The 72,089-nt window shown below is 36.4% G+C and overlaps 4 protein-coding genes and 1 long non-coding RNA gene across 5 annotated transcripts; 1 reads left to right on the top strand and 4 right to left on the bottom strand.

Annotated features, from left to right (window-relative positions):
* Positions 1-8,995: 8,995 nt before the first annotated feature.
* LOC133833037 (uncharacterized) lies at positions 8,996-10,196 on the bottom strand. The gene is made up of 2 exons (XM_062263299.1): positions 9,877-10,196; positions 8,996-9,830 (listed from the first exon to the last, which is right to left on the bottom strand). The coding sequence occupies exons 1-2, from the start codon at positions 10,194-10,196 to the stop codon at positions 8,996-8,998; spliced, it is 1,155 nt and encodes a 384-aa protein (XP_062119283.1).
* Positions 10,197-29,900: 19,704 nt separating this feature from the next.
* Positions 29,901-33,130, bottom strand: LOC133831384 (probably inactive leucine-rich repeat receptor-like protein kinase At5g06940). The gene is made up of 2 exons (XM_062261651.1): positions 30,763-33,130; positions 29,901-30,561 (listed from the first exon to the last, which is right to left on the bottom strand). The coding sequence occupies exons 1-2, from the start codon at positions 33,053-33,055 to the stop codon at positions 30,191-30,193; spliced, it is 2,664 nt and encodes an 887-aa protein (XP_062117635.1). The 5' UTR covers positions 33,056-33,130; the 3' UTR covers positions 29,901-30,190.
* A 4,326-nt stretch (positions 33,131-37,456) lies between these two features.
* LOC133831383 (uncharacterized) lies at positions 37,457-40,793 on the bottom strand. The gene is made up of 2 exons (XR_009892492.1): positions 38,160-40,793; positions 37,457-37,715 (listed from the first exon to the last, which is right to left on the bottom strand). It is a non-coding gene; the product is annotated as an uncharacterized LOC133831383 (long non-coding RNA).
* A 3,792-nt stretch (positions 40,794-44,585) lies between these two features.
* LOC133831382 (zinc finger A20 and AN1 domain-containing stress-associated protein 8-like) lies at positions 44,586-46,971 on the bottom strand. The gene is made up of 3 exons (XM_062261650.1): positions 46,813-46,971; positions 46,619-46,672; positions 44,586-45,382 (listed from the first exon to the last, which is right to left on the bottom strand). Exon 3 carries the CDS (start codon positions 45,374-45,376, stop codon positions 44,858-44,860), a length of 519 nt encoding a protein of 172 aa, XP_062117634.1. The 5' UTR covers positions 45,377-45,382; positions 46,619-46,672; positions 46,813-46,971; the 3' UTR covers positions 44,586-44,857.
* Positions 46,972-47,174: 203 nt separating this feature from the next.
* On the top strand, positions 47,175-51,023 carry LOC133831381 (chaperone protein dnaJ 6-like). The gene is made up of 8 exons (XM_062261649.1): positions 47,175-47,432; positions 48,966-49,064; positions 49,165-49,266; positions 49,485-49,544; positions 49,641-49,747; positions 49,845-49,927; positions 50,329-50,419; positions 50,531-51,023. Exons 1-8 carry the CDS (start codon positions 47,313-47,315, stop codon positions 50,739-50,741), a joined length of 873 nt encoding a protein of 290 aa, XP_062117633.1. The 5' UTR covers positions 47,175-47,312; the 3' UTR covers positions 50,742-51,023.
* The last annotated feature ends 21,066 nt before the right edge of the window (positions 51,024-72,089 follow it).

Genomic DNA, 72,089 nt, shown 5'->3' with positions numbered 1-72,089 from the left:
GGACAATCAGTTCCTCGGTTGTGCTCGCAGTAGTCTGGGCCGTTGGGGTCTTCTTGTGGCGTCTGGGGATCTTGGGTGGTCGGTCGGACCTCCGCGGGATTCTCGGACGTTTACTCTTCTGAGCTCCGGATCCCTCATCGCTAAAAATCACAGCGTCGAGGTTGGAGTCCATGGCACCTGCACAGTTCCAATCGGAGTTAGACATAATGATAATAAGCTTGGAAAATTAAAAAAAAAAAAAACCAAGTGAAGAAAAGACCTAACTGGAACTCTTCCCCGAACTAGAGCTCGAGGACCATGAAATTCCCCCATCTTCAGAAGAAACAGGGGGAGTACCTTCCCTATAGGTGGGTGATAACCTCGAAAGGTCCCTATAATCGTTGGTTCCGTATTGGACAGCTATCCCATTCCACACCTCGTCTGAAGTATACATGGTGTCATACTTCCCGAGCCCACTATCAAACCTATGGACACAGTCGTCTACCCAACTCCATATGTAGAAGTGGTATCTATCATGTGGACATGAGACTAACCTATTGGGCTTATGCCTTAGTAAGGTGGGGGACCACATTCTCGAAGTATGGAGGGCTTTACCTTCATCCGAGTTTGAGCTCGAGGCTTCGTCATTAGCCTCGTTCCCCGACGGCGGACTCCTTATGCGAACTGGAAGTGGGGACCTCACCTCTCTCCTCGAAGGGAGGACGCTTGTGGGCAGCGGCACCTGCTCCCAGTGTTCATACTTTTTATTGGACCAGTCAAAGGTAGGCTGGCCCTCCCCCAAAAGTCCGCATTTTAGGAGCTTATCCTCATGTAAAAGGTACAGGAGAGACCTCCTACCATGAGGGAGTTGGAGCAGGGTCTCCTTATGTCCCTTCATTGTCTCGTCAGGAGTGGGACGCTGAAAGTTGGCTGAAAGGCAAGATACATTTCAACTAAGTACGGATCTAAGAGCTAAAATCTCGAGCACAGAGATAAAGATAACGGGAATACTTACGAATCCGCCTGAACGAGTAGTGTCAAGATGGGGACAAACCGTCTGTCCAGAAGAAGGCCTTTTTGAAATCAGGCGGATGATTGGGAAGATCTTCAAAGACCTTCTTCTCTTTGGGATAGCTCGAAAGAGAATAAAAGCCATCTCCTCCCCGAGCTCGGGAGGGGTTGCTTTTCAGACAAAAGAGATATAAAATCTCTTGAGGCGAAGGCCCTTCCCACGACAGCTCGTGGTATAGCGACCTCAGGGCAGACAACACCCTGTAAGAATTGGTGTTGAGCTGGAACGGAGCCAACCCAATGAAATCCGTGAAGTCCTTAAAAAAAGACTTCAAAGGCAACAGTGCCCCCGCCCTCACGTGTTCCTGGCTCCATGCCGCGTATTTCAGTTTGGCGTCGCGGCCCCCAGGGGCGAAACAGCTTCGTTCGTGGTCGGCCGGAGCTCGACACTTCAAAGAACCAGACAAGCTGAGGCCATGGTGGGCCAAGATGTCAGTTATCTGACTAGTCGAGGTAACCTAGCTCCAATAGTGCTCGGCCTCGAACATTTCTTTCCTCGGCTGTGAGGAAGAAGGTTCCCCCATTAGTGAAAATTGAAGTTCTCCTGGATTGAATGCGACAGTGACCTTTAGTGCAGGGTCGAGGGGAATCGGCCTAGGCCCTGAGTTGGACTCTGGATAAAGAGCCTCCCGAAGAATTGTCCTCTTCTTCTCTATGACCTCGTCTATTTGGTGGCGATAATGAGCTCGAATATCCTCCTGCTTGCGCGCAAGCTCGTACTCCCGTATCCGACGTTGATTCCGGGCGAACAGCGATTCTGGGCTCGGGGTTTTTGGCTCGTAAGGGATTGCCAGCAACGACCCCCACCGTCTTTCCAGATTCTGTGACATCTAGCGAGAAATAAAAAATGGTGAGGGCCATGCATACAAGAATTACGAGTTCGATAGGACGAGCTCAGAGTCTAGGAACAAAACAAGCCATATATTAAGACCCTTATTAAAGAGTCAGGACGTGCGTTCCACGAGAAAGGGAGGAGAGTGGATAATTTTTTGAAAATCCCAAAAATTAGGGGAAAAAGAGTGGCGGATAACCAGAAAAGGCAGCCTTGGGTTTCGTGCATTTGTCAAATCCAAGGTTTTTTACCCGAAATCTTGGTGTACAAGAAACGTCTCTTAAAATTTTAAAACCCAGAAAACAGGAATCTTGCTCAAACATCAAAACTGGGTATGAACCAGTGATGTAAATTCAGTATGGAAATCTAAAAAAAAAACATAAGAGCCTATTGGATAAAAATCCCCTAACGTATTATGCTAAGAAAATAAACTAGTACATTCAAATACACAGCAAGAACAGTACGAACAAAAACTGGCAAAAGGGAAAACAAAGATTGTACACTTACACAATAATGGCGATTGCAGAGAAATTGCTGACTGAAGGAGAGGCTGCAAATATGAACTCACGGACTCGAGCAAACCGGAGGTTCTTTGCTTTTTTGGCTGAGAGAACATGCACGAGATAGAAGTTTTCTAAGATGGCCTCTGGTTTCGTCCTTTTCTTGCTCCTGATGAACGAAAATAAAAAAGAAGATGATGAATAGAGTCTTATATATATAGATGGAAAAAGGGGATTAATCTGGGGCGTTGAATGAAATCCTTGCAAGATCCAACGGATGGGGATTACTGATAAGATGGTACCGAAAAGGTGGCAGACGAATGATCGTGGGCATGTCTCCAAGGTACTCAAGTATCATAAGTGAGCAATGCCCAACTGACACGTGTCCATTTTCAGGAGTATGACGGTACGGTTCCTGAAGAAAGTAGTTCAAAAGTTCCCTTCTCTTAGGATTCGAACAAATACTTTTGAGGGGGCAAGATGTTATACCCAGATTTCGAGCCATGTTAAATGTGACCTCGAAAGCTGGATTCGCAGCGAATGAACCCGTAAAGTTCGAAGTATGCTTCAGGATTAAATATCGAGCCTGCAAGACTTGAGACGACCTCGAATGTGGTGGCCACGAAACGTTCATGATCTCAAAAGGTAGCTCCCGAGACGCCTCTATCCTCAGGAATGACCTCGGATCAGGGACTCCAAGCCTGACGTACGTACGATCTCGAACGGGTTGTGACCTCAGGAGATGTCATTAGCTCGAAAACTGATGAGAAATCTGGGAGATTAAGGCCTTGGAGATATATGATAATGACTTTGAATATCTATAAGTGTTGTTTATAAGGGGCGTGCTCTGCATTTATTATTGTAAATCCCATAAAATCATGGGATATTATTCGATTAGTTATATGCCCCCTAGTCTTCAGGGGACGTTTCCTTTTATATCGGATTGCAGGCATTTAAAGCCATTTAATTTATTTACACAAAAAGAGTAACTACCCAAAATATGTGGGATAGTATTCTGCATCCTTCTCTATAAATAGAGAATTCGTGCACCATTGTAATGGACGAAAATTCTGAACCTTGAGAGAAAACTCTGAAGAATTCATGCTTAAGAATTTTCAGAGATAATCTTGAGTTTAATAACAGAGACTCGTGGACTAGGCAGATTTAACTGCTGAACCACGTAAAAATCGTGTTTTGTGTTGTTATTTTTTAATTGGTCATTACTGTTTGTTGTTTGCGTGCTCTTCTTTCACTGTTGACGAAAAACGGCGTCAACATAAAGGAACTCAAATCCTAAATGCAACATACTTGCTATTGTATGTTGATGATATGCTTATCATAAGCAAGGAAAGGACAAACATAGATGCTCTAAAGGTGATGCTCATATTTGACTTTGAAATGAAGGACCTAGGTGAAGCAACAAAGATACTTGGTATAACTATCAGAAGAGATAAAAGGAAAGACAAGATGCATCTCGGGCGAATGGGGTATATACAGAAAATCCTTGAGAAATTTTCTATGATGGATGCTAAGATAACCAAACAGCCAATGATAACTCTACAAAATAGAGTTATTTTACCACTTTTTATATGCTAATTGTTGCTTGGTTCTTGATTTTTTAATTAATTTATTAAGTTTTTAAGTAATTTGGAATTTATTAGGTTTATTATAATATTTATAGACTTTTGTGTATTTTTATAGTTATTTTGTTGTAAAATGTTGTAGTTAATTATTTGAATTAATGTTGTTTAGTTTGAGGTAAAAAAATGTTGTTTTAGTGAAACTAAATGTTCAATTAAATTAAGTTAATTAATATTTTCAATGAATTAATATAATTTATTTTATAATTAAAAATATTTGATTTTAATTTAATTTATGTTTATTTTGTAGAGAATTTGTTGCATTTTTTATGCTCTTGAAAAGCAAGAAAAAAAAGGAAAAAAGTGTGGTAAAGCTGAAAATTGGCCCAAGCTTTCAGCAGCTCCTTCGGCCCAATCACATAAGCTCACCAGTCAGGCCCAATGCCAACATCTTCACCCTTTCTCCTCACCAGGCCCACGCCTGCCGGCCCACAACTCCTCACCAGTAGCTGCCGCCTGATGCTCCCAGCCAGAAGCTTCCTTTCTCTTCCAGCTGAAGCCTCCACCAGCTTGCCACCCAACGCCCCAGCCATTTCCTTCAGCCTTTGGGCCAAGCCCAATTTTCCCCTTCCCAGCCACCTACCACAACCCAGCAGCCAGCCACCCTCTTGAGCCCAACAAAAATGCATTTTGTCCCCTATGTCTAAAAATGCCACATTTTTACCCAAACTTTTCTACAGATTTTACCTCAAAACATCATCATTACTGCCTATAATTTACCCCTATTTGCTATATTACTATTAATTTAATCACTTTAATTAATTTAAATTGATTATTTTAATACCATTTTTTTTTTTGCTATAAATAAGGGAGTTTAGTGCTCATTTTGAGAAAAGGTTACCATACCACAAGTTCTACACTTTCAAAACCTCTCAATTCTCTTCATTTTTTTTCTTCTTTTTGGTCATTTTTTCTATGAGTTTTTAGAGGAAAAATTTGGGGGTTTCTCCTCCAAATTTTCCTATTTATGTTTGTAACTTTTTTGTTTGTAATTTCTATTCTAGTTATGAGTTTCTAATCTTTTTAAGATTATTAAGGTGATGATGAAACAATATGTAACTAGATAGTGTTTATTTTGTATGTTGATTTCCCATTTTGTGCAATAAAGTTTATGGATTTTCTTCTTCAAATATTTTATTTCATCTTAAATATCATGTATTTTGGATTGTTAGCACATATTTACACTTTGTTCTTCATTAGTGCAAAAACACAATATTCTTTGTGTAAGATGTGTCATTAAATTGTACACATCCATGCTTAGAACAAAAATATTATGTTTTGCCTTATAAATAATGTTCATTGATTTATTTGTTATTTCATTGGATTGATTTACACTAAATGCTTTGAAATTATACTTTTTGAAAAGTGAAGATAGATCCTATATTTTTATAATAACTTGTGCTTAAATAGAATATCTAATTTGAATGAGTGATGGTTTGATTAATTTATACTATTACTAAAACTTGGGAATCAATGTACTTTTAAATATTATTGAACTAATATTTTGTGGATTCTATTATCTTAATAATCTTTCTTTTACTATCTTGTTTAAAATTATTAATTTAGTAATATATATAGTTTTTAATTTCTATATTATTGTCTTTTATTTTATTTTCATTATTCAAAATTCTCTTCAATCTTTGAAGCTAGATTAAAATTTGTTAATTTTGGTTTAAAATAGTTTTCTTTTCAATTTTAGACAACTCCTTTGGGTTCGATCTCGTGCTTACACGAACACTATATTCCATATACGATTCGTGCGCTTGCGAGTATAAATTTTTAAAACATACCCGTTTTGGGTCCATCAAGTTTTGGCACCGTTGCCGGGAAGTTGCAAGAAAAGAAACGAAATTCATCTCAAGGTGAATTCTTCTACTAGTTATTTTAATTTTTGCACTTAAAAAAAAACTAAATATATATATATTTATATAAAATCTAAAAAAAAAGATAAAAAGAAAATTTGGGACGATTCTACCACCCATCAAAAAAATTACTTATATTTTTATATTTGTTGTTTTTTTTAGTTGACGGCACTTGTGCCTCCTATCTGTCCTCTGAATTTTTATAGTTGACGGCATTTGTGCCTCCTATCTATTATTTTAATTTTTATAGTTGACGGCACTTGTGTCTCTTATCTATCTTTTTAATTTTTATAGTCGATGGCACCTGTGCCTCCTAATTTTGTTATAATTTTGTTGTAAATTATCTTGTTGTTATTTTTATTTATTTTTATTATTTTTGCAAGTTACTAGTTGATGGAAACTTTGCCTCCTAGTCTTTTATTTTATGTTTTAGTTGATAGCACTTGTTCCTCCTAATTTTTACCTTAATTTTGTTATGGTTGATGGCATGCTATGCCTCCCTACTCTTGCCTAATTTTTGATAATCTTACTTAATTTTATCTTATTTTTCTTTGTCTTTTATCATATTATCATGTAATTATTTAAATATCTTAACATTGTTTTTGTTATCTTAAATTTAATTTCTTGTTCTTTTTACCTTAATTGTTCTTTTTGTTTTCTTAATTTTAGTTTTTTTTAATTGTCAAAAAAAAATAGTTTGTCATTTAGTTTTGGGATATTTGTGGCGAAAATACCTAAATTGTCACATTTGTAGCACTTAAGTACCCAATTTTTTTTTTGTGACGGCAAAAGTACCTTCCGTCAATGACTTGTTGAACCCGTTATATCTTACTGTTAAGTACGTCAACGTGTCAATATGTCTACTGCTACATCTTTTAAATATATCTATGTGTCCGTATAGAAAAAAAATTACTAAATTTTGGTTAAGTGAAATATAAAGTAAACCTCTTCTTTGAAGAAGAAAATCTGAGACGATAAGAAATTATGAATAGGCAGAGGAGAAAAGTCAAGGGTTCAACTTCTACTATGGTGAAGGAGATAGAGGAAGAACAAGAATTTTGTTACTGCCATCCCTCAAAACTTGTTGTTCTTAGAACTTATTGGACAAACAAAAATCCTGGTAGAAGATTCAAATCATGCTCTACATATAAGGTATGTGATTTTTTTTGTTATTTATTTCCTTCAATTTCTGGGTTTATGGAGCCTTGGGATAATGGGTATCATGGATTCACTTATTTCTTTGTGGGTTTTGTTCATGAACTCAGGCAAATGGTGGTTGTAATTTCTTTCAGTGGGTAGACCCAGAGATGTGTGCCCAAGCTAAGAAGATCATACCAGGTCTACTGAGGAAAATTGAAAGGCTAGAAAGTGAATTGTCATGTGTAAGCACACCTGGTGTGTGGGTTGGACAACAAGTTTCAACTTTCTCAATGGGCATTGAAGTAGGTTCAATGGAAAGTTGTTCAAGATGGGGTGAAAGCCATAGAAGAGTGGACAGTGATGATGATCTAACATTGAAGAAAAAATGGAAAAAATGGATATTGATTGTAGGTGTTGTGTTTGTGTTAATGTGTATGAGAACTTGGATTTGAAGTTTGAATTCTCTGTGTAATTAGTTGTGATGAGATTTAATGTGTATGAGAAGTTTGAATTTAACATGTGTTATTTGACTTTTGAATTGAGAATATGCAAAAGCAAGTCTAATTAATTTGCTTGTTTGTCCTCTCACTGAAAATGGCATTAAGTAAACAATTTTGATTTTGAGTTAAAATTTGCATTTAACCTGTCATATTTGGGACCATTTTAATACTTCAGTACATCAAATATAAATTGGATTTTGAATTCCATAAATTAGACTTGATTTTGATATTACCTTTCTTGTAGCCAATACATAACCCGGTATAATTCAAAATGACTCAGGCACTACATAACCTTCAAAACAAGCACATTCCATAACTATATATGGTGGCTTAATCTGCTACATTTGTTCAACTATTGAAAGCATATTTCCAAAATCAACCTAAACATACAAGGGCATCTTTGGCACTTTACAACTTAAAAAACTAAGATAATATGCACTTGCGTGATGTTAACACCCATCAAAATAAATACATGTTTGATAGCTAGGCATTACTACTTTCTAGGCACATTCTAGGCATTACTACTTTCTGGTTGTGCAACAGCAGCTGCTTTTCTAGCATTTTGTTTCCTCAATCGTTCCTTTCTTTTGATAGTCTCTTGACTTGGTTTCTTGAGAGGGGGTAGACCCATTTTCTTCTGCACATGTACCTAACAATAGTCAAACAAATTTTTTTGTCAATGACTAGAACATAACTTTTGTAAAAAAAAAAAAAAACAGATTGGCTAATAAGAACATGCATGCCTTATCAACTGTTTCCTTCTTGCAAGTAGATTGGTTATGCCCATATTGGTGGCAATTGCTACACTTCTTGAGCTGTCCATTTCTCTTTGCTTTTGTTGCACCTGGTGGGGGTTCATCACCTTCCCTCTTCCTAGATTTCTTGGGTCTACCAGGTAAGTTGGTTTCAAATGGTGGCTCAATTGGGTTTGAACCAGTGTGTGGCCATGCATCTGGGCTTGGCATAGGTTGCACACTGCCTTGGTAAACTTTCTCATACATTTGTTTTTTGTAGTACTCATGGACAAAGTCTATTACATCAAGTCCACAACTCCAAATTGTTGCTAGAGCATGCCCACATGGTATTCCAGATAATTGGTATCTCCTGCAAGTACAAGTCTTTTTCTCTAATTCCACTGTCAAGGATTGTCCATTTTGAGTGTCCACTTGGAAGGAAACTGCATCTGCTCTTTGTACGTGGCAGTGTTTTGCAACCTCTTTTGCTCTTCTCTATAATTAAGTGAATCATTTTCCCTACTACAGAATTCCATTTGCCAACACTTTGTCTTTTATTGAAGAACCTACTCATCAACCAAAATCTTATCTTCTCCAATAATGTTATGATAGGTTTATCCCTTGCATCTAAAATGGTAGCATTGAAACTCTCACACAAATTATTTAGAAGCATGTCACGCTTCACATGCTCTGAGAAGTGTGATTTACTCCATTCACTAGGTTTTTTTTTTGGAAAGCTAAGTGTAGGCAGCTTCATCAAAATCTTTCAGCTCTTGCATTCTTCTTTCAAATTCGGCCTCTGTTGTTGCATTTGTTGCTGGCCATAACATTTGCTTCAACAATATGTCAGGATTTTCCTTCTTGAAGTTAGAGTGTAGATGCCTCACACAAAACCTTACTCCAGCTCCACCAAACAAGGTTTCCACTGCATTTTCTAAGTCTTTTTGCTTGTCACTGATGAAAGTGTATTTTGTAGGGTCATTAATGGCTAGATCCTCTTTCAAAAACTCAAGAAACCATTTCCAAGAGTTTGTGTTTTCTTTCGCTGCGATAGCATAGGCAATTGGGAATATAGAATTAGTGCCATCAATTCCAATTGTTGTCTTCAAAATACCTTTATAGTAGCCTTTAAGAAAACAACCATCAAGGCCTATTATAGGTCTACACCCGTTGATGAAACCATCCTTGCATGCTTTGAGACATATATAACATCTTTCAAATATTCTTTTCCTATCCACCAACTTGGTCTGAATCTTCGCTGTACTACGAGGATTTGTTGCCAGAAGTTGCTTGCAATAATCTTCTAAAATTGCAAATTGTTCTGAAACTGAACCTTCTAAAATTTTCTTTGCTTTGTTCCTTGCCCGATAGAACTTGTGCCTTTTAACTTGAGAATATTTAGTTTTGAAGGTCTTTTCTTTGAAAGTGGCGTAGTCCATATTGGGATTCAACCTAAATTCATCCAGAAAATGATTTGCAAGCCAATTGACAGTGACATGTTGACTATTAAAAACTATTCCGCAATTGTGTACATCAACAAGAGTATTGACCCTAAAACTTTTGTTGTCACTCCTACAGATGAGTGCATAAAGTAACCATCCACAACTGTCAACCTTACATTTGACCCTTACATTCTCTGTAGAATTTGTTACAAAGACATACTCTTTGTTGCTTCTTATGAAATACTCTTTTAAGTGCACCCCTTAATAACTCCACACTCCCAAACTCCATACCCAGAACAAACTTAAACTCTGAGAAGTTGCACCTTGGATTGTACTGTTTGTTGGACCGACGTGAGCCACAGTTTTCATCACTACTGCATAAACTTCGTAGATCATCTTCAGAGTCTAATCCATCATCTTCACTCTCATTGTCTCCATTATCACACATAGAAGTGATTGATACCCACCAACTTGATGGATTTGTTTGTCTATCCATTTCACTCTCCAATTGTAATGACCCAACTACTCTAGACTTTTGGACCATTAACGAAACTATACATACAAATCCTTAGTAAAACTTACATTTGCGAAAATACCATAACTTTATTAAAAACTTGTAAAAACCAATGTTAAAACTTACATTACTCAAGGCAGGGTATGGGATCCCATTGTTTTAAAAACAAAACATAACATAATTTAAAATAAAAAGGATTACATAATAAGTGCGGAAAAATTACACATAAACCATAAATAAAAGACTACATCCTCGAAATCGAACTCTCGACTCCTTGAATCCATTCATCACCGATACACATTCCCCAAGCATCCACGAATCTTACCGCCACTATAGCTATTTTCCTGCACATATAAACAAAAAGGAATGAGCCTAATGCCCAGCAAGGAAAAATCTAACACATAGTTCATATACATAAATTTCATAAGAAACATAAAGACATAACATAACACTTTATCATACACATACTATAATGGCCATTATTGCTTGGGGTCCCATAGACTAAACAAGTCATATGCCCATGAGATTAGTGGGGTCCTACTAGCTAAGTAGGTCATATGCCCATAATCTATTTGTTGTAGGCATACATATTCATAACATATTTTATAACATATTTCATAACATAAAACATAAGATAACATAAGCATAAAACATATAGATTCTACCCTATTTTCCTTACCAAAGTTACCGGGATATGAGGACAAAGTTGGGACTTTTGGAACACTCCTAAAACCATATATAAAGGGTGAGTAGATTTGAAGAAAAAGAAATGAAAGGAATGGAAGGACTAAACCTTGAGAAAAATACTTACCAAAACCTTTTTGCTCAAGAACTTAGATTTCCTAACCAAAATAAAGATTAAGGTTAGAGGCTGAGTAGAAGACTATGAGAACTTAAAAGAACAAGTACAAAATTGAACTAGAGTTTTGGGTTACCTTGAAGACTTGTAAGACCAATCTACACCTCAAACCGAAATACTATAAAACCTTACTTCCCAAAGTGTTTGATAAGCTTATGATGCTCAAGCTTATGATTTCCCAACCCAGGTGTTTACACTCTCACACTCACTTAGCACTTGCAGCCTCTGAACTTAGAGCAAAAGATGAATAATGGCTGGGTACTAGGTCCTATTTATAGAGTTTAGGAATGAAAGGATCTTAATTTTACTTGAATAAAAGTAATAGCATTTTAGGTGAAAATAATTTGAATAATCGTTCAGCAGAGGCTAAAGACTCGTTCAAAAAGGTGCTGGACTTATCAAGAGGTTGAATGGCTGAATGGAAAACAAATTCAAAATGTTTCAAAATATGCTGAAGGAGGCGATATATCGCCCACTGTAGGCGATATATCGCCTGGGCCAGTATGCCCGAGGCTGTCGTGCATCGTCTCGTGTTTTCCGTATCTACGTGCTGCAATATATCGCCCCCTATAGCTGCGATATATCGGCACACGCTGATTAATTAAACACGAAATTACACATTTTTAGCTAAGTTTGAATGGAGTAAACAGCCTTGACTAAGCCCTCAACGTATTCAAAGCTGCTGACTGACCTTATAGCATTCAAACTTTTACCCTTATTAAATTTAATCCTCAAAATACTTAATCCTTAATCATCCATACACAACATGTGCTTAAAATCCTATTGGTCCTTATCTAAACCTTATAGTATAATAAATATTATTCTTAATATCAGTCATATAATCAAACCTCAGGTTAACATTAATATTCTTAAACTATAGGTTAAACTTAGAAAATCTACAAGTACTACTATGAGTGTCCAAATAATTCCCGGTCTGAACCAAAAATCGACAGTTACAAAGATAATGCTATAAATACTATAATACTACTATCTAACTAGCTAAGTAAAGTTCTTGGACTCTACACCAATTGAACATCTTCATCATACTCTGGTTCATTAAGTTCAAAATCCTCTTCTAAATGCTCTACAAAAAACATACAGAACATACAGAAATAGGCAACTATCACAATATGTCATAAAAGTTTCACATATTTCAATTCAGCAACTACTAGCATCTGGTATGTATATTTCATTTCCTGCCAGACTTGCATCTGATAAGTTTGCTTCATTTTCTCCCTGACTTGCAGCTGGTATATTCACTGCATCTTCTCCCTGACTTGCAGCTGGTACACTTGCTTCATTTACACACACAACCAGGCTATATTATCAATGCAAATATATATGTATATATATAATGATTAAGGAATTTTTGTGAGTGTATAATTAGTTGGTCCCAAGACAAGATAAAAAAGTGTTACTTTACATATAGTATATTCCTCCTATAGCTTTGAAAAGTTGTTTAAAAAATAAATGCTTTGGCGCAAGTGTGATAATAATATATTGATGCTTATTTTCTCACAATCAGACAAACGTGCATAGGACCAAGAGACCCACATTGACTCAATGCACATGGTGACAACCTTTAATATTTCACCTACCTTCTTTCCCATAAAAGACAAAATCATGCCTGACAAACATCAAAAACTCAACGTATACATACTGCACAAAACCCAATTAACATTATAAAGTATATAAATATTGAGAAATATATATCGGAAGAACCTGTAAGCCTTGCATACTATTCAAACATAAAACCATTTTATAATCCCAAACCATACCACAGAAACAAATCAATCAATAATAAAATTGCAGAATGTAGAAGAGGCATATCGTGGTTAGGGGTCACCTTCTTGAGGAAGCTTCCCCATTTTTTGCTATACCCAAGACCTTCAATAGATCATATGGCACTTCTTCTTCAAAGACGACGTGAGGAGCAGAACTGAGAGGAGACCCAATATTGTAGATGGAGAACTGAGACTAGCGACTTTAGAGTTTTTGGAGGAAAAGTTGGGTTTTTTTAATGTTTATTTCATTATTTCTAAATTTAATAAATTTTAGGTTTTTAATTTTAAACAAATTCTATAAAAACAAAAATAATAATCATTTTTTAATCATTTTTTTTCTATATGCACACATGGACATATTTAAAAGATGTGGCAGTAAACATATTGACACGTTGGCATACTGAACAGTGGGATATAACGAGGCAACAAGTCATTGATGGAAGGTACTTTTGCCGTCACAAAAAAAATTTGGGTACTTAAGTGCTACCAACGTGAAAATTTAGGTATTTTTGTCGCAAATATCCCTTTAGTTTTTACCATATGGATCATTTTAATTATAGTTGGAATTCTGAGTACAACTGTTATGAGCAATCAAATTTAAATTATGGAGAAACTAATGATATGTATATGATGCATGAATCTTTTGATATCCATTTTACCCCCACCCATAATCCAAATTTTTCATGGAGCCATACCCAATCTCCAATGAATCAAGAGCAAGAATTCAACATGCTTAATCCAAGTCATGCCCAATCCGACCTATCATATCCTATTCAACAAGAAACGAGCCCATCTTTAGAGGATACTGTAACGACCCGAATTTGCTAATCGGGCTTAGGGCCTTGATTAGTGTGCCTGGAGGGCAATAAGTGGTTTAATATGTTTATATGTGGATTTATGTGTATATATGATTGTGATGCATATTTAGTTAAGTTAAATACGCATGTGGACCCCATCTGGATATTAGGGGTATAAATGTGATAAATGTCATGTATATGTGATATGTCTGTGCAGCACGGACCGAGACAGTCCTAGTGAGCGGTTAGTCGGAAAGTCACAACAGGGTTGAGATTCGGACTCGGGTCGAGTCAAGGGATAATTTGGGTACTAGGTGTGTTACGGGATTATTGGGACATGAAAATAAATATTTGGAGATATATTTGAGGATAGAATGTCTAGGCGGGAATACTGGGGAAATTTACCATTTTTCCATCGGGGACGTTTTGGTACCCCGAGCCTTGAGGTAACCCTTTAGACTTAAGTCAAATAAAACAAAAAGAGAAATTACTTAGAAGCTTTAGAAACCGACACATATTTCTTTTCAACTGAAGATAGCTCTTATTCATCTCTCTCTCTCTCTCTCTTTCTCTAAGTCATGTCAAAGGAGAACTTTGGAGGAATTAGTCAAGAAATTGAGGACTTTGGGCTGTGAAGTTAAGGAGCTTGGGGGATTAAGGTTCAATTTCAGGGGTTTAACTCAGCAAGAGGTAAGTTTTTTCTTGGAGGTTATGCTTAAATTTCAGCTGTGTTTCCAAGCTATGCATGTGGGTAGAATCTGATTTGTTCTTGGGGTTTTAGTGGGATTTTGGAGTAGATTTTGTTGGGTTTTGATGTTGTTGCTGAGTTGTTATTGAGCTGGAATATATGTGTTAGCTATATGGGTTTGATAGATGAGTTTTGGGTGAATTGGCTTGAGGAAAGGTGTGGAAAAATGGTGGAAAAATCTGGGTTTGGAGGTGAGAGTCGCGGCCGGTGTGCGCGCGCGGCCATGGTGGCCGAGAGGTTCATGCGCGTTGCGGCCCGTGTGGGGGTCAGTGTGGTGCTAGCCTCTGTTTCGAGGCTAGCCGCGGCTCTTGTGGGTGGGGTCGCAGCCTTTAGTGCCAGTTTGAGTTTTTAAGGGTATTTTAGGCTTGGGAACTTAAGGGGTAAGGCTCGGGATGGATTTTATCACCCGGATTGATAGAATTCAAGGTTCTGGAGGTTTGGGTTATGGCTCGAAGTTATTTAGTGGATTAGAATTTGATGGATGGACATTGTTAATGTGTTGTGACTAGAGTTCCGGCGAGGCTCACGTTAGAGGACTGTGCTCGGGGCATCGGTGCTCAGAAAGCTCGGAACTCAGGTAAGAAAACCCTTGTTGCCATAGAGCTTGTGTGCAAGGCTGAGCCCAAAGTATTCGAATAGAATTGATATGCAGGGCCAAGCCCAATATGTTAGAACTGCGGGGTGTAGCCCTTTAACTGACTATGCTAGAATTCTGTACTTGCTTGTTGTGCTATGAATATTATGATGTGTATGATCAGCTAGAGCCGGGAACGGTGTGGACCGAGTACGGCGAGAGGCTGGGAACGACATTGGGCACGTTGGGTGCAAGGCCGAGAACAGCAAAGGGTCGGGAGCAGCGTTGAGCACGTAGAGTGCGAGTTGCCAGGGCGGGTCCCTAAAAAGGATACCTGGGATATCCTCACGGCGTGGCCCGCAAACCCAGGGCTTGGTAAACGCTTGGGACGGCTAGGCCGTATGTGTTTAGCCCATTGGTGGCCTGTTTATATGCATGTTATATGTGTTGCATATGTTATTTGTTTGTGGGTTTCTTGCTGGGCTTCGGCTCACAGATGCTCTATGGTGCAGGTAAGGGTAAAGAAAAGGTCAACCAACCATGAGTACAGCAGGCGTGAGGCGACGTGTACATGTTTGGCCAGCCTGGCTGCCACAGCCAGAGGATTTTTGTCGTCTAGTCGACTTGGTTCAGTTTATATGTTGTAAATATTTCTAAGTTGTATTTTGGGATCCCAAGTGTAAAGCTTTTATGATTTTCTATGGAAATTATTATTTTCTAAAGTTTTTATGTGGCTTATAGCTTAATCACACTGTTTGATCTAAAACCTCGATTAGCGAGTTGAAAGCACATTTTTAAACTCACCTGGTAACGGCTCTAAGGATGTAGGGCGTTACAATTTGGTATCAGAGCGAGCCAAGGTTATTGGTTCTGGAGATTGACCGAACATGTACACACGCAGTCAGTGACAGGCTTAACTCAGGGTTGGTTGGTAAGATTGGCTGATATGTCTGAATATGTGTTTGAATGCCCTGTTTGCCTGCTTATTTTGTATAGAGCATGATGAATGAATTAACATATGCATGATGCTAGGGCATGGCCCGATGTGTGTTATATGCTATAAGAGTTATTATGTGTGGATTACTGATGTGCCTGGGAGGTGGTTTTGGATGTTGTTATCATGCCTAATGAGCGGCGTCGTTGGTTGCAGGCATATTTGTTGAGATGCCTCGACAATCAGCTAAACTTCGCGGCAGTAGGGCCGAGGATGACAACCAGGGTCAGGACCCTCCACCTGCCCCACAGAACTGGCAATAGATATTGGCTGAAATTGAGGCTAGACTGCAGAGAACAGAGGAAGAACTCCATCAGATGAGGCAACAGGCCCCTCCACAGGTTATAGGGTTGCCAATACAGCAGAATATGGTGCCAGTGTCGGTTCAACCCGTGACTGAGAACAGGTGGGAACCCTTGTACGAAAGATTCAGGAAGCAACAACCTCCTACCTTTGAGGGTGGATCGAACCCACTGCGGGCAGAGCAGTGGATGAACATGATTTCCTTGATCTTAGACTTTATGAGGGTCGAAGGAAGTGAACGGGTTGCTTGTGCGAGCTATATGCTTAGGGAGGATGCCCGCATCTGGTGGGATGTGGTGAGTCAGCGGAGGAATGTTGCAGTCATGACATGGGAGGAATTTAAGAGCATCTTTAATGAGAAATACTACAGCATAGCAGTTCGAGCTGCAAAGGTTGATGAGTTTATCAACCTGACTCAGAACAGGTTATCAGTTACTGAGTACGCCTTGAGATTCGATAGACTGGCAAAGTTTGCGCCAGACTTAGTGCCGACGGATGCGGCCAGAAGAGATAGATTTATACGGGGGTTGAATGTGATGATCACCCGTGATGTGAATATTATGTTGATTCCAGAGACTACTACTTATGCCCAAGCAGTGGATAAGGCCCTTACTACAGAGAGGGCTGAGGATCAGATATGGAAGGACAGCGTTGTAAGGCGGGATGCCAGGAGGAGGGTGCCTCCTTTTGTTGGGTCTAGTTGGGGCGGTGGCCCCAGCGAGCAGAAAAGGAAGGCCCCAAATTCCTTTGTTCCTCCCAGCTCAGATAGGAGGGCACGGGGTGCTTCTACTGGTCGACAGGGTGGCAGTGATAAGTGAAGGAGTTTTCCTATGTGTCCACGGTGCAGGCATCGACACCAGGGTGAGTGCAGGATCAGAGCCTGCTTTGTTTATGGGAGTGCCAGCCATCTGAAGAGGGATTGCCCTCAAGTTAAGAAGGAGGAGCAGAAGCAGAGTGACAATCTTGCTCCTGCCAAGGTATTCACTTTGACATAGACTGAGGCGAAGGCTAGCCCCTCAGTTGTGATAGGTCAGATCTCTAGTGCTGGTTCTTTGTATACTGCATTGTTTAATTTAGGGGATACCCATTCATTTGTATCTGCTAGGGTGATAGATCAGCTTTGTAGACCTAGTGGTGTGTATGCTAGGGGATTCCAGACTTTGTTGCCAACAAGAGAATTGGTAGTCTCTAGGAAATGGATTAGGGCATTGCCAGTAGAGGTAGATGGTAGGGAATTGTCTGTTGATTTGGTTGAGCTAGAGATGGATGATTTTGACATGATTTTGGGAATGGATTGGCTATCCAAGTATGGGGCAACGATTGATTGCAGGCGCAAAATGGTGACTTTTGAACCAGAAGGGGAGGTACCCTTTGTGTTTGTGGGGTCAGTTAGTGGACCGTGTGTACCAATGATTTCAGCCTTAAGGGCTAGGGACCTGATGCAGGAGGGTTGCATAGGATTCCTGGCAAGCGTTGTGGATACTTCTAGGGTGGTGTCGGTTGGACCGGGCGAGACTAGGTTGGTGTGTGAGTTCCCGGATTTGTTTCCAGCAGATCTGTCAGGGTTGCCGCCGCAGCGGGAGATTGACTTTGTTATAGAATTGGTACCAGGAGTGAAGCCAGTATCTAGGACACCTTATAGAATGGCTCTGATGGAGCTAAAGGAGTTGAAGATTCAGTTGCAGGAGTTACTTGATTTGGGGTTCATCAGACCAAGTTTCTCGCCATGGGGTGCACCAGTGTTGTTCGTTAAGAAGAAGGATGGGTCCCTTAGGATGTGTATTGATTACAGGGAGCTGAAAAATTTAACCATTAAGAACAAGTATCCACTGCCTAGGATCGATGATTTGTTTGATCAGCTGCAGGGAAGAACAGTGTTTTCAAAGATAGATCTCCGATCAGGTTACCATCAGCTGAGGATTAGAGAGGAGGACATACCAAAGACTGCTTTCCGAACGAGATATGGACACTATGAATTCCTGGTTATGTCCTTTGGATTAACCAATGCCCCAGCAGCTTTCATGGATATGATGAATAGGGTTTTCAAGGATTATTTGGACAAGTTTGTGATAGTATTCATCGACGACATCTTAGTGTACTCTCAGTCAGAGATGGAGCACGAGCATCATCTGCGGTTGGTACTACAGCGGTTGAGAGAACATAAGTTATATGCTAAGTTCAGTAAGTGTGAGTTCTGGCTGCCGCAAGTTACATTTCTGGGCCATATTGTCAGTAAGGAGGGGATTCTGGTTGACCCAAGTAAGATTGAGGCGGTCAGAGATTGGCCTAGACCAAGCAGTGTTCCTGAAGTAAGAAGCTTTCTGGGTTTAGAAGGGTATTATCGGCGATTTATTGAGGGGTTCTCCAGAATAGCTACGCCATTGACATAACTGACAAAGAAGAAGACAAGGTATGTCTGGACGGACATGTGTGAGAATAGTTTTAAGGAACTGAAGCGGCGACTAATTACTGCGCCAGTGTTAAGCTTGCCGACGGAGAATGAAAAGTTTATGGTCTACTGTGATGCATCCAGGTAGGGTTTGGGGTGCGTGCTGATGCAAGCTAGTAAGGTGATAGCCTATGCATCGAGACAGTTGAAGGAATATGAGCAGAGATATCCTACACATGACCTGGAGTTGGCAGCAGTGGTGTTTGCACTAAAGATTTGGAGGCATTATCTTTATGGTGAGAAGTGCGAGATATACACCGACCATAAGAGCCTAAAGTATTTCTTTACCCAGAAGGACTTGAATATGCGCCAGAGGCAGTGGCTAGAGTTGGTTAAGGATTATGATTGTGATATCCTTTACCATCCTGGGAAGGCTAATGTAGTGGCTGATGCATTGAGTCGGAAGGGCCCAGGGCAGTTGTTTAGCTCGAGGCAGATATCTGATAAGTTAGCTGAGGAGATGACCAGAGCAGGTATAAAGCTGGTGGTTGGTCAGTTGGCCAACATCACTCTTCAGTCTACACTCCTTGAGAGGATCAAGGAAGCACAGGGGAAGGATTCTCAGTTGCGAGGTCATAGGGAGAGTGCCTTAGTCGGAGCGACAAAGGACTTATCCATTTCAGAGATGGGGTTACTAAAGTACAAGGATTGGATCTGTGTTCCAATGGACTCTGATATCCGGCGAGAGATCTTGGATGAATCGCATACCACTCCCTATTCTTTGCACCCGGGTTCGACGAAAATGTACCAGGACTTGAGAGCTTTGTATTGGTGGTCGGGCATGAAAAGGGATGTGGTGGATTATGTGGCTAAGTGCTTAACTTGTCAGCAGGTTAAGGCTGAGCACCAGAGGCCAGCGGGGTTATTGCAGCCTTTGGGGATTCCAGAATGGAACTGGGAAGATATTACTATGGATTTCGTAGTTGGTTTACCAAGAACTGTGGGACAGCATGACTCAGTGTGGGTGATTATGGATAGGTATACCAAGTCCGCCCACTTTTTGCCTGTTAGGACAACTTATACTGTGGAGCAGTACGCTGAGATGTATGTGAAGGAGATTGTTCGACTTCATGGGGCTCCGAGGTCGATAGTGTCGGACAGAGACCCCACCTTTACTTCCAAGTTTTGGGAGAGTCTGCAGAAGGCTATGGGCACGCAGTTATGGTTTAGTACCGCTTATCATCCTTAGACGGATAGGCAGTCTGAGAGGACGATTCAGATATTGGAGGATCTGCTGCGAGCCTGTGTGCTTGACTTTGGGGGATCGTGGAGTAAGTATCTCCCTTTGATCGAGTTCTCGTACAACAACAGTTATTAGCGCGACCATTGGTGTGGCTCCGTACGAGATGCTTTATGGAAGGAAGTGTAGATTACCTATTCATTGGGATGAGACAGGTGAGAGGAGGTATTTGGGTGCGGAGATGGTTCAGAGGACCAATGAGGCACTTGAAAAGATTAGAGCGCGTATGCTCGCCTCCCAGAGTCGACAGAAAAGTTATTCAGACCTAAGACGCAGGAGCGTGGAGTTTCAGGTTGGTGATCATGTGTTCCTTAGGGTTTCACCCATGAGGGGTGTGAAACGGTTTGGTGTTCGGGGTAAGTTGAGCCCCAGGTATGTTGGCCCCTTCGAGATTCTGGAACGGGTTGGAGAAGTAGCTTACAGATTAGCGATGCCTCCAGCTTTATCAGGGGTTCATGATGTATTCCATGTATCCATGCTCCGGAAGTATATGTCAGATTCAACGCATGTCTTAAGTTTTGAGAATTTGGAGCTTAATCAGGATTTATCCTACGAGGAGAAGCCGGTTCAAATTATTGACCAAAAAGATAAGGTCTTGAGGAACAAGACCATCGCCTTGGTGAAAGTGCTGTGGAGAAACAGCAAGGTTGAAGAGGCGACGTGGGAACTTGAGTCAGAGATGAGGGAGCGGTACCCTGAGTTATTCAGGTAATTTCGAGGACGAAATTTCTGTAAGGAGGGGATAGTTGTAACGACCCGAATTTGCTAATCGGACTTAGGGCATTGATTAGTGTGCGTGGAGGGCAATAAGTGGTTTAATATGCTTATATGTGGATTTATGTATATATATGATTGTGATGCATATTTAGTTAAGTTAAATATGCATGTGGATCCCATATGGATATTAGGGGTATAAATGTGATAAATGTCATGTATATGTGATATGTCTGTGTAGCACGGACCGAGACAGTCCTGGTGAGCGGTTAGTCGGAAAGTCACAACAGGGTTGAGATTCGGACTCAGGTTGAGTCAAGGGGTAATTTGGGTGCTAGGTGTGTTACGGGATTATTGGGACATGAAAATAAATATTTGGAGATATATTTGAGGATAGAATGTCTAGGCGGGAATACTGGGGAAATTTACCATTTTGCCCTCGGGGACGTTTTGGTACCCCGAGCCTTGAGGTAACCCTTTAGACTTAAGTCAAATAAAACAAAAAGGGGAATTACTTAGAAGCTTTAGACACCAACACATATTTCTTTTCAACTGAAGATAGCTCTTATTCATCTCTCTCTCCCATTCTCTAAGTCATGTCAAAGGAGAACTTTGGAGGAATTAGTCAAGAAATTGAGGACTTTGGGCTGTGAAGTTAAGGAGCTTGGGGGATTAAGGTTCAATTTCAGGGGTTTAACTCAGCAAGAGGTAAGTTTTTTCTTGGAGGTTATGCTTAAATTTCAGCTGTGTTTCCAAGCTATGCATGTGGGTAGAATCTGATTTGTTCTTGGGGTTTTAGTGGGATTTTGGAGTAGATTTTGTTGGGTTTTGATGTTGTTGCTGAGTTGTTATTGAGCTGGAATATATGTGTTAGCTATATGGGTTTGATAGATGAGTTTTGGGTGAATTGGCTTGAGGAAAGGTGTGGAAAAATATGGGTTTGGAGGTGAGAGTCGCGGCCCTAGGAGGGGTTCATCGCGGCCTGCGTGCGCGCGCGGCCATGGTGGCCGAGAGGTTCATGCGCGTCGCGGCCCGTGTGGGGGTCAGTGTGGTGCTAGCCTCTGTTTCGAGGCTAGCCGCGGCTCTTGTGGGTGGGACCGCGGCCCTTAGTGCCAGTTTGAGTTTTTAAGGGTATTTTAGGCTTGGGAACTCAAGGGGTAAGGCTCGGGATGGATTTTATCACCTGGATTGATAGAATTCAAGGTTCTGGAGGTTAGGGTTATGGCTCGAAGTTATTTAGTGATTAGAATTTGATGGATGGACATTTTTAATGTGTTGTGACTAGGGTTCCGGCGAGGCTCACGTTAGAGGACTGTGCTCGGGGCATCGGTGCTCAGAAAGCTCGGAACTCAGGTAAGAAAACCCTTGTTGCCATAGAGCTTGTGTGCAGGGCTGAGCCCAAAGTATTTGAATAGAATTGATATGCAGGGCCGAGCCCAATATGTTAGAACTACGGGGCGTAGCCCTTTAACTGACTTTGCTAGAATTCTGTACTTGCTTGCTATGCTATGAATATTATGATGTGTATGATCGGCTAGAGCCGGGAATGGTGTGGACCGAGTATGGCGAGAGGCCGGGAACGACGTTGGGCACGTTGGGTGGAAGATCGAGAACGGCAAAGGGCCGGGAGCAGCGTTGAGCACGTAGAGTGCGAGTTGCCAGGGCGGGTCCCTAAAAAGGATACCTAGGATATCCTCACGGCGTGGTCTGCGAACCCAGGGCTTGGTAAACGCTTGGGACGGCTAGGCCGTATGTGTTTAGCCCATTGGTGGCCTGTTTATATGCATGTTATATGTGTTGCATATGTTATCTGTTTGTGGGTTTTCTTGCTGGGCTTCGGCTCACAGATGCTCTGTGGTGCAGGTAAGGGTAAAGAAAAGGTCAACCAACCAGAGTACAGCATGTGTGAGGCGGCGTGTACATGTTTGGCCAGCCTGGCTGCCACAGCTAGAGGATTTTGGGAGATGCTTGTAAACAAACCTAGATTTTTGTCGTTTAGTCGACTTGGTTCAGTTTATATGTTGTAAATATTTATAAGCTGTATTTTGGGATCCCAAGTGTAAAGCTTTTATGATTTTCTATGGAAATTATTATTTTCTAAAGTTTTTCTGTTGCTTATAGCTTAATCACACTGTTTGATCTAAAACCTCGATTAGCGAGTTGAAAGCACGTTTTTAAACTCACCTGGTAACGGCTCTAAGGATGTAGAGCGTTACAGATACCCTACAACAGTTCATGCAATCAACCTACCAAATCTTACTAGCTCAGTCTCAGTCAATCTCAAAAATTGAGACAATAGTAGGACTACTTGTAATTGTTATAGAGTCAGAAAAACAAGTTTACCCCAACCAACACATTCTCAATCCAAATAGTCAAATTGAAAATGAAAAGGAGAATGAAGTTGTTGAAGAACTTGTAACATGCATCCAACCCCTTAATGAAACAAAAGAGTTGGATGAAATAATTTTCGAGGTTCATGAGGAAAATGAAAACGATATAATTATATCTCAAGAGCCCATAAATGAACAAATTTGTATATTTACTCAAAATGAAAATGAGTCTAATATAGATATGCAATTTTCTTATTTTATTGATATTCCATTAAAATTGCATATTTCTAATTTTCTTGTAGGTGTGATGTTATCAATTATTATTTATGGCATTTGCATCAAAGTCATAACTCACCCTACTAATGAAATTTTATACCATCGATTGGGTGTAGGTTGAAAAAAAAAATTATAGTCAAGCTAAAGACTATAAACTAAAGCGCTTTGTGAGAGGCAACCCATACTTTCATATTTCATTTTATATTTCACTTTTGTTGTGTGTTTTTGTTTCATGTTTTTCAAATTCCAAAAAGCTTGAAGGAAACTTCTTGTCCAAAAAGAAAATAAGAGAAGAAAACAAAATAGTCAAATCAAGGAAGCATTCATCAAATGGAGTAGTTCTTAATTTTAAGTTTGGGGGTAATGTGTATGTATTTTTCTTTGTGTTTATGTGTTTTTCATCGTGTTTATGCATGTTTTTCATTTGCTATAAATTCAAAAAAAAAAATTATTTTCTTTATTTGTTTTTTTGTTTGTTTTTATGTGATTTTCATTTGTTATATATATATATTCATTGTTTTGTTTGAAAAAAAAATATTGGTGATTTTCATTTGCTAATGATAAAAATTATTATTGAAATTGTTCTTAGTTCTTAGAAAAATATAAATAACTATTAAGCTTTACTTTTAATTTTTAAAGTTAGTTTTGTTTAAATATATATTTTTCATAATATGTCACTTTTCTATTCTATTCTATTCGAATTTGTGATATTTGGATATACTTTATTTAAACATTAAATTCTTTAAATCTCTACAAAAAAAAAAAAATTGAAAAATCCTAGAACTTGCTTGATTATCTCTTGAGATTTAATATATTTTTGTTTGCATAAGTTTGTCTAAATGTTCACATGATGATTTGATGTTTTTCGTGTTTGCATGTTAAGTATCTATTTTGAAAACAATTTTAACTTTCCAAATTAATTACATAAGCTTTACTTTTATTTGTAATTTTCTTTGAACTATTTCCATGATGTAATTTTTGACAAAAACATTAGACATCACCAATTAAAAAAAAATGTATGTGTTTTTAATTTTTCTTTTGCTCAAGGACTAACAAAATATTAAGTTTGGGGGTGTGATAACTCTACAAAATAGAGTTATTTTACCACTTTTTATGTGCTAATTGTTGCTTAGTTCTTGATTTTTTAATTAATTTATTAAGTTTTTAAGTGATTTGGAATTTATTAGGTTTATTTTAATTTTTATAGACTTTTGTGTATTTTTATAGTTATTTTGTTGTAAAATGTTGTAGCTAATTATTTGAATTAATGTTGTTTAGTTTGAGGTAAAAAATGTTGTTTTAGTAAAACTAAATGTTCAATTAAATTAAGTAATAATTAATATTTTCAATGAATTAATATAATTTATTTTATAATTGAAAATATTTGATTTTAATTTAATTTATGTTTATTTTGTAGAGAATTTGTTCCCTTTTTTTTTTGCTCTTGAAAAGCAAGAAAAAGAAGAAAAAAAGTGTGGTAAAACTGAAAATTGGCCCAAGCTTTCAGCAGCTCCTTCGGCCCAATCACATCAGCTCACCAGCCCGGCCCAATGCCAACATCTTCACCCTTTCTCCTCACCAAGCCCATGTCTGCCAGCCCACAACTCCTCACCAGCAGCTGCCACCTGATGCTCCCAGCCAGAAGCTTCCTTTCTCTTCCAGCCGAAGCCTCCACCAGCTTGCCACCCAACACCCAAGCCATTTCCTTCAGCCTTTGGGCCAAGCCCAATTTTCCCCTTCCCAGCCACCTGCCACAACCCACAACCCACAACCTGGCAGCTAGCCACCCTCTTGAGTCCAACAAAAATGCATTTTGTCCCCTTGTCCCCTATGTCTAAAAATGCCACATTTTTACCCAAACTTTTCTACATATTTTACCTCAAAACATCATCATTACTACTTATAATTTACCCATATTTGCCATATTATTATTAATTTAATTAATTTAAATTGATTATTTTTATACCATTTTTTTTTTGCTATAAATAAAGGTGTTTAGTGCTCATTTTGAGAAGAGGTTACCATACCACAAGTTCTACACTTTCAAAACCTCTCAATTATCTTCATATTTTTCTTCTTTTTGGTCATTTTTCCTATGAGTTTTTAGAGGAAAAATTTGGGGGTTTCTCCTCCAAATTTTTCTTATTTATGTTTGTAACTTTTTTGTTTGTAATTTCTATTCTAGTTATGAGTTTCTAATCTTTTTAAGATTATTAAGGTGATGATGAAACAATATGTAACTAGATAGTGTTTATTTTGTATGTTGATTTCCCATTTTGTGCAATAAATTTTATGGATTTTCTTCTTCAAATATTTTATTTCATCTTAAATATCATGTATTTTGGATTGTTAGCACATATTTACACTTTGTTCTTCATTAGTGCAAAAACACAATATTCTTTGTGTAAGATGTGTCATTAAATTGTACACATCCATGCTTAGAACAAAAATATTATGTTTTGCATTATAAATAGTATTCATTGATTTATTTGTTATTTCATTAGATTGATTTACACTAAATGCTTTGAAATTATACTTTTTGAAAAGTGAAGATAGATTCTATATTTTTATAATAACTTGTGCTTAAATAGAATATCTAATTTGAATGAGTGATGGTTTGATTAATTTCTACTATTACTAAAACTTGGGAATCAATCTACTTTCAAATATTATTGAACTTATATTTTGTGGATTCTATTATCTTAATAATCTTTCTTTTACTATCTTGTTTAAAATTATTAATTTAGTAATATATATTGTCTTTAATTTCTATATTATTTTCTTTTATTTTATTTTCATTATTCAAAAATCTCTTCAATCTTTGGAGCTAGATTAGAATTTGTTAATTTTGGTTTAAAATAGTTTTCTTTTCAATTTTAGACAACTCATTTGGGTTCGATCTTGTGCTTACACGAACACTATATTCCATATACGATTCGTGCGCTTGCGAGTATAAATTTTTAAAACATACCCGTTTTGGGTCCATCAGCCAATTACTAGCCAACACCCTATGTCTAAAGATCAGTGCCCTAACACAAAAGAATACATATAGTATATGAGTAAAGTTCCTTACTCAAATGTTGTGGGCTCATTGATGTACCTAATTGTAACGACCCAAAAATCACTATTAAGGCTTAAGGGCCTTGATTAGTATGCCGGGAGGGCATAGTTGGTTTATGTGTGAATTAAATAATTTAATGCATGATTCCATGATAAGCATGCTTATATGATTATATGGATATATGAAATGCATGTCTAAGAGTATTAGTATGCATGTAGGCCATGTTTAGCTTAAAAGGGTATATTTATAATTTTAGCCCGTTGAAGGCATAAATGTGATTATATGTTGTAATTGTGAAGACCACATTATTATGTGGATATATCTGCAGCATGCGACTTGAGGTGATCCTAGAGAGCCAGTTAGCGGAAAAGTCACAACGGGACCCATTACTTGACTTGGGGTGAGTCAAGGGATATTTTGGATATTAGATGGTTATTTGGGTTATCAGGTTATAGAAATAAATAATTTGAGATATATTTGAGGTTAGGAAGCTTAGGAGGAAATACTGGGGAAGTTTACCATTTTGCCATCGGGGACGTTTTTGGTACCCCGAGCTTTGGGATTAACTTAATTAATTAGGCGTGAATAAGACAAAATTAAGAAAGCAGTAGAATAAGGCCAAACCGACCCTTTCTTTTTCCTCTCAGCTCATTTCTATCATCTCAAACACTCTCTCTCAAGGAAGCTAGTGAAACCAAATGAAAACTTGGTTGGAAACTCAGAAGTTTGAGTTAAAACTTGGAAGATTAACTCAGTATTAGCTAAGGAATTCAATCAGGAGTTGAGGTAAGTCTTGAATCACATTCTTGGTCATTTAATTATGTAGCTTTGGGCTGGGTTCTAAGAGTTTTTGGGTTTTGAAATTGAAGACTGAATTGAGGCTAAGGACTTGGGAGTTAGCTCAGCAATTGCTTGGTGGATTGGTTCTTCAGTGAAGGTAAGCTCTAATTTATAGTTTAGCATCTAAATTCTTCGTTTTCTTGACTGGGTTTTGGTGTTTATCAGCTTATGGGTTTTAAGGATTAAAGTGAGATTTTGATGAGCTTCTAAGCTAGATTTTTGTTGGGTTTTGCTGGTGGAAACATGTTAGGATGTTTATGATAGCTGAATTGTATCATTAGGATGGTTTTGGGTGGATTCAAGTGAGGTTTGATTGTTAAAAATGGTGGGTTTTCTGGGTTCGAAGGGGTCGAGCTGCGACTCAGTTCTTGGTGTGTTGCGGCCCTTTGGAGGAGATGGGAGCTGAGGAAGAAGGGCGGGCCGCGGCATAGAGAGCTTGGGTCACGGCTCTTAAGGGCATATTTGGCCTTAGGGAGGTTTTAGGCACGGGTACCTAACCTAAGGTGCTCAGGATTGATTCCACTACTGTGTTTGGTGGAATTCGATGTTTTGGAGGCTAGAACTTGGTCCAGAAACCTTTATACAATTATTGATGGAATCCCTTATCTTGGTTGTGACTAGGTGTAAGCTAGGGCTCGGGAAACGGATCGTGCTCAAGGGTCATCTCTCATAATCAGAACACTTGGAATTAAAGGTAAGAAAACTGCATCCAGTTGTGAGTTTATGACGAGACTAAGGCTTCCCCTATTCTTGTATGCATATGTAAGGTGGTATTGTGCCATGTGAATATTAAACAAACAGCCTAAGAGTGTCAAAGTTTACATTGGCGCATAGGGCGCGGCTCAGCCATTGGTAGCTGAGGACAGCTTAATATTCACTTAGCTCAGTTTAAGCGGACCAGAGTTAGTGGGGTAAACAGAGGGTGCGACTTAAGGGCGCCGACCCTGATTGTTATGTGATTTGGTTATCGTTGTTAACTAATGAATATGACATGCTGAATAGTTGAGTATTAGTTTGTGGATTTCCTGGTTATGTCTTTGCTAAGTAAGTACATAGAAAATCTAGGAAAATCTCACTGGAATGCAATGAAGTGGACTCTAAAGTACTTACTAGGAACAATGGACACATGACTCACTTACAGAAGGCAAAGATCTAACATAATGTTAGAGGGTTATAGCGACGTTGATTATGCAAGTGATAGAGACCAAAGGAGATCTACATCAGCGTACTATTTCATACTGGGAGGAAATTGTGTAAGCTGGAGAGTGCAACTACAACCAGTAGTGGCTCTATCCACTACTGAATCTGAGTATATTGCAATAACAGAAGCTATCAAAGAAGCCCTATGGATGCATGGACTACTAGAAGAGATAAACCTAAAGTGTGGTGTTGCTATAGTCTACTTAGACAATCAGAGTTGTATTCATCTCTACAAAAACCTTGTCTTTCATGACAGGACCAAACATGTAGAGATAAAATACCACTTTATCAGAGAGAAGGTGACTAATGAACAAGTCCTGTTAGAGAAGGTACCCACATAGGAAAACCCTGCAGATATGGGGACAAAGACCGTGACCTTACACAAATTTGAATTTGTTAGGGGTTGATACAGGAGGATGAAGCCTAGGGTACTGAGCTAAGACCCTCAGAGTTTAATATGCACTAGTCTTATAACTCCATTTGGGAACTTGGGTGGAAATTGTTAAAATACAAGTGCCCAAATAGAGTTATACAATTAATTGCACCTAAAGGCAATTACAACAGACTAAGATTCAAGATTGTATCTACCAACATTTACAGCTCAGAAATATTACAACTCAGCAGAATCTCTAACAAACTTTCAATTACATTCTTTTATAGTTGTAAAAATAAAAGGCTAATGCTCTAAGTATTTAAGACTTGTCTATATCAGAAAGCCAGAGCTTAGAGAGAGAATTTTTTAGAGTACTGTAATCTGAGGAGAGAAGAGCATCTACTCGAGTGAGAAATTCTACTCGAGTGAGAAATTTGAGATAAGAAGATGATCATGTGAAGGAGATTACCTTTCAAGCTGTGACTGGAATCCCTGATCTTCAAGGCTATAATTGGATCTGATTGTATAGTGCATGATCGAGCCCTATGAACTCTGAGGCGAGCTCGAAGAGGACTAGCCCCAATTTGGAGTGAACCTCTATAATTCTTGCGTGTTCAGTACATCTTTCCCTTACTCTCTTAATTTCTGCTATTGATTTCCTTGTTTTCTTCATTGTTATGTGCTTGGTAATTTAATTTCTGCTATTGATTTCTTTGTTTTCTTCATTGTTATGTGCTTGATAATTTAATTTCTGCTATTGATTTCTTTGTTTTCTTCATTGTTATGTGCTTGATAATGTGTTGTGATTGTTTGGTAGGCCCGGATTGAATTCTTTTCTGGGTAGAGCTATTGAAGACCTGTTCATCTCTGCAAGAAAAGTAAAGTAATAGGGTTGATCAATTAAAACTGGTTTCTTGTGTCTGATGGAATTAATTCATGGCAATTTGTTAGCCATACACGTATTGGTGTAAAGGTCAAGATTGACCTTGTGAATTAGTGTTTAAGTTGAGTTGGTGTAGGGATAGGTAGTAAAATCCCAACAAAAACCATTCTTCACAATGATCAAGTTTCAAAATTAAAAAAAAAAAAAAAAAAAAAAAAAATCCCCCATCTCTTATGGTACAGAAAAGAGTAATATATAACATTATGCAAAGAAACTCTTGTTTGATTATGAGCTTGCGAAAACAAAATGTCAAACTAGAAATGATATCAGTCTCTTGGTATATATGAGATGACACTCCATAGGTTGTGACTAAAATATTACATTTGGAAATCCCAGAAACACTTTCTGATAAAAAAAAACCCCAAAACAAATTCCTGTTGGAAGATAAAGAAAATTCATGCCCAAACTTTTCCCATCCCTATCAAAATCCAACCAAGTGGAATTTACATACAAGGTGAAGTTGTAATACAGAAATGGTGTGGCCTGTGATTTCAGACTGGAACTGAGTGATCATCAGAGGCAGAGAATTCTATACAAGGGAGGTTGGTTCTTGAGTTAAGAGACTGCAGTGATTTAGCAACTTCAAACATAGATGGTCTCTTCTCCGGCATCACAGATGTGCAGCGGAGAGCGATTTCAAGAGCTCCTAACATCTCTTGTTGCGATGAATTTGATATCTTTTGATCAAGAACTTGAAAAGCTCCATTAGTGATGTTCACTTTTCTCCTCACCCACTTTACAACATCAAGCGAATCGGGTGTTTCAGCTTGCTCGGCCGGCCTTCCTGTGATTAGCTCAAGGAGTACTACACCAAAGCTGTATACATCCATTTGTTCAGTTGGTTTTTTGCTGTATCCATATTCTGCAGTCAGGAAACAAAATGAGGAATTTAGATACCAACACTTTTAAAAATCAAATGTTATGTTTATGCAAGTATAAGATGCATTTAAATTGAAGAATGTGAGTGCATATTTTGTGATGTCATTAAAGATAAGAATGATAACACAGTTTGAGATTGAAATAGCAAAGGTAAATTGAAAGTTTCAAAACAATGGCTTCTTACCTGGTGCATTGTAACATGAGACAGGAGATTCAGATGTTATTGTTGACTGGAATGCAGCTTCTCCCACAATTCGGTCAAGAGCGAAATCCGTAAGCTTTGGTTCAAAATCTTCATCCAGAAGTAAGTTTCTGGATTTGACATTTCTGTGGAGTAAATGAGGAACATAATCCTTGTGAAGGTAGGCTAGTCCTTGAGCAACACCAATGGCAATTTTCATCCTCACACTCCATTCCAACTGAAAATCTGTTTTTCCAATCAAGTCTCCCAAACTTCCTCTGTGTTGGAACTCATAGATCAAAAAGATTGAATCCTCAGAATGGCAAAACCCCAGAAGTTTAACAATGTTCTTATGCCTGATCTTGGCCAGTGTCTTGATTTCAACCTTCAAAGCTTTCGAAGACTGAGTCTCAAACTTAACAAGCTTCTTCACAGCAACTTGTTCACCACTTGGTAGACTTAAAATGTAAACTCTACCAAAAACTCCACCACTCCCTACAGCGCTCTTATCATCCATTCCCATGACCAAATCATGCTCAGTAACTCTGAGAGGATAAAAGAAAACCGAACGCCACGAGCCAACTTGAGATCTCTGCTTCTGAGATCTTTGATACACAATAAACCCGGCAACAATAATCATAGTTCCAAAAGCAAAAGCTAAAGAGATCAAGGCACAAGTCAATGTTGTAAGACCAATATCCTGGTGTCTTGGTTGGTCATCATCAGAACATGAATTGGGCAATCCAGGACCACAGAGTTCAGGATTCCCTTGAAGAAATGAAGCTGGAAGACCTGAAATCAAAGAGTAGGGAACCTTACCAGATAGCTGGTTGAAGGAGACATTGAACAGGGCAAGCTTCAAATTCTGAAGCCCTTCAGGGATGGGACCAGTGAGATTGTTATCAGAAAGATCAAGGTAAGTTAATACTGGCAAGTCAGAAAGAGAAGGAGGCATGTTCCCAGTTAGACTGTTTTCTGCCAAAGACAATGACACGAGTTTCCTGCAATTTTTCAGCTCCGGAATGTCACCAGAAAGAGAATTTTGGGAGAGATTTATTATGCTCATAACAGGAGAGTCACAGAAATTGGGGGGAAGTTTCCCATAAAAACCATTACTAGATGCAGATAATCTATACAAGCTCTTGACATGTCCAAGACCCTCAGGAATCCTGCCTGTGAAGCTGTTGTTATCTATCTGAACTTGCTCCAGTTGAGCAGCCATAGCTATAGATTCAGGAATAACTCCAGAAAATAAATTATTTTCAGCTCGGATAAGCTTAATTTTGGGCAATGACCATATCCCAGTTGGGAAATCACCAGAAAACAAGTTGTTCTGCACTTGAAACCTCTCAAGATTCAAACATTGGTTAATGGAGCTAGGAATTTTACCACTAAATAGATTTGTGTGTAGGCTAAGGTTTATAACACCCTTTTGACTACAAATGCCATCTGGGAATACGCCCTGAAGCTTGTTCTCTGAAACATCAAACGACACCAAGTTCTTGAGAGAAGACCCTAGTGTCTGAGGAACCCTTCCAGTTAGATTGTTCTGGGAAAGGTCTAAAGTGGTCAAACTTCTCAAACCCTCTAAAGAATCTGGAAGCTCACCATGAAAACCAGAGGTTTGCAACAGTAGCTGCTCAAGCTTCTCAAGCTTGCCAATATCACTAGGAATTTCACTCACCAAGTATGAATTTTGAGACAAATCAAGAACAACAAGCTCAGTTAAGTTCCCAAAAACAGAAGGTACAGTACCTGAAAGCAAGTTGCTTCCCAAGTTGAGAACTTGAAGCATCTTCAACAAGCCAATGCTTTCTGGGATTTTCCCCTCTACATGGTTTTTGCTCAAGTCAAGGACTTTCAACGAACCAAACTGAGAAATCTGATCTGGTATTGTACCCCAGATAAGATTGTTACTGAGATTCAAAGTCTCCAAAGAGCTACATTCAGAGAGATGGAGAGGAATGGGCTGGTTGAAAAGATTGTCAGCAAGATTGAGATGAGCTAGATTAAGAAGCTTACAAAGTGAAGAAGAAATTTCACCAGAAAGGTTTAAGCTTTTGAGGTTGATAGAAGTGACAGACAGTGGTGGTGTAGTGGTACAAGTGATTCCAGTCCAATTACAGTAATGGCTGCCTGAGTTATTGGACCAAATCCTAAGGGAGTTCTTTGAATCTTTAATGGAAGACTTGAATGTTAGAAGAATGTCTAGCTCAGATGACACTGAACTATGAACGAAGAAAGTTAAGACTACAGAGAGAAGAAGCAATGATGAATATTTGCAGGGTATAGCCATTGGTGGTGACTCTGAGAGAGAGCTTGGTTTGGTTCTGCTGCCAATGTTTTTCTATATAATCTCTCTTGACTTGAGAGAAAGAGAGAGAGAGATATGATTAAAGGACGTTGATTGATTCAAGGGTATATTAGCAAAGTCGCCATAAAGGTTATAACTTTTTGAGTAGTATATACATCATTTAACTTTTCTTTTTGACAAAATACAAAACTTTAGTGCATCAAAATTCTAAATTCACATAAAAGGGTCATCTTGTATAGAATTATATAAGTTAAAACTTCTCCTTTCACCCAGGGAAAACAGTATAAAAGATTCTGAAATTAGATTAATATTTTTTGGGCACGCTGACACAAAGTTCAAGGCTTTAAATATGCTTATCTTATAAATAAATCAATTTTTTTTTCTGATCTTATATTACATATAAATATAATTCAATTATATCAAGAACCTCTGAAAACGTCTGTGACTGATACAGTTTCCCAGACTTTTAACGAAAAAGCTAAAAGCTAAAAGCAAAGCAACTTTTTATATACTCTATATTATATATATGCTCAGCATACTAACAGGAGATTCAACACTTTTAATAACTTATTTTATAAAGTTAAATTTAAGCCTAAATAAGGGTGCATGCATATATAGGTAACAGCACCAGCCATAATTAAAAAAAAAAAAATTATGATTTCATATTGTAAAATTGTTAGCTACTTCAAGATTACATTTCAATGTAGACTAGACTCTTTCTTTTTTTGCTTGCTTGGTTAATCTAACTATTCTCTTTTGTTTGTTCTGTTTATGATTTTTTTTATTTTTTTATTGGTATAAAAAAGCTCAAAAGAATCCTAAGAAACATTTTTCAACGAACTAAATAAATAAAAAGACAAGATTTGACTTCTGTTGAATTTGGAATTGACATTTTAACCCACTACACAGAAACCTTAATCAGAGGGGAAATAAGTTTTTGCCGTCATATCCTTTGAAAATCCAGACATGTGTCTCTGCTCTCAAGTCTCAAGTCAATAAATTTCACTTGTTGGTATTTTTTATAATTATCTTCTGTTCTAATTAAATTCTAAGTTTAATTTATATGATTAGCAACTATATTTATATAAGTTATTTGGAAATTAGATCTTAATAATCTCTTATTGTATTAGTATATTCATACTTATAGATATTGTTATCAAATCATTATGATAATTTCAGGTATAAACTAAGACAATATAAAAGTAATATAATCACTTAAGAGATTTTTCAATTTTTTAACTGTTTTTTTATGACTGTCACATGCAAGGTTTCAATCTTGGAAGAGCATATATTGTATTATATAGTTCACGATATTTTAATATCAAATACCACAACAGACAAATTCTACTACACATACAATAATACCAACTCAATTATATATACCATATATATATTGTATTTTATATGATTAGACAGTTATGCTTTGACAATTTTAACCCATTTATAGTACTATAGATAGAAAGATATGAAAAATTCTAAGATGGAAAAAAAGGAAGAAGGTGAAACTTTTTTTTAACTTATTTTAACATAAATAAAAGAGTAACGATATATGTAGTAAAATTATGTACCAAAAAATTTGACCAATTGATGTGACTGATTTATTTAATTAATCAAATTTGTTTCACATGTGTCTCATGTTTTAAGAAAACAATATTACATCTATAGTTATAATATTTTTGTGTATAATTTTAATGTAAATATTATTATTCTAAATAAAAAGAGTCACAAAGTCAGTCAATTTTCTCTTTTTCTTTTTTTTTCTTAAAAAGAAAAAGAGATAAAAAGGAAAACAATAGAAGACAAATCCTACCTTCAGTTTGATGATGACTCATTATCGGTGAAAAAGAAAGAGAATAGTAAAAAGACAAAAAAGTCCACCTCGCACGTGACTTGAGGGGCCATGTCACGTTTTCTCATAGTATTAGAAAACAAACAAAGATAGCTCTATTTTGATATTACACAGTAACCTGTAACAGTAATGGTATAGCTACAAACATTCTTATTTTTAAAAAAATATACAAAAATAAAGACAAAACTCTTTCATTTGCACTCTGATTATTCCTCTGACCCAAAACTTACCCTATTAGACAATACATTATACATATACATACAATACATCTGTATATATGTTGTAGTAGCAGTACTTACAGTAAAAAATAAATTTCAAAGATTAAAAAGTGAAAATGAAACTACTATTGTTTTACATCCACAGAAATGACAAGCTTTTTCAGATTTACAGTGGGTAATAACCCAAAATCATTCAAAAATTGCAGCAATTATACAAGTACTTGATGAATTAATTTTCACTGTAATTAGTGACAGTAGTTGCTGTTATAAGTTGGATTAATTAATTCTACTTTTCCAGCTATGCTACATGATCAAAACCCAATCAAGATCACCCACTTATTGATCATCATGATCAATATTTTATGTCTCACTCTCACTCACATACATACTTGGTGGACTCTTATAATTAACATTCACTATTATTAATACAATAATAAGATAAAGAAAGGTAATCTAAATTTGGTGAGCAACCCTGGCTTTTCTTTGTCAAAAAATATTTTACAATATAATTTGTCATGATAGAAGATTTCTTTCAACTTTATTTTTCATCACCAAAACTTGAAAAGATGATTCAAAGAAGTCGGTGAGAGGATAATAGGCATGTAAATAGGGCGGGTTTGTCCCGTCCCGCTTTTGCCTTGCCCCACCTCGATTAGTTTTTTGGAGTGGGGCGGAGTTAATCGGGGCGGGTCTGTCCTGCCTCATTTGCCTCATTTAACTTTTATTTTAAAAGAAACATTAAATTATAATTTTACAATTCTTCCTAAGCTTAAATTTTTTTTTTATTGCAATCTTTATTTTTTACACTTCGTATCAACTAAACCCTCAAATATTTGATTTTGTTTTTTTATTTTAAAATTTACAAAAATAAATACAAGAATAATGATGAATTATATAAAACATATTTTTCAATATTTACAATTCTTTCATAGAGTAGTTGTGAAATACAAAATTATATAAATCTTACACCTAAAATCTATTTAGAATTAAGGATATTATAAACTACATATAAAATGTCTAACATGAGAGAATTAAGTTAGAGTATAGAAAGAAAAAAAAAAAGTTTTCGGGGCAAGGCGGCACCCCGTTGGGTCGGGGCCTGCCCTGCCTCACCGCCCTATTTTGCCATGCCTAGAGGATAATATATATACTAGGTAGAAGCAACGTGCACGTTTGCTTTAGTTTTAAAGTTGTAAACATTGTCTATAATTTTAATAAAAACTGGTTAACTATTTTTTAAATATATATATAATAGAGTGAATTATAGTTCTATAGTCAATGATCTCTACATATATGATATCTAAACACAACATTGTCATAGATATATATTTACATGTGACACATGATATATATATATAAATCACAATAATATTTAAAAAGAAATTAATAATAGAAATAAAAAAAGAATAAAAAAAGTCAAAGTGTAAACAGTGGTATACATGCATCAACTATTTTTAGTTTCTAATATATCTCGCAATGTCCTTTGGTAAATTTGATGAAGAAAAATAGCTTCAATCACTTGATAAAAAAATATATTATCATACAAATTTATAAGATAAAAAAAATGATATGTATGCCTTTATTATTTTTAAATAAATATGATTTAATTATTTAAATTATCATAAAATATCTTTAAAATATCATATTTTAATTAATTAATTATTTTTTGTTTAAGTTTCTGGTTGTTCTAGTTTTTGAATTTGGCAGTCACAACAAGAGATTATATATTATATGTTTAATATAATATTAGTATTATACGTAGATTTTAAATTTAAGTTTGTCACTAGTTGATAGTACATTACATTATATTATATATTTAATATGATATTATTATAATACGTGAAGTTTAAGTTTAAGTTTAATTCAATTTTATATAAGTTATAAAATGTATGATTTTATTATTTTTAAATAATTATTATTGTAAAATATCTAAAAAATATCTTATTTTAATTTGTTTAATTTCATTTAAGTTTAAGTCATATTTACAATCTACCGTAAATATAAGAATATTCTGTTAAATATAAGAATAATCCATTAAAGTTAACGAAAAAAATTAAAAACCGTTAAAAATAAAAAATTTCGTTATCTACATACTTTTTATATAGAAGATATATATATATATAGGGTAAGAATTCACTACAACCAATTTTTGTCAACGCATGTGTATTATTTTGACCATAAAGTAATGTTATTTGAGAGGGATGTAACGCACTAGATAGCCAAGATCGTTACACTGTGTATTTTAAATAGTGCTTGACTCGTTAATCAAATCATTTGAACATAAACGTATAACTAGAAGTAATTAATGGATTCTGGTTAAAAAAATTGGCCAACGAAGTATTTAATTTCATTAAAATGTTTAAGTTCGTACATGGGATCCCAAAAATACACATTTAAAAAGTTATTTACAACTCAAAAGATGAATACAAAACACGCCGACCTAAGCGTCAAAATTAGAGTTTGACCCTAGTTCCTTCTTGAATCCACGGTCGTGGCGGTCGAGCAGGCTGCATATGTACACACTGCCATAGAAGCTCTCCAACTCATGGCTGGTCCAACTTCCATTTTCTCTTACCTGCACCATATATCACCCGTGAGTCAAGGTTCAGCAAGAAAACATAGACATGCTCATAAGCAGTTAATAACATATTTCAAAATCTTATCTGGTATGTCTGGCAATTATAACTCTACTCATGCATGCATACAATCCAGCTAAGTGACTATAAAGTCACACCGGGGCCTGTAGCCCTATTTACTGATAATTAGCCATAGGTCGTTCAAGCATATGTCACGCTCTTGAATAGGCCTAACCATACCAGCCTGCGCTCAGCACACTATTACCACCTTTGACTCATAAGCCAAGTCTTTCAATCAAATAATTGAGACAAGCATAAATCACTTATCACAGATATGCTTAATACAATAAAAACATGTTTAATAAAACATCTCAATCATAGTAATAACCATGTTCAATGACTGAGCTCAAGCCCTAACCATAGTCTAGGTGCATTTTTCTTACCTTAGGTCATTCACGAGACACGTATCACGACCCTGAGCACGAATCTTTCCTCCTGGGCCAATCGGTGAACGCTAGTCATAACCATCAATAACAAGAGAATAAAGGCTTCCGGACCGATTACTAGCCTCCGAGACCTCGAATTCTACTAAACCGGGTAGTAGATTCCTTCCCAAGCCCTTAGGTTTGAGTTCCCACAACTCAAAACCTCATTTTGACATTTTCTCCAATTTGAGTCGCGACGCCCCCCACTAAGGGTCGCGCGCGCAACAAGTCAGAGATCCTCGAGCCCAAAACCACAAGGTACGCATCGCAGCGCAACTCGCCTAGCGCCAAGGCGGTTCGAGGCACCTCCCCTGTTCTCTAAGTTCATAAGGGTCGCGCCACGAACCTAGATTTCCAACTATTTTCTCTGAACCAAAACCCCTAAAATCAGTCTCCAACCTTCAACCAAGCCGAGAATTGAGTCTTAAACTCATAACAACACATCATAAGCTACAAATAAACTTTAAAAACCAAGCTAAAAACTTCACCAAAACTCAAAATTCAAACCTTGAGTTTAAAACTCAGGAACACTAAAACCAAACTAAAAATTCACCATAAACAGAGTATAAATCATTACCTCAGCTGAGCAATTCGACCCCAAGCTGCACCGTAATCCAATTCCCAGCTCTAAGCCTCCAATTCAAGTAATCTCCTCCAAATCAAAGAATCTCAAACCAAACTAAGAGAGAGAGAGAGAGAGATGTAACGAGAGAGAAGAGGGAGAGGGAGTGAAGTGTAATCTGATTTCTTTCGAAGGCTTCTAATTGCCTAAGTCAATTCCATGGGCATGAAATTACTGAAACGCCCCTTGCCCAAACTGGAGCTCTTTAATGCCCTCAAGGGCAAAATGATCTTTTGCCACCATTTCCCATTAATCCTCAATTAACACTACATTCCCCAATTAATTCCAATAGCCCCAAAAGATCACTAAATAACTTCTCATTACCTGACAAATCCTGGTAATGTACTAAATGACCAAAATACTCATAAGCTCACCCCGAGTCACGTATTAACCATCATTGTGATTAAACCGCTAATTTTCTCACTAGGGTCGTCTCGTGCCGAATAACTCAAATATATACACATAATATTGTGGTCTACATCATAAAACACATATATTCACAAATACACTCTCAACGAGTCAAATTTATGATAATACCATTTTAATAAGAAACAGACTCACATGCATACTTAACACACATAAACATACTACAATAGTCATATTATATTATAACTCACATAATTCATATAATCATGCATATAACCATAAAAATGAATATAATATGCGTTTATGCCCTCCCGATACATTAATCAAATTTGAATGTTGTGGTTATGGTTAGTTTATTCCTTCCTTTTTTATTAAATTTGATTTTGTTTCTGTATTTGTAATTTTTCTTTTGTTGTAATTATTGTATGTACACTGAAAATCCAGAGACGACTTTTGTTCTTAATGTTTGTCGCCGCTTTAGTTGGATGAGTTTCGTAAATATGCTTTCATTGTTTAGGTGGGTGGGTGAATTTTGGTGGATCTTGGCTGCTGTATTAACTCTAGACAAACCTAGAAGAGCTCACCTCGAATGACCTCAGTTGCTTCTCAAGAACATCCCTCTTGCATTGATCTCAAGTGCAGTGCTTATAGATTTTTTTTAATTTCTAAAAGTAGTTTAAGACCAATTCGTAGACCACCGTGTGAAAGAGACATAAAAAGTAATTTCGTTTAATAATTATATTCATAAAAAAAATGAAGTAGTGTGGAAGGGTGTTTGTTAATATCACTATAATATCTCAAATTTGCTAATCAGGGCCTAGTGCTTTGATAAGTATTATGGGACAGCATAAACACATATTATTTACATTTTTATGTTATATATACATAATTATAAATTATGTGAGTTATATTATAATATGATTGTTATAACATAATTTAGGGTCAAAATAATACACGTGTATGGCTGGGATTAGGCAACACTGGTGTTAACAAATAATTGATTGCATTCAAGTCTTACCCTATATTTATACCAGTATTGAGGGGTTTTGCTTTAGCCAAAGTGTTGTCGTTTGAATGAAGAACAAAAAATGTGATGTCGTTTTTAAAAAAAAAACTGCCTAAGAAGAGGGTAGCTAGGGCTATGTCATCAAGTTACTATTTAGTATTTACAGCTCAATTGTGATTTTTTTGCAGGGAGTCTCATCTCATTTCATCATCTTTGGAGATCTATCTAGTATCTAGTAGAAAAAGTTGACTTTGTGATAAAAGGATTTTGACTTTCTTTAGTAACTGTTCTGTTAGGTCTAGCTAGGACAAACTGCAATTATTATTTGTAGCTAACTCTCTGCCAAAAATCTAAAGGAAATTTCCCTTGTCCTCTCAAACTTCAACATTTTATTTTAGATAGTACTTCTTCTTTAACCAAGGAACAGAATAAGCATATTTACCCTTTGGTGGATTTAAATGGACAACTCAATGATCAACTTCTGTGTTTTAACTCGGGCTTGGAAAAAAAACAAAAATTATATATATATATATATTTAAGAAAAATACAAACACCAAAACAAATACAATTCTTTTATCAATATAGTGGTCCAATGTTTTTCTTTTTCTTTTTGAGACTGAAAAATAGCACCAATAAGTTGGTATATCTTGAGATTTAAGTACTATTTAGTATAATTATAGAAAGAAAAAAAATTAATTGGAGTACTATAGAAGGTACACAATCATTAGTTATACCTAATACTCTCATTTGATTACCTCCTCATACCAAGGCAAATTGATTAGATAATTTTTTTAATAAAAGTATTTACATACTAACTCTCACTAGATCCACAAATGACAGACAATGTCCGATAAAAACGTTTCTAATACCAATATAACTTTAGATTATATTAAAAAAAAAATCAAACCAACAATATAACTCATAATTTATGCAATGAATAATCCTACTTGTAAGATAAGTTTTCATAAATATGAACCATCATCAAAATTCAAAGGACTAATAATTTAATATCATCCTCTTCACAAGGGTATTTTCTTTTTCTTTTTCTTTTTTAGGAATAAAAGAAAAGAAACTACTTTGTTTTGGAACCCCATTTGTAGATCTTCTTCAACTGTAAGAGAAGGGCCTTTTTTTTTATCCAACACTAGAATTAAAGTGGGCACTTTTTAAAGCTTTTAATGGCCCATGCATGCATGCCTATCAAAGGGTGTTTAAATGAGTATTTATTTGAGTATTTTCTAAGGGGAAAAAACTATCACTAAATTTCACACAAAGACAAAGAGAGTGGGGTTTCTGAGGACATTTTTGTGTGTGTGAAAACTAGCATACCGTACAAGTAAAAGTGACCATGTTATCTAAAAGTTTCCCTACTATAAATAATGGTCAATGTGCCATAATAAAAGCCACAAAATAAATCTAAAAAGTCAAGGTTTAGCTAATTTGCTGTCCTAACTTGTTTGGAAAATCATTCCCTAATAGAAAAAGTCAACATTTTGGACTTTAATACAGCATTTTGGTTTGCTTTAATCCTAATAATATAACATAAATTTGCAACTTGTTAAGGCGAATTATCCAATAATATATATTTAAAAAAAATAAACGATGGATCATGCATCAAAATCTTGTAGTTTCAAAACTCGTGATGTGGCTGCTACAATATTTCTTGATTTTTATTTAGTGGTGACCAAAGTCACGAGTTAAAATGATCTAATTGATGGGTTTCTTGTGAGTCCCAGCTCAAGAGCCAAGAAATGTCAACCAAGGAAAAAAAATTAAGTATTTTATGACATTATATAATAATCTTGTCAAGTATGATATGACATTTTATAATAATCATGTCTACCCAAAATTCTAGAATTAACAATAAAATATTTTATTCTTGGAGGTATTTTGTAAGTTGTATAATAAAAAAGCATATTCTTCTAAGTTCTTACTGGAAGAGTCAACTTTAAAAAATGAGAGAAAAAAAAGGTCATGGGGCATAGCATGGCATGGCATGGCATTGGGCATCCAAAGAGATAGAGAGGTATATACTATATAGGTGTTTGTGCTAATTGAGTTGAGAAAAGGGTTCCCTAGAAAAAAGAGTCTTCCAAGTCCCAACAAAGGAAAAGGAGGAGTGCCCTTTTCGTCTTTTGAAGAGAAAAACCAAAGCCATGAAGAGATACTAGATATTGGGTTGTGAGTGGGAAAGTTGGCAGTATCAAATTTTCACTTATTGTATTGAAGAAAACTATGGAGATATACAATCATACCACTCCTATCTATATTTCCACAGTTGTCTCAACTCAACTCTTTTTTCTTAATTTATTACCAACATTGCTTTCAGAAAAACGGTGCAGTTTGTGGGTCAATCTATTCATTCATGCTGCTTGCCATGTTTTTCTTGCACATGTTTCTTCAAATTCTTCTTGACCCTTCTCATTTTTTTTATTTGATCATGAGAGCAATCTCCTTTATCTCACTCCACCCTTACCTTAATGCTCTTATTCAGGTCATTGCCAGATCTCTACTAGTGAGGGGCCAGCAAATTGTTCTTCAAAAGTTGAGTCTGAGTCACCTATATATGATAAATATAAGCCATTATTTATTCTTACAACCCTTTTTTTTCCACACAAAATTAAAGTTCAAATTACCAAATAATACTAACCTGAAATTGTGTACTCTGCGTTTGGAGGTGACTTGAGCACTTTATGAAGCGTAATCCTAACTCCTTTTGTGTAGAAGAAGTAGATTATGAGCCAAGCCAAGCATTATATGCACTGCATATGATTTGCAAATCAATTAGGGTATCACTCACTATTTATTTACACTCATTCACTTCTTGTAGTACTGATAATATACATTCCTTTTCTAGATTATTTGATGTTATAAAGTTGAACATAACAATTCCTTCCCAAAAAAAAAAAGTTGAACATAACAATGTCACTCTATCATCATCAATGAGTCACGCATGCCCTCACTCATCTGTACCAGAAATTTTGTGTTTTAGTGGTGTTGTGTTGAATTGGGTCAACAACTACACCAACACCAACACCAACAAAAGTTCACTTCTTTAAATTATATCAAATGATGTGATATAAGTTTGCAAAAAAGAAAAAAAAAAGACGTGCCATATAATATAAACATGTAACTAATTCTATTATTGTATTTAAAGGAAAAGTCTAGGAAGTTCGATTGAGCTCCTTTTATAAGAAGATTTTGTCAGTTCAAAGTGGGCAGTGACTGTATTAGCAGGCACATGTACGTAAAGAGACGATGATTTCTATGAATAGAACCATGTCTGTGCGGTTTCTTGTTTAGCACAACTCATACAAAAAGTAATATAAAATTAATAATATAATCTACCTGTCAAAATTATATAATTACAAATTCATTATTATTATTATCAGACCTAACATTAATTAACTCAAGTGGCAAGTGGGGTTGTCTCTCTTTAATTGGGGAGATACATAAGGATACAAGAGAGATAAGATGACCCATAGAATATAATGAAGTGCTAAGAAGATTAGAGGACACAAGACAGCCTTGTATTATTTGCACAAGGAAGACTAAGATAAACAATGAACAATATTAAATGGGGGCAATCCATATTTAGATATTACATTAGTGTTGTTTTACTAGAACCACACATTTGTATTGGAATAAATGTGGAGCACTCTTTAAGATCATTAAACTCAGCCTTACCTTCTTCCACAAGACCAAGCAAGCACTCTTTAAAGATTCAATTCAAAAGGTAGCAGAAGATGTGAAACTATAAAATATTAACCCAGAAGTCATTTTCCATGAAAGATATTGTATTGTAAGGCTCCACCTAAAACAGACATGTGATTCCATCCAGTTCACTTACAAGTCTCTTTAGATTTCACTCTCATGAAAGGTCATCGCATCACCACTTATAGCTATAATTAAGAGAAATGACTTCACTTTCATGGGAGGGATATCACCTCTTTGCCTAATTGACATCCAACCAACCACACAAATAAATGTATGAATAGAACTGTCAAAACTTCATAGAAAATAAACATCTTCCACTAATCTGAATCAGGGATAAGAAAACCAAAGAATATTTGTAGTACCCCCATGAATTACTAATTGTTCAAATGTTATGTAACCTAAAACTCACTCCTAACAGGTCACCCTCCAGTGAGAATTATCACACAACTGATATTTCCTGAAATGAAAAAACATCCTTCAAGACCCAATAGCTGAAATTACCCAAACAAGCCATAAACTTTTTCTGGGGGGAGCTTGTTCATGAAGAGCCCGTGCAATAGCAACATAGAGTTTGAATGGACATGTTTATAGATAAACTACAATAGAAAGAGCCAAAGAATAGATAAACTAAAGAGAAGAACTTTCCACTCAGTACAAGAAAAGAAAAAAGAAGAATACCAAGCAGCAAAATAAAATTACTAAGTAATGGTCCTTCAAACCAGCACAAATAAGAACTTACACACAGGAGCCAGCAAAGAAATCGTCAATGCTAACAAGGAATACAGAATTCCCATAAAGATGTCCTCATTATAATAGCATAAGCATTTCTAATCAATAAAGGACACCTAACAAGACCAGCCAGTCATTCTATATCAAACCACATGGATAAAGAGAAAAAAAAAAAGCATCATAATTTGACACATAAATTTTTACTTAGTCCATGACCTAGATCTTATCAAGCTTTTCTGCCTTGACTACAGGATTGGCTTTAGCAATTGCATCACGACCAGCAGTTTGGTAGTCAAACGGACAGTCATGTTTGTCAGAGTAGCGATGACTTGAGCAAAAGAGGTTCCCACACTTGCAATTGAATCCTGTTAAACCGACACGCTTTCGACAAGTGTTGCATCTGTTTGGCCCTTGTTTTACATTTTCCAAAAGCTTGATCGAGGAAGAATCACTGGCTGGTTCTGTTGTAAGAATCTTCATTTCCACTTGTCCAGCGGCTTGTACATCCACAACACCAGCTATGACAGGCTCCTTGCCGTTGCTACTAGAGCTGCCATTCACAATGCTATCAAAGGATGAGGCTGCTAGTGTGGCCTGCTCCTGCTTAAGTAGCATGTCCTTGTAACATTTAGAACACATGTTCATCGTGGCTGCCCTACCAAAAAATCCGCAGTTGTTAATGCAAAGGATGGGGCGTTCAGGTGCTTGGCAGCCTGTTTCGTTTGGAGATTCCATGTTTGCCTGCAAAATGTTTAACTTAGTGTCTTGTTTTAACACCACCACCACCAACAACAAAAATGACAAGAGAAAAATACACACATAAGAACGACACCTAAAACCAATAACTGATTCGCCAATAGATCAACTACAAAGCCATATAAAAAAAATACACTTGGAACACCTAAAACACTAGCAGAGAATAAAGCCCTAGAGAAACGTTAGTGTCTTGTTTTAACACCACCACCACCAACAACAAAAATGACAAGAGAAAAATACACACATAAGAACGACACCTAAAACCAATAACTGATTCGCCAATAGATCAACTACAAAGCCATATAAAAAAAATACACTTGGAACACCTAAAACACTAGCAGAGAATAAAGCCCTAAAGAAACGTTAACAGTCCATAGCCCCTCCATACAGAATATGAAAATCTACTTCATTTTGAAAAGGTCAAACAAGCAAAAAACAGAATTTTCTGTTAGAAACGTGCATTCAAAGACGAGCACAAGCATCATAGTGAAAAGAAGAAAAAAATAGTACCATATTATAAAGATCAGCCACGGTCAAGCAAAAAACAACACTATGTCTTCAATATTTATTCCATATGTGACATGAATATGAAAACAAGTGGGTATCAATAAAGCTTTTGATCATTAACAAGTAAAGAAAATTTATCGAACACGAAACAATCCCCAATATCCAAAAAAAGAAAATATTCGATAAATGAAAGAGCTCATGAAATTTACATATTCAACAATGTCAACAACAAATAATGATGATTAAAAAGGGAACTCTATTACAGGTGACAAAAGGCCATGATATAACAACCATATTTTAAAAAAGCAACAAATGAAAGAGCTCATCAAATCAAAACAATGGTAGCACGGGCCCCCTTAAATATCACAGAAGACCAAAAAAACAAACCCCAAAATCTGAAAAAGAAACGATTACATACCACAGAAGACCCTAAAACAACACCTAAAATCTTAAAAAGTAATTCAAACAAATCAGAAGGTCCATGTAATTCAAATATCCAGAAATGTTAACAAGAATGATAAAAAAACGGGGTGGGGGTCTATTACATATCACAAAAGACCCTAAAACAAACACCTCGTCAGTTACCACAACAAACCCATCTCATCCACAATTTTTCAACTCAAACCCATGACACCATTTCAACACCCATCATAACCTAAATACGCAAAAAAAATTTCCTCTGCCAAAAATAAATAAATAAATAAAAACCCTAACCGGCTCGGTTAAGTCGATCTTCCGTCACAAAATCGAACCAGTTGGTTCCTGTCTCTGTATAAAAATAATCAAAAAAATAAAAAACAAAATATTAAGAACGGTTTCAATTTGAAATCCCTAATCAAAAAGCCAAAACATTATATGATAATTTTTTTTGAAAAAAAAAAAAAAGGAACAAAGAATAATCCTCTTACCCCAATTCCAGAAGATTAAATTGCCTTCAAGAATCTTAAAAAAGAAAGAAATTATATATATGAAAATTGGGGAAAGCAGAGAGAAAAACGAGAGAGGAGAGAGAGAAAGAGAAAAAAAAGAGTTTTGGGTTTGGGTTTGAGTTCGTAGGGACCAACTCGTCCTATTTAAAACGCTTTCCAACTTTTTTCCTCTGCCAACGAGCGAGACCCTTTCCACTGAGCCGGTGTTGCTACAATAAATACCCCCCGCTTACCTCTCTAATAACCGTTATGCCATTCCACTTTCTTGGCCCATCGTTGCTCTAAGCCCAACTTTTTGGCCCTTTTCAGGCCCAACATCTCGGCGGGAAAAGATTGTGACCAGAGATCGAATTGGCGGGAACGATCGCTTCCCACTCTCTCTCTCTTCGTTGTATATATATATAAGCTCTGCGATTCTTGAAAGGCTTCATTTCAAGTGTGTTGTGAGTTTTAAAGGTACTATCGCAGCTGGGTTGGAAATGGCGAAGAGGAAGAAAGGTAAGGTTGCGGAGGAGCGTGAGTCGGAAGGAGAAGAAGATCAAGAGATGGAGCACGAGGATCAAGCTCCATCTTCCTCTGCTAACAAAACCCTCTATGAGGTATGTGTGTTTTATATAGACATATATATATATATCCATGTATGTTAATGGTCTTCTTTGTTCGGTTAGGGTTTTAGTGAACTAGGAAAATAAATGTGAGAATTACAAGATGTTTTATTTATAAGCTAATTAATCCTAATGCAATTAGAAGTTCTAAATTGATTAAATTTCTCGATTAATACAAAAGAAAATCCTATAATAATAAAATTCTCAGTATATGAGGATCATGATAAGGACCATATCGTATTCATTTAGCTCAAATCTAGATTAGTATCTGGAGATGTTGGGCATGCTCTGTTCTGAATTATCTTTTTCCCTTATGGTTATGAAATGGATTTTCTTTTTATATACTCTTGATATTGTTTGGTTTGGGTATTTGAATTATAGTTAGCTGAGTTTCACTGACATTCCTTCTTTCTTAACAAACTACGGGCGGGTTTTGTTTTGATTTTTTTTTTCTACTTTATTTGTGAGTAATTTCGTGTGTAGACAATTGGTATGTTAGGCGTTTCTTCTAATTGCCCTCATGTAATGAGTTTAATTTAATACACATGGAGAATCAAGTTAGCCTTCGCTTATTTCTATGGGCACCTTTTGAGTTTGTAGTGAGAGAGAGTTTATGACTTGTTGATGTAGATGAAGAAAAGAGTGAACAAAAATATCCATGATTTAAAGATTATCGAGTATCCCATTTTGGTACCTGTTTAGATAATGTAGTTACTTAGGCTATGGCTTCTTGGAAGGAAAGGAATATGTGAAGAAAAGTGAATAGGAAAGGGAGGACTTTTCTCTTCTTTTGTTTGGTATGCTGTCCAATTGGTGATTGAAATCCATATCCCAATATGTGCTCTCCTAAAATCCTTTCTGTACTCTACCCCAAAACTTATTTAAGTATCTTCTTGTCCTTTCATACACTTCTCCCTTCTTCCAAAGAATCCAAACACACTCTTCATGCCATTCTTTGCAGGATGCTTCTATATTCTTTGTTAATAAATACGATTTACTAATATTTTCTTATTGAGTAATTTGCTTATTCATTTTTACTTTTTAAACTACCTTTCCCACCTAATCCTAAAATATTAGGGGATTGTAAAAGCAAACCACATGCCTGACTATTTGAACTTCTCTTAGGTTAATTTGTTTAACTTTATTATAATGCAATGATTAGAATTAGCCTCATAATCAAAATGTTTTCGCATTTTAACTAGCCAAACTATGCAATGACTGTTGTGTTTGGCTGAGCTTAATAATACTAACTAATAACCATTTCCTCTGGTTTCTAAATTGAAGGGTTTGATATCCACTGCTCTTACTTATAGTAAGACTGCATTTTAAGTTCATCTAACCACGGCCTTGATAATGCCTAATTGTGTTTGGCTGAGCTTAATTATACTTAGCTGGTTGCTATGGTTTGTGCTTTATTCATGTTCAATTTGTCATATTTCTGGATCTCTCCCTCTTAAGTTTTTTTAAAATAGATGTAAATTCTTTTTTAAGTCGTGCAATGTATGTATAATGGATTTGTTATCGTAGGTTCTTGGTGTGGAGAATTCAGCTTCTCAGCAGGAAATAAAGAAAGCATATTACAAGTTGGCATTGCGACTACATCCTGATAAAAATCCTGGCGATGAGGTGGGACACTCATTCTAGTTAAATCAAGATCTTACACATGTGATTCTATAGTTTCTGTAATCTGTAGTGTCATCGTAATTTGTTAATTTTCTCTCTGTAGGAGGCAAAAGAAAAATTTCAGCATTTGCAGAAAGTAATGGCCATTCTTGGGGATGAGGAAAAGCGAGCAATCTATGATCAGACTGGTTGTGTAGATGATGCTGTAAGTATCATTTAAGATTTTTTTAAATTTATTAAAGAATAATCAAGTTCAACACTTTTGAATTTGCCATGGTTGGAGAAGTTTCAATTAATCAAAATTGGCATAATATTTACGGAAAATTGTGTTCTACAAGTCCTATAAACTTCTGTATCTTTATTACAATTGCTTCATTTGGCAAAAACAAGTTTCTTACTTTTGGTTTTTTTTTTAATGGCCAGGACCTTGCGGGGGATGCTGTTCAGAATCTGCATGAATTTTTCAGAACCATGTATAAAAAGGTCATTTCACCTTTCTGTAATAAGCATTTTTCTTAAGATTAAATAATATTCTTCTCTTTTCTGTTTGCTAATGATAGAATTGCATGTGAACTGCAGGTCACTGAAGCAGATATAGAGGAATTTGAAGCAAACTATAGAGGATCTGATTCAGAGAAGAAAGATTTGATTGATCTTTACAATCAGTTTAAGGGAAATATGACTAGGTACGAGTATAAGCATTCATCTTCTCCCTGTTTTCCTGTAAGCATTCAATCTTGCAGTGAATGGAGTTCTATCATTTTTTAATCTTTCCTTTTGTAGGCTCTTTTCTTCAATGCTATGTTCGGATCCAAAGCTTGATTCACACAGATTCAAGGATATTATTGATGAGACAATTGCTGCAGGTTGGCCTTTTTATTTTAGTTTTTTTTTTTTAAAGAGTGGAGTTGAGATTGGAGGGGAAAACTAAGAAAACATTTACCATTAGCCTTCTACTAGAATTGCAGCTTTGCTCAAACGAAAGTTCATGTTTGTCCTATTTAATTAAGTTCTAAGAATGAATTCATTGTCCACAAACCACTGATTATCAATTTAGACCTAACATGCCGTTTGAGCATGAGATAGTGCATTAGCTGACTGATTGTAAATTAAATATATCATTAAATAATTTTGCACTATGGCTTCTTAGGTTTCAGCTTGAGATGCACGTCCAGCCTTGATTATTTTCTCATATCTGATACAAGTGTTGCATTTTTAGACTGGCTTATTTATTTATTTTCATTCTACTAACATCTGTCCCTCTTAGGCGAACTGAAATCAACTAAAGCATATCGAAAATGGGCAAAGAAAGTATCTGAAACAAAGCCTCCAACCAGTCCTTTAAGAAGGAACAGCAAGTGAGTATTCTACTTAACTTTGTGCTTTATCTACTCAGTATAACTTTGTGCTATATCTATTATATGAGCTCAAAATGATAATAAAAATTATCCACCTTAAACTTTTTACAGATCAAATAAACAGTCAGAGTCAGATCTGTATGCACTTATATCTCAGCGCCGAGATGAAAGGAAAGGCCGTTTTGATTCCATGTTCTCCTCTCTGGTGTCTAAATACGGCGGGGATGGTCCTTCTTCAGAACCTAGTGAGCAAGAATTCGAGGCTGCACAAAAGAAGGTCGAAAGCCGCAGGGTCTCTCAGAAATCAAAGCGGAAGTCTTGATTGTCATCTAATGGAGGTCTTGGTCCGTTTATGTATAAATATTGTTTCTGTGAACACAACTCTGCCAATGCTTGTTTGGAATTATATTCACATTTGAGTGCTAAGTGTGTGCACTACTTGCCATCTTGATTCAAGATTTTCTATGCATTTTTCTCATGCTAGAGTAGAGGAAGGAACATAATCTGACATGTCTTGAAAATCTTTGTTGGTGGAATGTGCTTTTACCAATTAGACAATATAAATTATGGTATAATTTTCTAACTAATGATACAAGTTTTAGCACGGGCGTATGTAAATGGTTATCTTTATTTGTTGAAATATCATTGTTTTGAGTAGTTTAAGAAAGGGTCCTTCGATGATTCGTAAGTTGCAGCTTTTTTATTATTTGTTGACCAAGTAACGAATTCGAATGAGCTGGGATGTATTTTATAACATGAAAAATACTTGAATGGAATGAGAGGAGGAAATGTATATATAACTCCATAATTGGCTATGAATAAAGCAAGCCATCAGCATAAATATTTAAAATTGAGTGATATTATGTTGATACATATATTTTTTATATTGCTTTTTATATTTTTATTAATTAGGAGGATTTTGTAGCACGTGTATATGTCTTAAAAAAATCGTTTTGAGTTAATTTGTTTTTTTTATTGTTGGGCAAATCTGTAATTTCCGTATCACAGGTATCTGCTGAAATTGTCTAGCTTGTAGTGGAAAAAAAGTATATTTGAAAGTCTCAAGTGGCTAATGGTTGTTGTCACATTTGGCCTCCTATCTTTCTTTTCGTTAAAAATAATAATACATTTTGAAAAATTAATTTTATTTTTTAAATAATTTTAATCAAAATTAAATTTAATAGATATTTTTTATATAATTATACATTTTGATAATCATTAAAAATACAAATTATGCTAGTAATTATTTAAATAAAGTACAAAAGAATAAAGTGGAAATTTTGTTTTAATATATGACATAATGTGAACAAATTTTATTTACTAAATTATATAAAAAAAAAATTGAAAATAGTACCAAGCACATATTCCGTAAGTTTTATTATTAAAATGATAAAATAAGCTCAATAACACATGAATATGATAACATCAAAAACTAAATGATAAAAATCAATTTTTTCAATCTACAAACTAGTTAAAAGTAAAATACAGTAAAGACAAAACAAAAGAAGATAAAATGAAGGAAGAATGGAAGGAATACTTTAAGCACATCCATATTTGTACACATCTCTATGAAAGATTATCCAAGAAAATCAATCTCTTGGGCACGGATATAGTATTAGTAGCAGAAAAAAAAGGCTAAATGTTTGACTATTCATTATAGTTTCATAATTAATAATGAGAAATTTGACTATTCATGCATTAAATGAGGTACCATAGCAAAAATACTCTATCCACTGTATACATATGCATTTGATGTTAGTATTTACATTAGTTCCAAAAATACCCCTCTCATTTGTTTCCCACTTTCTCTCTCTACCCTTTTGACTCTCTATTCTCGGCCCGAAACCAAAATACAAAAATCCCCATAAACTCTCACTCTCCTTTCGCATAGTGTTTCCCACATTGTCTTCCACGACCACGACAGCACAGAAAGTGGCAAGAAACCATTGCCGGAGTAGGGTATTTTTGCTAGAAAACCCACGAGATTAAACAATCCCGAAATAGGCAAAGGTCAGGGATTTACTTGTTTATTCTGCAATTAATTGTCTGGGCCTAGTTTATTTGTTAATTTTTTTTTCATAGGATAGATCGGGGATGGGGTATGAAGAAATCTTGGTTTTTTTCGAGATTTTTTACGCACCTCAATAGAAATCGATAGGACTCGATGACTCGATAGTATATGTTAAGGTCTGGATTTGATTGTACCTCAATGAGACTCGATAGGACTCGATGATATTTTAGGCATATAGACAAATTTTAGCCTATACCTCGATGGAACTCAATAGGACTCGATGTTATTGGTCATATGGCTGATTTAGCCTACGCCTCGATAGGAATCGATAGGCCTCGATAAGACTCGATGACATTGGTACATGACTGATTTTTGCACCTGCCTCGATAGTAACCAGTGATATTATGCATATGGCTGATTTTAACACCTGCCTCGATAGGCCTCAATAGGACTTGATAGTTACCAGATGATATTAGGCATATGGCTGATCTTAGCACCTGCCTCGATAGGCCTCGGTAGGACTCGATAGTTACCATATTGTTTTACATTTTTAACATTTTTTTTGTTTTTTTTTTCATATGCCTGAATTGATTGTGCCATTGGAGAAGCACTTTCCTGGTCGTGTCACTTATAGGGGTAGTGCTTACCTGGAAACCCTTATAGAGCAATTTAAGAGGCATGGGCTAATTGAACGGGCACATGCATGCCTGTTGGGAAAATTCTTCAAGGCTAAGTCGTTTAATTTTTCTGGGGTTCTGTTGCATCAGCTTATGTTGCGGAAGGTGGAAAGCAAGAAGGCTGAAGAGGGCCACTTCTACTTGGGCAACATTCTTTGCAAATTTGGGATTGCAAAGTTTGCCCTAAGCACTGGGCTTAATTTTGGGAACACCCCGTCCCCAGACGAGTTGAGAGAGCATCTTTCAAGTGATCGAATCATCCATGAATACTTTAATGGTGATTCGAAGGTTAGTTTCAGCCAGTTGGGAGATGCTTTGAAGGCCTCGAAAAACCCAGAAGATGCATTTAAGGTGGGTTTGTGCTATTTGATAGAGGGGGTACTGAATGCCCCAGAGAAGACAACGACGTTATGGGGTGATTCCCTGAAGATGGTTGAGGATCTTGATTACTTTTTCAAGTATCCATGGGGGAAGTTTTCATTTAAGAAGGTTATTAGAGGAGTTTAGAAGGATATGAAGAAGCAATTGAAACACTATGAGGAGAAGAAGAAAGAGGGTTCAAGCAAAAAACAGAAGGAGGCGAAGTATAGTTTCTTTGGCTATGCACCCGCACTTCTTTACTGGGCTTTTAAGGCCATGCCAGCTCTCGGGAGTAAGTTCGGTGAGAACAGTGGGAACCAGATTCCGAGGGAAAAGAAGCAATAAAAGAAACGGCCATCTTATGCTACAAAATCAGTAATTGTACATGGGTTCTTATGCTCCAACTGACACAGGTATCCAGGTAACTTGGAGTATGATTCCTCAAGTGTCCCTCTGACATACATAAGAGTATTTTCTCTACATCTCCACGCCTTCTCATAGCTCATTTCGACCCCAAAATGGTGCTTCATGTCCTCCCTTATGTTGTTTTCCATGTATCGAGTACCATCGGTAACAAAAATCCTCTTGATTAGGTGCCCAACAACCCATGGTGATGCTTGACGGTGGTCCTTATCTCGAATTTCTTGTGAGCAATTGTGTACTTCGTTGTATACAGTAATCTCGAACTTTTCAAATCGCATTTTTTTCTTACCCCTCAATCTCCAATCACAATCAGGATTCTTGCAGGTAATGTACCACACATCAGTCCCAGATTTCTTCACCATAAACTCAAAATTATTTTTCATCGCAAATATGGATGCTTTGGTTTTCAATTCAAGCTTGTTATGAAAGAACTTGCCAATGTGCAATTCTCCTGAAGTTTTGCTGGTTGAGGAATGATGTTGATGTGAGGCCTCTATATCCTTTTTGGTGAACATGGGAGCACTCCATGTTGTACGATCTTCACCTAAGTCCAATGGAGAACTCCATCTAAAACTATCATCGGTTCTACTTGGACCTGGACGACTACTGCTGGTCCCAAGTGTTTGTCGATCTTCTATTCTGCGCTCCTCAGCTACCATAACATCTGAACTCTGTGTTGGAAAATCTTCCCTAATATCTGGCCCACCGAGATCTATTGCATCAGCAACAGGATCTTCGTTGACATAAGGATCGTAGCCATAGGGATCGTACTCCACCATGTCATGCAAATATGGTGGATCTCTAACCGGGATATCATCATGGACTATGACGTCTGGATTTGTCTTGGGAACAAATGTTCCAACCTCACCTTGAGTTCCTTTGAAACCATGACATGGAGGAGAAATGTTCTCTTCAAATCGAACTTCTTTATTAATGCTGGCAAAAGCCGATGCATTTTTTATACCTCCCTTCTTAATCAATGTCACACATAGAGGAATCAGCTTCTCTACAGATTTCGATGACAATCCAATGAATGCACACACATGCCTATCATTTTTTATAACGGTAGGTTTGACGGATTGTGATAGGCATGTGTATGGGACCTAAATTTTCAAGTCATGCACACATTTATCCACTTCAAGCTCATCGTACAGAATGTCAAGCAGTTGCTCATACGTCACATCCTTCTCCACAGGCAGAACTTGATTTTCAACATCCCTGAAAATCCAATCCTTATTTTCCAATTCTCAAACACCATTGAATGCAACAAATATGGAAACAGACGAATCTGTATCAAAAAAAGAAAAAAATAGGTCAAAAATTAAAACTATAACATCAAACAGCATAAAATCGATTCATATCGAGGTCAAACTATCAAACTATCGAGGTCAACCCATCGAGGCCCATCGAGTCTCATCGAATCCCATCGAGGCATACATTACATAAATTAAGTTCTATGCCTCTATCGAGGTCCATCGAGGACCATCGAGGTACCCATTTCCCCCTGATGTGAAGGTTTTATTGAGGTCCATCGAGGCATATTGAGGTAGACAAATAATATAAACATATGAGAGGTTTATCGAGGTCCATCGAGTCCTATTGAGACAGACAACAAACCCAGAAAAAAAAAACCAAGAAAAGAACAAAAATTCATTCCGACAGTGAAAAATTACAATATAACATGAAGGCATATACAAATCTGTTCGAAATAGCAAAAACAATGTTGATAAACAAGTTTCCTCACTACATATAACAAATATATACTTACCCATACGATTTTTGATATGAAATCCAAAACGAAGTCCTTGCCTTGAAAGGATTCACAACTTGCCCTGAAATCCAAGCTCGAAAATTTGTATAGATTAAGCTGCCTTATTTTTTGTGTGTACAAGAGCTTGAGAGATAGAGAGGGAAAACGTGATAGATAGAGAGGGAGAAGACAATGGGAGAAAAAGAGAGGGAAATTTATGATAGGGGCATTTTTGGGAATCCAAAGAATACTAGAATAAAAATGTAAGGTTTTTTTGGCTTGGTATAATTTTATTATACAGTATCACTTAATGCATTAAAAGTCAAATTTCCCTTAATAATTTGTTTCTCTTCGCCTTGAAAATTGAAATGAATATATTACTTATTGAATTTAAGTTTTTATTATTATTATTATTATTATTATTATTATTATTATTATTATTATTATTATGTATTTTCTAGGGCTGAGCATTGAATGGGTTGGTCGAGTTACAAGACATTTTTACCCATCCAATGTCATAATCGGGTTAGCAAAAAAGACCCGTAACTTGCCTAATTGTAACGCCCTGGTTACCCCAGAACAGTTACGGTGAATAGTGAACCGAAAATTTGACTCGCTACCCGAGTCATTTGGTTAAAAACGTGATCTAAGTGTTATTATCAGGTTAAGGTGAAAACCAGTAAAAAGGAAAGGGTACATTTCATTAAATAAATAAACTGCTCATGAGCCTTTTAAAATGTTTACAAGATGTCCATAATACAAAAGAGTTGCTACAGTTTCAAATTTACAATCCCCGCCGGCCTAAGCGGCAAAAGTAGGGTAAACCCCTAGTCCCTCTGAGAACTCCTTGACCGTGGCGGTCAAGCGGCCCTGTATGTACATCACATCGCTCAAGCTCTCCACTCAAAGTTGGCCAAGCTTTTCCTTCCCTTTACCTGCACCACGTAGCACCCATGAGCCAAGGCCCAGCAAGAAAACATAGTAAAACATGATATAATATCAACAACGATCATAATAACCAGTCAGGACTATCAGTCCAACAAATAGGTGACAATAGCCAAAAGTCACAATAATGAGCATAGCTCCCTCTAGCCATGTGACGATAGGGTCACCAGGGCTTAACTGATAGGTGATTCTTTCATAAACTTGTTCAGGACAGGTGCATGGTGATTGGTCACCAACATAACCTTCCTCACGGCTTTAGGGTCGAAACTATGGACAACGTCCCTTAGCCACGTGACAAACGGTCACCGGGGTCATATACCTTGGCTATAGTCATCTAGTCGTAGACCAGGCAAGCGCTTATAAGTTCGTCGACCTTAGGGTCGGTCCCACATTAATGCCATAGAGCTATTCAATGCGTGATCATCGACTTTAGAGTCGGTTCCTGACTAGTCAGTGTCTCAAGCAGGTAATCAGCGTTCACTAGCATTTAATATGCAATCCATGTCCACATATATCAACCAACATGCCTCAATATCAAACCATGCATGTCATATACTTATACAGGGTGCAACTGTATTCATACACTGTTTTCTTACCTCTGGTTCGAGTGAGAGTTATTATATGAACGACCCCTGAGAACGATCAACCTTTAAATTCCTTGACGGTCACCTGATCATAACAAAATTATAGGATTCATCAATAAAAATGATAACCGAGGGTTCCCAAACCAAATCCCAGCCCCCGAGACATCAAATACCACCCAACCGGGTACTAGGTCCAACCCCGAGGCCTATGGTTTGAATCCCCAAGCTAAAAACCACATTTTGGCAAAATTGGCCTTAAGGGTCGCGGCCCTCCCCTACTGCGCCGCGGCGCGCCCTTCAGACAGAAGGGCTCCCTCCTGACAGACACCAAGGGTCGCGGCGCACCGCTGCTGCGCCGCGGCGCCCAGCCCAGACCAGCTAGAACGCCCACGCACGAACCAGATTTTCCCCCTGTGCGATTCCCTCTCAAACCAGTCCTTCAAACCTTCATAAAACCTCCTCTAAACATATAATTAAACCCCCCAAATAACACCCTTAGCTCACCCTCATCAAACCCCAATCAAACTAACACTAAAACCCCCTTTGATTCACACTTCCCACATCAAAACTCTAAAGCTGAAACTAACAATCAAAACAGAGCATGTATAAAAACCAGTGGCTAAAGCTCATCTTGGAACCGGTTTTGGACCTCCCTCACAAGCTAAATCAAGTCTCCAATCCAGCCCTTAATTTTTCCCTTGGTTGAACCTCCACCAAGAACTCAAAACCCTCAAAAGAAAAGTGAAGAAGATAATGTACGGGAATGGAGGAAGCAAACCCTTGTTTTTGTTCTGTTTATTCCACCACCTTCTACAGCCACTTAAGTCTCATATATCCACCCCTAAAATGACCAAAATACCCTTGTGTCATCCTAAGCCTTTCAAGCTACTCTAGGGGTAAAATTGGTACTTTTAGCTTAACCCGTTAATCATAATTAACGCTTCCCAATTCCCGCTAATCTCAATATCCTCAAACACCAATAATTCATATCCCGTTACCCTAAAATCCCCGGTAACGCCATAACCATAAATATCACCCCGAGACTCACCCCGAGCCCCGATCTCAAACCTGTTATGACCAAACCGTTAATTCACGTTTAAAGATCGTCTCATGTCGAAATACTCGAATCAATCCACATTATAATGTGGTCTCATAATATATCATTAACACGCAAACAAATATTCAATTATACCCTCAACGGGCAAAATTACCAAAACACCCCTGTAAACAAATGTGGACTCACATGCATGCATTTAACATCATATTATAATATAATTATCATAAACATGCATAAACACATTTAATGGCATAATTAAACAGTTATGGCCCTCCCCGCCAACTAATCCAGCCATTAACCATAATAGGGAATCCAGGGCATTACACCAATTAAGAAAAAAAAACAATTTTAACCCGTCCAATAATTTGGGCGGGTTGGTCAGGTTAACCCGCCCAAACTGAAATTGTATTTTTTTTTGTCGGGTTGGGCGGGTTGGTCAGGTCAACCCGCCCAAACAAAAGTGGTATTTTTTTTTTAACATTTTTGTAATTTTTTTCTTTTAAATACTAGTACTAATAGTGTGAAGTTTATATTTTTAAACTTAAAACAATATTTTAAATTTATAGTAAAAAAATTAAAACAAAACTTAATTAATTTATATATTTATTTGAATATATTAAAAATAATATATTCTTAATTGGGCGGGTTGATAATTATTTTCAACCCGCCCAATGTAACAATTGGGCGGTTTAAATTTTGGTTGGTTTATTCGGGTTGTGTTTTTTAGCGGTTTTTTCAGGTTGGTTTGGGCGGTTTATTCGGGTTGGGCGGGTTGTAAAATTTTTTGCACAGCCCCAGTATTTTCCACTCCTCTGTTTTTCTGACTATTTTTCTTTGTTTAATAAATTCATAGTTTCAAAAAAATAACTTGGTTGTAAACTAATATTTTTATAAATATTTCATGAAACTATTTACAACTTCACAAATAGTTTACTAATTTGGAAGAAATAAAATGTCTCATTCTCCCATTAAAAAAAAATAATGACTACATTGGAAATCAATTAATCATAGATATAATTATTCTTAAAAACTCCAATGAGGTGTAAAGTAAAACTTAAATGAGGAGATTCAATAGAAAAAAAAACTAACACACTTATTATATTAATAAAGTCAATTTATTTAAATGATGAAAAAAGAACACATTTTAATTACGTAATTTTTAAAAAATAACTATTAAAAAATAAACAAGAAAAAATGGAATAAAAATAAAAATGAAAAATAAAAATATTCAAATAAATTTTACTGAGTAATTAATTTAAGAAAAAACAAAAGTGTACAATAATAGTATAAAAACATTACATGATGAATGATGATTTTTCAGAAAAAGAAAAAAAAAACTTGACAAAATAAGTAAATGTAACAAAAAATATAACATATAAATAATATTAATAATAAAAGATAACTGTCAAATTTTGAATTATTCAGAAAAAGAAAAAATAATGTAATACATAATTTTTACATGTGTTATGATTTTATGATTAAAGAAATATAAAAAAATTAAAAACAAAAACAAAAAGATGTGCAATTTATCACAAAAGATTTTAGTCCTGAAAATTCTCTTCAACAAGCCCAAATCTGGGTTTATCCGGGTGTAGCAACCAATTATTTTGACAGCAAAAGCTTAATTGAAGCTCTGACCCCGACATTAAAATTTTATATTTTATATTGATATAAAATAGAAAATTTAATAAAGAGACAAAATAGAATTGGACAACAAAAAAAAGGATGACCAATATAGTAGAGATATATATATTTTTTTTCTTGAATAGAGTTATACTGTATTTGAAAGAAATTATATATAATATATAAACCAGGTGGAGCATTTGTCAAATAAGGCGGTGGAACAGTAAACATACATGACAAAAGCAAAAACTATGATGAACCAAAAAAAAAAAAAACCCAGTAGCTTATCCATTTATATATATACCAGTTTTTAGGTATGTGCCTAAGGCACATACTCCCGTTAATTAAAAATAATACATTTAGAAAAATTAAATTTATTTTTTAAATAATTTTAATCAAAATTAAATTTAATAGATATTTTTATATAATTATATATTTTGATAAATCATCAAAAGTACAAATTATGTTAGTAAGCATTTAAATAAAGTACAAAAGAATAAAGTCGAAATTTTGTTTTAATATATGACATAATATGAACAAATTTTATTTACTAAATTATATAAAAAAATTGAAAAGAGTACGAAGCACATATTCTGTAAGTTTTATTATTAAAATGATAAAATAAACACAATAATATGTGAATATGATAACATCAAAAATTAAATGATAAAGATCAGCTTTTTCAATCTACAAGCTAGTTAAAATAAATGAAGCTAAAATGAAGGAAGAATGGAATGAATACTTTAAGTACATCTATATTTGTACACATCTCTATGAAAGATTATCCAAGGAAATCAATCTTTTTGGCACATATCATTTCATTTTATTTTATTCTAAATATTAAAATATCATTAGATAGAAAATGATCAAATGAAAAACGCATAAAGCTCATGAAGAAAAATCAAAGAAAGATGAAAAATAAACAAGATAGCAATACACAATTTTCAAAGTAATTTATTTTTATGATATAAGCATTAGAACTTTAATTTATCCACAGTGAATGATTGAGATTTCTTAAAATGTATATACAACTAATAGTTAAGATCTCAAGGTAGCAGAAAAAATAGGTTGAATGTTTGACTATTCAACTTTATTATATAGTAATAGATATATATATATATTTATATAAAGTAGTATTATATATAGTAAATTAGTGTGAAAGAAGGAAATAATAAAAGAAAAATCACAATACAAAATGAAAACGACAAAAGAATAATGATCACCAACGAATGCCGAAGGCACGAAAATCTGTTAGTTTAAAAAACAATTTATTTTTTAATAGATAAATTTAATAAAAAAATATTAAAACTTTAAATTATACTTTATATTTAAATATATATTTTACAATTTTAAATAAATAATAATGAAATAAGTTCAAAAAATAAAAATCACTTAAAATATACAATATTTCATTAATTAATTTAATACAAAAATAGGAAATAAAAAACCTAAATAAAAAAAAAGTTAAATTATCTAAACAACTTGTTTTAGTGAATACCTATTTTTTTAATAAATTAATATAATACTTCTTTCCTTAAAATCTATCTAAACAACTTGTTTTAGTGAATACTTATTTTTTTAATAAATTAATATAATACATCTTTCCTTAAAAAAAAAAAAAGTGAAGTACAACAATAGCAAATAGAAAAAATAATACCAAAACAAGTTGAGTTTTATGTTTATTAAATGAGTTCATGTTGGTTTAAAGAGATTGTATGATTTATGGGTTGACTCAAAGTTTATTTTCTAAATTCAATAATTAATTTGTAGTGTTATATATAAATTAGTTCATGATGTTTTAATGTTTTAATATATACTTTGTACAGTAATTTTTTTCGTTGAAAAGTTGAACCCAAATCATGTAATTTCATTAAAATTAAGGGTCTATTTAATCTGTATAAATATTAACGGTCTATTTATTATTTTATATAAATTATATTTTGTGTTACGTGTCTATTGAATTAGTTCCTACATACTATTTTAATTTTAAAATCTTTACAAAATAACCCAACATGTAATTTATATAAAGTAATATATTTTTTCTTAAAAATATAATAATGACTCAATTTTATTATGAATGATAAGGTAATTAGAATTTACAGGCCAATTTTTTTAAAATTGAAACTCAAACTCAAACAAAAATGAAAATATTTATATAAATTGATGAAGTAATTAGAAAAAAAAAATTATAATTATAATAACATGATGTATGGCCTAGTTCTTTTTCATCTAGAAAAAAGGTTTATATTAAATAAAATAAAAAGAAATTGAAGAAAAATAACGATGATAATAATAATAGTAATAATTAAATGGCAACAAATATTTATCACAAAATATTTAATCGCACATTTATTGTTGAACAATAAATTAGTAACAATTGTGTTTAAAATATGTAAAACAAAATGTTACACCCAGATTTCGAGACTTGAGGTTGTGACCTCGAAAGCTGGATCCGTCAGGTGTGAGTTCGCGATAGCTAAAATACATGTTCGTAATCTAGACGCCGAATCTTCAAAGCAGGTGGCAATCTCGAAGATGGTTAGCCTCGAAGTCCTTATAAGCTCGAAAAACAGAACAATCAGAGTATATCCATTGTCGGGCAGCCTCGGATCAAGTGGACCGAGCTTGGCATGAGTGTGAGCTCGAAATAAGGCGGCCTCGGTGGTATTTACCCACTCCGAGCTGGTCTTGGGAAAATAATGCAACTCGTAATTTACTCATAGACTTAGACTGACATGATGCTGATTGCTGATCTCAAACGGCTTAATAGGTCACTTGAGGAGACGCGGTCCATGCATTCAAGAGATATTTATTATTGTAACTTCCCTACAATAAAGGGATATTAACTAGTCGGTTATACGCCCCCTGGTCTTCAGGGGGCGTTTCCTTGTATATAGGAGTTACAGGCTTTAAAGCCATTAAATTTATTAATATACAGAATAACTTCCGGAAACGTGTGGGATAGTATTCTGAGATCTCCTCTATAAATAGAGAAGTCATGTACCATTGTAAATGACCGAAATTTTGTGATCTTGAGGGAACCTCTGGAGAATTCATCCCTGAAGAATTTCCTGAAATTTCCTAAGTTCTAATAACAAAGACTCGTGGACTAGGCAGAGTTAACTGCTGAACCACGTAAAAAGCTCTCCTTGTTTTATTGTGTTATTCTTGCCATAGTTTTTACTGTTTACGTGCTCTACATTTTAAGTTGACGAAAAATGGCGTCAACAGTTTGGTGCTTTCATTGAGAGCCTTAAGCAGTACGATCCCTGAACAGTTATGGCCGCAAATGATCAAAACTTTCCTGAAGAAAACTATCCAAGACGCCCTGGGAAGCAGCCAATGGTAAATCCAGAGACTGAAGAGAGAAGCGAGTCCTCCAATTCTCGGGGACCTCCAGCACCTCCAACCCCAAGGGATGAGGACATGTACTATAATGCTGAACGGTACGTCCCCATTGTGGAACTTGAAAACCGACAGCTGAAAAAACAGTTGGCCGAGGCCAATAAGCAGAACGAGGAGTTGGCTAGGTTAGCCGCGGAGGCCCAGGCGGCTCAGCCCCCACCTCCGCGTGAGAACCAAGCCCCACCTCCGAGGGACGTGCATGTTCCTCCCCGCAGGCCTCGTGAGCGACCTCGAAAAAATGCTGCCACAAGGAGACTAGAGCAACCTCCGGCACTAGCAGAGCAATCCGCTCCCTCGAGACCCCGAAGAAGTACTCGAGCTCGGGCTCTGGTTAATTCAACTGCGGAGCTACCAGTGGGAACTGGGAATAACCAAGCCCCTACAGAGGCTCGGACTCAAATCCCTGGTAACAAGCAGGATGTTACCGACCCAACACGGGCGAACTCAGGACCGTCTAGGCCTCGAAATGGGTGGCATCCACCGTCACCCATACGATTCCCTCCATCGCCTATAAGATACCCCTCACCGCCTCGCAGGAACGCTCAGCCAGTTCGAGGTGATGAGGAAAGGCATGTAGGGAGGAAACAAGGAAATAAAGAAGCCTTTAGGGAACGGAGAGGCGCCCAGCCTACAAGAAGTCAAATGTCTCAGTCTCGCACTGTGGAGACGAGGCAGCATGAAAGAGATCCGTCTCGAAATAATCATGCAACGAGCCTTGCCAGTGACGACTCAGGAGATACTAGATCAGTCAGTATGTATGATCGAGGTCGAAAAAATACTGGGAACCACAAGAACCGCTCCGACCTGCGGGAACACTTGAATCAGAATCGGGATAATGGTAACCCATCGAGCCTGGACCTAAGAGATTACCTAAATGGGCGCAAAGATCCCCTGCGAAGGCGTGAACTTGGAATTGTGATCAATGATAGCCAATTTCAGGCAAGACCCTCTGCGGACCCGGTTCAAGAAAGAATTGATCAGTTGGAAAAGGCCTTTAGGCTTTTGCAAAATGAGCGAGGTCGAAGTTGGGATGAGGATTCTGACGAGGAACTCAAACTGTTCGCTCCCCATATTTCCAACACTCCATTTCCTTAAGGGTTTCGGATCCCTCATGTCCCACCTTTTGAGGGGAAGTCCGACCCGAACAGCCATCTGAGTACATTTAATACCATAATGAGAGCAAGTAATGTGGGATACAAGCTCAGATGCATGTTATTTCCAGCATCGCTTACGAGACCAGCAAAAAGCTGGTTCGAAAAATATAAAAGACATTCAATCACTTATTGGGATCAGCTATCAAAAGATTTCAAGAAATAGTTCAGAGCCATGATCGGGGTAAGACCCGAGGCATCAACCCTGACCAAACGTTCGACAACAGCTAGGCAAGACGTTGAAAAGATACCTTACGAGGTTTAATTTAGAAGTTGCCCGAGCTCGAAATGTGGATGACAGTGGTCATCTAATGGCTGTCCAAGCTGGAGTAATGCCGGGAAGTCCTCTCTGGGACGATATGCAGAGAAAACCGGTGAGGTCCTTAACCGAGTTTAATAAGCGAGCTCAGAGGTTTGTCAATGCAGAGGAGGTGAGGTCAACACTGATTATGACTTCTCAGCCCGTAACTACAACGATAAACGTAAACTCTGCCTCAACCTCGACAGACCCACTAGTTTCAAAGCCTACTGCAGAAAACCCTTCCAAAAGAAAGAAAAACAAAGGGAGTAACCCCGAGGCAGAAGGGGGAAAGAAGAAGAAGGGGGAAAGGTATTTCTCCGTGTACAAAGTGTACACCGAGCTCAACGAGCCTCGGGAGAACATATACCTGGCTAATGAAAACCAGGCCCCTTTCAGGCGCCCAGACCCCATGAGAAATCAGAAGTCCAAGAGGGACTCCAGCAAGTACTATCGATTTCACCGAGACACTGGGCACATTACTGATGAATGCCGGCAATTGAAGGACAAGATCGAAGGATTGATCTCGAGAGGTTATTTCAGACAGTATGTCAAAAACCAGAGTAATAATCAGGCTTCTACTAGCCAGAGGGCAGTTGCACTGCAACCTGCCCGAAACAACAATTCCTGAGCAAAGGAAGATGATAGGCCCCCTCCAATTGATGGAGAAGACGTGATAACCATCTCGGGCGGGCCTCATCTCGCAGGGATGGGCAGTAATGCCCAAAAACGATATGTGAAGGAGCTAAAAGCTAGGGACGGGTCTCCTTATGAACCCGAACCTAGAGCTCCAAAAAACCAGAAGATTGAATCTCAGCCGATAACCTTTACCGAGGACGACGCGTCCCATGTTCAGTTTCCTCACCATGACCCATTGGTCATCACTCTCCAGCTTGCGAATAAGAGAGTTCATTGAGTTCTCATAGACAAAGGGAGCTCAGTGAACATTCTCTATAAGGCCACCTTAGAAAAGATGGGACTCGCGCTTCGAGACCTAAAAGCCTGTGCAACGACCTTGTACGATTTTTCAGGAGAGGGGATTGCCTGTATGGGGTCCATCGAACTCCCGGTAACCTTGGGAGACTACCCGGTCTCAGTAACCAAGATGATGGAGTTTGTAGTAGTGGATCTGCCATCGGCCTACAACTTGTTGCTCGGGAGACCCGCCTTGGTAGGGTTGGGGGCAGTCTTGTCTGTAAGGCATATGGCCATCAAGTTCCCAACTTCTAGTGGCATCGGGATGCTGAAGGGAGACCAGTTATCTGGAAGGGAATGCTATAGCATTTCCGTAAGAGGAAAGAAACAGGCAAGCGAACAAGCATTCGTCGTTATTCAGAATAAGGACGGGACAGTCTTGGAGATAGATTAAGAGATCGACCCGAGAGTGGAAGAAAAAGCTGATCTCGAACCATTAGAGGAGCTCGAAGAGATCAAGCTCGAAGAGTCAGATCCCTCGAAAACGGTAAAGGTCGGGAAACATCTATGCGAAGAGACTAAATAGCAATTAATTTGCTTTTTAAAGAGAAACCAGGATGTCTTTGCGTGGTCACATTCGGACATGGTAGGAATAAGTCCGAATATAGTGAGCCACGCGCTAAATATCAATAAAAGCTTCCCACCGAAGCAACAAAAGCGAAGACAACTGGACGACGATAGAAAAAAGGCACTAAAAGAAGAAGTCGACAGGTTAAAAGCAAACTGATTCATTAGGGATGTTTTTTACCCCGATTGGGTCGCCAATCCGGTACTGGTCCCAAAGCCCAATGGGACATGGCGAACCTGCATTGACTATTCAGACTTCAACAAGGCATGCCCAAAGGATTGCTTTCCTTTACCACGAATTGACCAGCTCATGGATGCCACGGCAGGGCATGGACTGATGTCATTCATGGATGCCTATTCTGGATATAACCAGATTGCCATGCATGCCCTTGACCAGGAACATACGAGCTTCATAACAGATAAAGGGTTATATTGTTATAACATCATGCCATTCAGGCTCAAAAATGCTGGAGCCGCATACCAGCGGCTCGTAAACATGATGTTCTCGGAGCAAATAGGGAACAACATGGAAGTTTATGTTGATGACATGTTAGTCAAGTCTCAACTTAACGATAACCATGTTGATGATCTCGAAGAATGCTATGCCGTGCTCCGGAAATATAACATGAAGCTTAACCCCCAGAAATGCTCCTTTGGGGTATCTTCAGGAAAATTCCTCGGTTTCATTGTAAATGCTCAGGGAATAGAAGCTAACCCAGACAAGATCCAGGTCCTGATTGATATGCCCTCACCTCGAAAACACAAAGATGTCCAGAGTTTGACCGGCAGAATGGCAGCATTAAGTAGGTTTATCTCGAAATCTACAGATCGTTGTCTTCCGTTTTTCAACCTGTTGAGGGGAGGCAAGAAATTTGAATGGACGGAAGAATGCGAGGTGGCCTTCTAGGAGCTTAAAAAAAACCTCGCAGAACCCCCTATCTTATCAAAACCTATTACGGGAGAAGTGCTATACTTATATCTTGCCACTACCGAGCACGCCATAAGTGCAATGCTCGTACGAAAGGAAGAAAAGGTGCAAGTAAAAGGTTACTGGGGGCAGAGTCGAGATACCCCTTGATGGAAAAACTAGCTCTCAGCTTAATTCACTCATCTCGGAAACTTCGACCCTACTTTCAAGCACACCCCATCCATGTATAACTGATCAACCACTAAGACAAGTCTTGTCTAAGCCAGAAGCTTCAGGTCGACTTCTTAAATGGGCAGTTGAACTCGGGCAATTCAAGATCACCTATCATCCAAGGAAAACCATTAGGGCACAAGCCTTGGCAGACTTTTATAGTGGAATGTACTGGCATGACCAACGATGAAATTATAACCCCGGCCCACGAGCTGTGAAAACTTTACGTTGATGGGTCATCTAATGAAAATGGATCGGGGGCAGGAGTAATTTTGATCACTCCTGCAGGAAGCATATTTCATTCTGCCTTGGGATTTGACTTCAACGCATCAAATAACGAGGCCGAATACGAGACTTTACTGGCGGGACTTCTTATAGCCAAGGAGCTCAATGCTAAAGCAATACATTGTTACAGCGACTCCCAGCTAGTGGTTAACCAAATTTTGGGAGAATACCAGACTCGTGGACTAGGCAGAGTTAGCTACTGAACCACATAAAAAGCTCTCCTTGTTTTATTGTGTTATTCTTGCCATAGTTTTTACTGTTTACGTGTTCTACATTTTAAGTTGACGAAAAACGGCGTCAACACAAAATTATAATATTATGTTCATATAAATAAATAATTAGATTTTCTTTCATACTTTAGAAAATTATTTGATTTTATTGATACACCTAGTTTATATTCAATTTTTATATAAAAAATAGTAATAAATTCACTTACCATTTGAAAATAAAAGGATTTAAATAATATCTTACAAAATGTATTATATTTTTAATTAATTAATAATTATAAATTATTGAAAATTGAAAATTGATTGAGCGATACATTTTGATTCAGTTTAAACAAAGCATGAACTATATTTTATATGTTTCAATATTCATATATTTTAATTTGACTTATATATATATATAACATAATACAAAAAATATTTATGATTATATACAAATATGAAAAATAAAAGCAAGTATAAAGTAAATTAAAAAGTTATAGATATATACTTTTTGTGGTAAATTTAATTAGTAAAGGAAAATATATATAACTTTAAAAAAATGAAAAAGACAAAAGAAAATAATAATAAAAATATGTAAGAAACAAAGGAAAAACAAAATAAGAAAAAAACACATTAGGTAATCCATTTTTATATATATATATATATATAGGCAGCGATTATAATGCATCTCATTTTTTTTGCAACACCGGTGCATTCTTTTTCTATTTCGACACCTGAATAGTTATAATCCCAAAAAAATTTATATGATGGTGTACATTATAGCTATCTAGAACATCTTACAAATTTTTAAGAAATTCTGAATAAATTATGGTACTGAAACATGGTCTAAACTGTCTGTTGCACCCGTGCCTGTTTTTTTGTGTACGCGTGTAATATTTGATAGTTTGAACTCTGATTTCGGCTTCGTAAACTATTCAGAATTTGTTAAAAATTTGCAGGATATTCTAAATACCTACAATGTACACTGTCACATAAAAAAATTTGAGATTATATCTATCCAGGTGCCGAAAATAAAAAAATAATGCATCGGTATTAAAAAATAAAATGCGTTGTAGTAGTTCCATATATATATATATATATATATATAATACAGATATATTATCCGACTAGTGTTTCTTTTACTTGGAAACTGTCTTATTAGAGGCTAATTTCTTCTCTAAAAGTTATATGCAAACCACGTAGTATAATAAATACAACCATTTTCTTAATTTGTATGAAAGAGTATACGTCTTTTTCCTCCTATTCTTGTCCAAAACAAGGATGTTTGGTTTTGTTTATGGTATTTGCTTAATTAAGGCATTAAAGTTCAATTGAGCAAATTGTTTAGTCTTATAATTTCTCTATTCGCTTTTTTATTTTTATGTAATATGTGTTTTTAGGAGTTTGTTTTGGCTTTTGGTCTTTGAGATTCACGCATATCAGTTTTGCTTTATATTTGCGACAATGTAATTGTTTTATTAGCGATTTAGAAAATATTAAGACCAAAAAAATTATTCAAAAAAAAAAATCAACAGTTTAAATTCAAGATTTTATTAAATTTTAGATTTAAATTTATTTTTTTAAACTAAACAATATCTAAGATTAGGTTTTTTTTTTCCTCTATATATAAATAAAAACATTTTTTTATGAATCAATACACAAAAACTCAGTCTTATTTAGTCTTGATTATTAATCATCACAGGACCAAATTAACACCTTCAACGCATTGTCTTGACAGTATATTTCTTTTTATTATTTCTTTAGATTTTATATTTAGTTTTGTGTGTGGTATTTGAATTTAATTTTTTTAAATAAAATAAAATTAGATGTGGGATATTTTTATTATGATAACATTTGAAAAATGCATATCCTATCCCAACAAATAAGGTAGTAATGAGCTGTATATTTAAATTAAATTTAAAGTCAAAAAAATAATAAGAACATATTAAAACCTACTGAAACATTATAATAAAGTCCGATTAAGTTTAGGAGTCACAAATTTTAATTAGCGAAATCCTAAATAGAGCAATAAACTCTTATGTTTGGGTTAGACTATATATAAATATATATCTAATTTTATAACTAATCGAGGTTTCATTAATTCAAATATATATCTAATTTTTAAACTAATTGAGATTTTAAGAAGGCACCAGGGTTTTAAGAAGAAGGCATCGAAGAAATTTTAGGAGTCACAAATCTTGATTAGCGAAATTCTAAATAAAGTAATAAACTCTTATGTTTGGGTTAGACTATATATAAATATATATCTAATTTATAACTAATCGAGGTTTCATTAATTCAAATATATATCTAGTTTTTAAACTAATTGAGATTTTAAGAAGGCACCAGGGTTTTAAGAAGAAGGCATCGAAGAAATTTTAGGAGTCACAAATCTTGATTAGCGAAATCCTAAATAAAGTAATAAACTCTTATGTTTGGGTTAGACTATATATATAAATATATATCTAATTTAATAACTAATCGAGGTTTCATTAATTCAAATATATATCTAATTTTTAAACTAATCGAGGTTTCAAGAAAGCATAAGGGTTTTAAGAAGAAGGCATTGAAGAAACAGATGGAAAAATTAGGAAGCTATAATACAAAATCATCTTCTTTGTCAACCTATAATACAAAATCATCCTCTTTGTCAACCTCTAGGAACAATAACGTTAACAAAATAAATTGATATAATTATATACCTTAATCTAATTGTTAAGGAATTTTTTTATATTCCTAAACTACTCAGCCTATACCCATTTATATAGGTTACGTAAGATGAGAAAACCCTCTTATAAATAATGTGGGACTAAAATTCCATTTGTTTTTCAATTCAACACAAAATTATAGCAATCCCCCACATGAATGAAAAACTGACTCAAGGAAAAACAACAAAAGAATTAGACCTAGGTGATAGAGTTCAACGTTAGAAACCCACATAGGATAGGTAGGTGTTATCTTTTGAACCTTCCCTTGTGTAAGTATATTTACTTTACTGGCTAGTCAGTAGACGTTTGTGTCTTTGAATTGTTCTGCCGTTTGTGTAAACGATGATATACCACACACATGAATCTTTCTTGACATATTTTGGTTCTCAATATTATGTTCGTTTTTGGCCCTAAACATTTCCCTGGTTCTGCAAGAGATATTCCAGGAATTGAGCCCTATTCAATTCCTGTTGTCCCCATTTCCTGACGTGGGCCCGAGACGGTGGTCCAGGCCCATGGTCGGCCCAAGCCGCTTGGGCCAGGAATACCCAAGGAGGGCGGCCTTAGTGCGATTCTTGTTTTGGAAGGCGTCCGGGATGGTGATCCAGGACAGTTGTCCGGGAGATGTACAGAGCTCAGATCCCCGTTGAAGTACATGTAAAACGGTCCCGGATCTTGGTAAACGGTTCGGGCCTGTGGTAAACGAAGAGGGACAAAGGTAAACGAACCCGAATCAGGTCCTCCCTGTTTGCAGGGAAAAGCATCCGTGACCCTGAAGCCGCCCCACGACGCGTGGGGATTGTCCACACTTTTCACCTGCGGAAAAGGCCACCTCGGGATTGCACACCGCTGTTTCAGACCTGCACTGCCAAGTACTTTGACTGGTCTTGTCCCCTGAATCTGCCTCGTAACTCGAAGTGCCCAGACCAAAAGCACCATTTTGTCGGGCGAAATATAGTTCTTGGGCCACCCTATTGGGCCTTAATTAGTCTTGAATCTATATATGTTTTATCTTTTACATTGGGCTTCTACCCGAGAAGTCAAGAGTATCCATATCTCTGATGGGCCCGGGTCATACTCGGCCTAGACCCAGTGTTCCCATGAGCCTATAAATACAGGCAATAGAACACTGGGAAAGGGATCTCTCTTCGACTGATATACAGTTACTCTGTCAAAACATAGAGAGAACTCCATTGTAAAATACTTTCCAAGCTCCAATACAACTGACTCGTGGACTAAGGCTTATTAACGCCCCAACCACGTAAAAACCCTGTGTTAATCTTCTACTCTCCATATCGTTATTCTTAGCTAATATCCATTAGTGTGGTTTCCGAAAATCTCGGTAAACAATTCCTATAGAAGTGACCCATCTTCTCTCTCACATAGGTGATTTTCTTAATTAAGAGTAACCTGTATTACTTTGCTCGACATTTTGACACATAAGAAATCATTAAAAGCATAACTTAACCTTTTCCTTACGGTTATCATTGTTTCATCATAGGAATGG

The sequence above is a fragment of the Humulus lupulus genome, chromosome 4 (assembly GCF_963169125.1).
Source record: "Humulus lupulus chromosome 4, drHumLupu1.1, whole genome shotgun sequence".
Lineage (NCBI taxonomy): Eukaryota > Viridiplantae > Streptophyta > Magnoliopsida > Rosales > Cannabaceae > Humulus > Humulus lupulus.
The sequence above is the reverse complement of the archived record's forward strand: the minus strand, read 5'-3'. Positions and strand labels throughout refer to the sequence as shown.

What these genes read in the sequence shown, in the direction of transcription:
- LOC133833037 (XM_062263299.1), bottom strand. Translation starts at nt 10,196, where the DNA reads ATGGATAGACAAACAAATCCATCAAGTTGGTGGGTATCAATCACTTCT. An exon ending in AGAGAATGTAAGGGTCAAAT is followed by an intron (nt 9,831 to 9,876) that starts GTAAGGTTGACA and finishes ACTCATCTGTAG; the next exon opens with GAGTGACAACAAAAGTTTTA.
- LOC133831384 (XM_062261651.1), bottom strand. Translation starts at nt 33,055, where the DNA reads ATGGCTATACCCTGCAAATATTCATCATTGCTTCTTCTCTCTGTAGTC. An exon ending in CTCATGTTACAATGCACCAG is followed by an intron (nt 30,562 to 30,762) that starts GTAAGAAGCCAT and finishes TCCTGACTGCAG; the next exon opens with AATATGGATACAGCAAAAAA.
- LOC133831382 (XM_062261650.1), bottom strand. Translation starts at nt 45,376, where the DNA reads ATGGAATCTCCAAACGAAACAGGCTGCCAAGCACCTGAACGCCCCATC.
- LOC133831381 (XM_062261649.1), top strand. Translation starts at nt 47,313, where the DNA reads ATGGCGAAGAGGAAGAAAGGTAAGGTTGCGGAGGAGCGTGAGTCGGAA. An exon ending in CTAACAAAACCCTCTATGAG is followed by an intron (nt 47,433 to 48,965) that starts GTATGTGTGTTT and finishes TTGTTATCGTAG; the next exon opens with GTTCTTGGTGTGGAGAATTC. An exon ending in TTTAAGGGAAATATGACTAG is followed by an intron (nt 49,748 to 49,844) that starts GTACGAGTATAA and finishes TTCCTTTTGTAG; the next exon opens with GCTCTTTTCTTCAATGCTAT.